This window comes from Neodiprion lecontei, chromosome 2, assembly GCF_021901455.1.
Source record: "Neodiprion lecontei isolate iyNeoLeco1 chromosome 2, iyNeoLeco1.1, whole genome shotgun sequence".
NCBI lineage: Eukaryota > Metazoa > Arthropoda > Insecta > Hymenoptera > Diprionidae > Neodiprion > Neodiprion lecontei.
In genome coordinates, this window is record NC_060261.1 from 23,401,335 (window position 1) to 23,473,423 (window position 72,089).

The 72,089-nt window shown below is 40.9% G+C and overlaps 1 long non-coding RNA gene across 1 annotated transcript; it reads right to left on the bottom strand.

The window, feature by feature from the left end:
- Positions 1 to 8,861: 8,861 nt before the first annotated feature.
- LOC124292884 lies at positions 8,862 to 20,612 on the bottom strand. The gene is made up of 3 exons (XR_006902833.1): positions 20,476 to 20,612; positions 13,269 to 13,273; positions 8,862 to 8,872 (listed from the first exon to the last, which is right to left on the bottom strand). It is a non-coding gene; the product is annotated as an uncharacterized LOC124292884 (long non-coding RNA).
- Positions 20,613 to 72,089: the final 51,477 nt, after the last annotated feature.

The window sequence follows — 72,089 nt, forward strand, 5'->3', positions numbered from 1 at the left end:
TTGATTGCAACTGGAAGCTCGCGCGCAAATGGTCAGGTGGAGCGAGTAATGAGCACTCTAAAGAACATGCTAACTACCGTAGAAATAACCGGCGACCGGTCTTGGCAGGATGCATTGCCTGATGTACAATTAGCACTAAATTGCACGATCAACCGAGTCACAAAATCTAGTCCTCTCGAATTAATGATAGGAAAAGTCGCCAGACCTCTTGAGCTCATGTTTGTTTCTGAGGAGGAGTATGTGGAGGACTTATCTGAAATTAGAACACTTGCAATCGAGAATATTAACAAAAATGCAGAATATGAGAAGGAAAGGTTTGACCGAACAAAGGCAAAAGTAATCAAATTTTCTTTAAACGAATTTGTTCTTTTAAAGAATGAAGAGAGAAATCAAACAAAATTAGATGCAAAATACAAAGGCCCGTATAAAATTATTGAAGTGTTAGAGGGCAACAGATATCTTTTGAAAGCTTTGAATTCCAATCGTACATTTAAATACGCACATGACCGGATGCGAAAAATGCCAGAGGGTAACATTCCGGAAGAATTGGAAATGAGTAAAGAAAATTTTGAATAATGAAACATTTAAGTCTGTAAATATTTGAAGTGTAAACTAAATACATGATTACTTTTAAAAAAATTGTTTACATGAAAGTTTGTAGCCGTAGCTCGGTCGAAATCGGAATTTCTTTAATGAAATCGTGAGTGTGCGGTGGGCAGCTTCATGTAACAGTTGTGTCAGAAAAATCACTCAAGGGAAGTGATAGAAATGTTGGTCACTCAAGGGAAGTGAACGAAATGTAAAAAAATGTATTTAGTCTTTAAAATTATCCATATGTATCGAAATTAATTGCTTTGTCAATAAATGTGGGATTGGAACTGAAATTTAAGTTTTCTGTTCAATATAAATGATTAAAGTAAGATTGAATTCATTTAAAACGAACTTTTACTGCTGGAGAATTGAATTTCTAGCAGATCACTTCACATGGGGACATGTGATTTGTCAGGATGGCCGTGTCGGAGAAGAATAAAGAGGATGCATCATCAAGTGAATTGGAAACTTGAACTTTGAATGAGTCCGCCGTATCAAGCGTCAAGCGTTATTCAATATGCTTTGAATATAGAACAAACAAATGAATTGTTTATAACAACGCTTGGATGAAATCGACAGTCACGGAAAAGCAAGCGAATTGACCGGACGTGTTGAGATCATCGCGCTTTCTATAATGAACAATTCACAAATTGGAAATCCTACATCCTCTCTGCCTTTCCGTGGCTTCACCCCGACATATATATATATTGTGACGTGGTATTTCGTACCCCGTCACTTTGTTTAACTATCGCACTTCCCTAGGTACAAATATCGCTAAAAATAACGAAAGCACGTCTGAGGCCAATACTCCAAAAATGAACGACTAATTATCTTTAAGTTGAATTCTCTTTACTAAGCTAATTTTATGCTATTTTCCAATTCTGTAACGCTCTACCAGAACCATCTACGAGACCTTCGCGTTAAGATACCAGGACACTACATGACAGGGGTCACGTACCAGCTCAACACCGACCACCACCGACTACAGAAGAACGAATACTGCTTAAACCACTCCCGATGGATGCCTATCTAGTTGTCGAACAGGGTCGTGCGTGATGCACAAGCAGTACCTCCAACTATTTAAGACTTATCGGCCAGGAGCCGAACCACGAATGAATGCTTCTACCGCTCGGATGCATCGTCAGGCGGCGTACAGGGCTGTGCGTCAAAAACACAACAAAGCCTCCCGTCGACGATACTTATCAGCGTAGAGCTGAACCGACCCTAACATCTACTAAGTCGTTGTCTATCAAATAGAGGACGGTTTCCTCTTCACGAACCGTCCTATCGAAGGACTGCGGCGTGGAATAGGCTATGATACGCTAACCACGTGGATCTGGTGGATACAGTGTGGGGATCCGGGTTGAGGGCCATCACCACCAGATCGTTCCGGCATGAGGGCTTCAATGAGCGAGGGCCGGGATGCAGCGCCGACGAAATAGTTACAACGGGGAGTACCAGTAAAGCAAGGAGTGAAGTACAGTCGGTCACAAGTCCAGGAGACCGGTTACGTAATGTTGCCGCACACCTCGATATCGCAACACATGAGCGGTACGACCTCCCCTCTCACCAACGATACCGCACAGCTGAAGGAAGACATCTCTGACCACCTTCCGACGTCCCGATACCTCGATACCTGTCGTCGAGGGAGAAGAAAAATAAGCGGCGAGGGATTATCGCCGCCTACCCGTAGACCAGACCTATGCGACCTGCTGGTCCAATTAGAATACCGCAAATTTGGGGAAAAATCACGTGACAGCAGCGCGACGAAAATCAGGATCATCGCTCGTCTCGACAATCTACGTTCAGTTTTCATTCTAAGAAGACGTGCTATCGCTATATCGTACCGCTATCATTATCTCTTGTATCTCTCGTATCGTAAATTCAGTTTATCGCTTTCCTACTGCATCTTCGGTGCCGGTTATATCTTCTTTTCACGTAAGTGAGGTTTCTTTTCTATTTTGTGAAGCCACGAAATTACTTGAAATATATCGTATCTTTATCTCTCTCTCTCTCTCTCTATCTTGCAGTTGGTCTGCATGAGCCACCTGGGCTCGTACCTTATTCTCTATTATCTCTTATCTTGTCCCTTTCTCTTTCTTATTGCAAGTAACTTCGCGACTGGTTGACTATTACTTACGCATTGTTAGTGACTATCGCTTTATTCTATTATCTTTCTCTTCTAGAATCTTTAAATGTCTAATATCGCTGTATAGCAGCGTGTTCTCTTAAATGATCAATTCTTATCTTCATTATTGAGCATTACTATTTCGCTATACTTTCTTTGATTAATTCATATCTGTTTTTGTGCTTATTACCTTTGATTGATTTATCTTAGTGAGTGTACCGCGTAAGCGATCTTACATCGCTGTGTGGTTCCGCTCGTCGTTCATTCGACATTGGAGTATTGTGCCGTATCGCATCACACCTTTTTCATTATTTTCTTCGCTAATATCGCTGATCGTAGTTGTCCGTAGTCTCTTTGGTTTGTCGTATGTTGCATAATAATTTTCTTGAATACTATTTGCCTTATCTTGAATTATTTTTTATCTTACCGCGTATTACCTTTTTTTCTTCTCGCGCTTATCGCAAACTAGAGACTACGTATTATCTGTTAGTACCCATAGTTTATAATAATTTTCTACTTGACCTGTTGCCTTGAATTTACCTTGTAATTCATAATTCCCTGTCTTTGCATATTTCTGATAATTCTGGTAATGTGATAACTATTACAATTTTTGTATTTCGCATGTGTTTTATAATCGCTTCTCATATTTTATGGTTTACTTGCTTAATGCTTAATTCAAGTACCGTATATCTTTTTCTGTTCTGCATATTCATTATAAAACCGTATTAGTTATCACCTCGAATTATAGTATCGCGAGCTTACGCATATTTCCCGCTTATTCGGAAAACGTTCCGTTATTTGTTAAATCTCTCGCTTAACTTTTCTCTGGCTGTAAATGTTATTAATTATCGCATTTATCGTAATTGTATCTCAATCTCTTCAGTTGTTCGTTTGTTATTAAAATTTATCGCTTCTTAATCAATATATTCGATACTATTTCTGCTTCACCTGTTTCTTATTTTGTCTATTGGATTCGACCCCGCCCCTCTACCATTACCTTGTCTGTACTGAGCAAGCTGTGCAAAACCGTCGTAGAACTTGACCTTACCTTTACCTATTACCTTCACCTTTACCTTTATCTTTTTCTCTAATTATCTACTCTCTTTGACGCATGTGCGTCTGGCGCCCAACAATCATATCTTTCTCTTATCGTATCTCTTTATGTCTAATTATTCAGGTTAGTGACTGCGCCGTAGGATAACCAATTATCTCATTTCTTCGTTTAACCCTCGCGAGAAATTTTATTGGTTACATAATGGCGTCCAACGTGGTGCCACGATAGTAACAACAATAATTGATCACAATATATACGGGGCATTCCATGTCAATTCGCCGGGCAATTGGCCTGACCCCTTCAGATTTTGATGTCCAATTTCTTCGGATTCTGTTTGGCCCAAAATATGACCTGAAATTTTTGGAAATTTTTATCTCCTTTCTAAGGGGTTGCACGAGCTCAAAAATCATGAGATTGTGAGAAAACATTTAGAGGGATCGTTTTTAAATCGATGATTTTTTCTTTCACAGAAACTAAGACCCGAAACATAATTTTTCGTCGTAGTCCGAAAGCGGGCCGAGAACTAGCATTGTTGATTTTTTTTTTTCAGGAATATGTTATTTTATTTTTGGCATTTTTGATGCCCGTTACAAGGGGCTCCTTGAACCCTGGGCGGAACCAAAATTTATGAATTTCCGAAATTGATTCGCGATGTCTTTGCAAAAGAGCGCCAGGACTAGAGTCACGCATCCGAAACTACGGGGGGACACCTTAGTGAATAACGAAAGATATTTCAAGTGGTTTGTTTTTTTATTTTTCGAACGACAACGGCATCAGGCAAGAAGGCGGCACCGAATTCGAGGAAATTGCGAAGTGGCGGACTAGCGGCAATTGCGAAGGAAGGATGTCGAGGCTACGGAGGGGGAGCCGACGCAGATCCCCCCATCGCGGGAATCTAAGGTGAACGCGATTCCCGCTGGCGGCCGGCGCGCCGCAGCCTCCCCGCTCACCCCGCCAACGACCAACCGAGACAACCGCGAGAGACCAGCTAGTGACGAGGGAGCACCACCCCGCCCAACCCCAGGACCCCGTAGAGCTGCGCGGAAGACGACATTGCGATCTAGCCTCAAATTCTGCGCCGCGTAGCGACGACAGGTGCGCGCCGAGTTGCGCAATCTCCAAAATCGATGACAGATCGATTGTTGCGCATTCCTAGGGTGATGACGTCACTAAGGATTAGCGTGACGAGATCGGCGTTGCGGCCGATCGGCCATCTGAGATCACTCTAGTTCTGGCGACGAGCGGAAACGGTAGTAACTTGTTTGTCGCGCTGAATCAAGTTCGTTGAGTGTCGTAAATAACGTTGAGGTTGCGGATCATAATGGATGCCCACCGTCACGAGGGAGTAGGCAGCTTCGCATTCTGGATGTGGAGCGGTAAACGCTGCTAATATCCTTGCGAGAGAATTTCGAGAGATATTAATTAAAAGCTTGCCGAGGAACGGATAGCCATCGAGGATTTGCGTTAACGAAAGTACTCGAAATTCTTTAACCGATAAATCTGCTTGGTGACCGTAGCCTGAGTTGCGCGTACTGACGTAGAGCCACTGTTGAGTGACCGAGAAGGTCGAGTGGAGTCCCGGGTTTAAGTCGCGGCAAGACTACTGTAATTTGAGTGTAACCAAATTCCGTTACACTGGGTCACGTCAAATCAATCACGATAAAGTGTAATTTCTCGTGTGGGTCGCGAGTCGTCGAAAAGGGAGCGTTCGAATACGCGAACCGCGTCCCGACGTCGCGGAGAAAGTTGAGCTCGGGTGCGCGATGTAAGAAATTTCTTTTATAGAGGAGAGTCGCGGGTAACGCGACGAGCCTCTTTTTCGTTTGGACTTTTGCCTTAGTGGTTAATGATAAGGTGGCGATTAGCGCCCGTAGGCATAAGCAATTTTATTTCTTTGTTTTTTTTTTTTTGTTTGATTTATTACCGATCGCGGACAGCGTCGGCCGGGAATTCGGTTCCGTTTCCGTCGAGGAGTTTATTATTAAGTTGGCGATTAGCGCCATTCCGTGGATGACAATCGCGGGCAGCGTGTCGGGTCCTATTCTTTTTTGGTTTTTGTAAATTAGCGGTTATTATTAAGACAGTGACTAGCGCACGTAGGCCGTAGGGGTCTTCTAGATTTAGTAAACTTTTTTTTTTGTTCTTTTATTTTGTATTATCGCTAGCTGGAAATATACTGTTTAATTTCATTATTGCTTTGTGAAATAACGTGTTGGCGTACGTGTGTCGTATCTCTCACGACCCAAAAATCACCCCTCCCCTCTCCACGGTACTGAGCTATCGAGTATATAGTCGCGGTATATCGTATTACCGATTTCGAGGCGTGTTGACCACGCCAGGCACACAACAAATTTCGCGATATTGTTTTAGGTCCAGGATACCTCTCGGACTCCGATTTATTGTGCACACGGTTAGTTCTCGGTCATATTCTCCGAGTGACCGAGGAGCGGGAAAAATCCACGTCACATTGTACATATCAAGATTCATATTTCCGTAGGGATAGCAGTGTGAGTTGAGGAAGAGTTTTACATCTCTGATCCGACAATGATCAAATACGCTGGCATTTCTCAGCGACTCGTTTCTCCTTGCAGTTTGTAATCCTGAAACGACATATCTCGGCTTCTCAAGCTGCGTCGATGTCTTGACTGACGATATATGCCGCGTTGTTGATGGGAGCATCGGATACACGTACGTTTCCCAAGAACGAAAACTCATGGATACGGCCGGATCTTTGGCTATTTAGTTGAATGGCTGGATTTTCGGTTCATCTGCAAGTTTGATGTGGGGCAACAACCACTCGATTTTATTTAGGGTGATTTTAAAGTTTTCCGTCGCCAAGGCCTGGATCACGGCATTCAAATCAGTGTTGGAACGTGTGAGAATTAACTCATGTTTAGCATTGACGATGACTCGACGATAATCTTCGGCGAAGCCGAACACATAATTTAACGGCAAAACAACATCGAAATTTCCAGCGGCATCAGTAAGTTCCTCATCCCCACTCAACCACCCGGCATTCTCCAGACTATATTGCTGGCCTGGAGTCAAGGATACGTAACCCTTCTTAGTGCTGGTGATGCCAACATTTTTATTCCGATCAATCTCTACACCGTTCGACTCATAGCGAACTTCCTCAAACAAATGAAAAACGGCCATATTGACCAATTTCGTAACCGTCACCGCAGCCACACCATCATCCTTTGCGATTTCTGCATGAATGTGTACAGAGCTTTTACTGGGCAGCAGACACAAGTCTTGATGTTGAACAACAATATGGATTTCATCGTTGTTCTGTAAGGTGGATGATGCAAACGGCTGAGGAGCATGAATCTCAGAGTGCGCGATTAATTCGTCGAATACCACAGGTTTCTGTATTGTTATTATTTCTTCCATGGTAACACACACAGGGTGCAGCGAACACGAATTCGTATTTTCCAAAATTTCCACGTAACCGAAGACCCAGGCTCTCGAGAAACCGACCGTTCAGATGTGTCAGTCTCGTAGACGGTGTAAACGTTGTCAGAGGTGTCGGGCGACTGATGATTTTTGACCTTGACGTTTGACTTTCATAACTTTTGCCCAACTTTCTTGTCTCAAACACAATTCCCATTATTTGAGTGATTTCACGTGTAAACGTACAGTGATCGTTTCGCCGCGAAAATTAATCAGCTCGTCGTCTTGATCGACTATTCTTAGCTGTAAATGATGTATCGACTGTACGGCGATTGGCAGGTAAATGACGTTGGTGGGCACTTCGACAATCTTGTATCCCGATGGAACGGTTCGGAAAAATTCGAGAATCATGTGAGCTCGACGCTCGTTTATGTACGCCCCTGTGGTTATGCTACACTCAACGCGTGAAGTATTAACGTTCGGTATGGCTACGGGTAATTCAGATTTATGAGTAACGTTTCGTAATAGCTTTAAATCCCAATAATCGGCTGATGGAATCTTTGGGTTTAAAGTCTACCACATGATTGCACGTGACTTCACTGTTCAGCCCGTCGTTGTTAGCTTTCAGACTGAGGGTGATGTCGGAGCGTAGCTCCTTACGCAAAAAGTTTTCAATATCCTCGATTTCATAGCTTCCCGTGGGTATCGTGATGCTCTCTCTGCTGTTCTCCGCTCATTTCAGGTAAAATGTATTACACGTCTCATAAATATTGGGTATTGAATTGAATGTCAGGGACTTGACGAGTCCGAGAACATAGTTCTTCTCTGGTAATAACTCAATTGGTGGGAAATATTGAGCCTCCAGCACGGAGGATGTGCCTGACAGTGTTGAAGTCAACGATTCCAGCACGACCAATGCTTGCTCGTGTGAGAGTTGTCTTTTTATAGTTGTTCGCTGAGAAATTTGAGGCACAAGTGGCCGCAAATCACAGTATCATATTCTTGATACCTCTTATGATTGTATTCAACGTTACCAACACCGAGGTACCTCATTAAGTCCTTAGGCGGTTTCAAATCACCAAAGCTATCGAAATACACGACATGGTCACCATTTTTCTTGTACGCAACCCAATGTGTCCCTTTACCGTTTTGATCGTCAAGATTGATAATTGCGGATTCTCGCATTTTTGGTCCTGATTTTGGCAGATCATTCGGCATGCAAACTTCGCGAAAATGCGAAATTTTCATATTTTTAGCATCGTTGCGTGAATCAATGTTGGTGAGAGCTCGGTGTGGTAGCTTTATTAGTTCTTTACCGGACGTAAGTACAGGCCCATTCCGCTGCGGTAGAGTCGCAGGTATAATCTCTTGCCCAAAGCAATCGCGTCCATTGTTGTATTGTGCCGTTTGGCCTCGTTCAACCGATGTTTGTTGACACTAGCTTTGTTGACAGCTTTAGCTATACCCGCAGCACCACCCGCAAGAGCCTCAGTAGCGCTTAGACCGGCCAGAATTGGAATAAGAAACGGCAGGATGCCGCCAATTTTATCAGGCACAGGTATAACGCGAGGAATACAAACATTCTTCCCAGTCACACGCGCAGCCGCACGAGCACCCGCCAACACCGACTCGACGGCTTCATAACCCGGTTGCATGGCGACCTTTGCTACTGTGATGATGGATTTAAGATTCACAGTTCTCTTCCGCTTTTTACTCTTTCCGCCAGTTCTAGATTTCTTCTTCGCGGCCGCTTCAAGTTTCGACCGCTTCGCAACTAAACCCATTCCGAGTTTAGATTAAGCTTTCATGGTGTTGGTGACTCCCCAGGCTACAGCCTTTTCACCCACACTAGCGTCCTTGACCAAGACGTGATTCCACGCCTTCTCAGCGACCGCTCTGTTGGCAAGATTTCTCGCTGCGATATCGCAATTCTTTGCGTTTGCAATGTCATGGTCCTTACACGCGGCATCCAGCGGATTGATCCCCAAATCTCCACAAGCCAACCTCTTGGCCAATTTTGATCCAGGTCCGCAGTACTGATACTCTGGCATATGCAATGCAACTGGAAGATGATTGATGATTTTATTTGACAAACCACCACTGCGGTTCTTCCGTGTGCACGTCCTCATAGTCGGGCAACAACTTACGTGGCTTCTATAAAAGGAGGAATTTATATACCGTCATCTCAGTCCTCGTTGTCATGCTAACGGAGCATCATGAGATTTCAAGATCAGCCCGATAAACTACCTATCTTAAATTTCGATAAAATTGTTCGACGTGGTAAGAGAAAAATAGGAAAATGACATGGAAAATTGCTGCCAAATGCCGTGAGAGCAATTTTTTGCGGGCCATCCAATTGCGGTAAAACTAACGCTTTTCTCTCACCCATCACCCACGGCAATGGATTGCGATTCGAAAATGTCTACGTCTATTCGAAATCTCTCATCCAGCCAAAGTATCAATTTTTTTAAAAGTTACTAGAACCCGTGCAGGGAGTGGGTTATTTCCCGTTTCGCAAGAGCGATGAGGTTGTAAAACCGGCAGATGCTCGCCCCAACTCTGTTATGATTTTTGACGATGTGGCCTGTGAAAAGCAAGATAATATCAGAGCATACTTCAGCATGGGCAGGCATCGCGATATCGATAGCTTTTATCTTAGTCAAACGTTTGCGCGCATTCCAAAACACCTAGTGCGTTACAATGCAAACTTATTGGTGCTATTTCGGCAGGATGATATGAATCTAAAACATATCTACAACGATCATGTGAACACAGACGTATACATGACGTATCAGCAATTTAAAGATTTATGCTCGGCATGCTGGAATGATGACAATTACAGTTTTACCGTAATTGACAAGGATAGCGAAATCAATACGGGGCGATATAGGAAGGGGTTTGACTGCTTTATAAGCATAAACTAACATGAACTTGTACATGTTTCGTTGCAACAATCGAGCCGGCAGCATGGAGAGTGCCAAGATTAGTAAACATAGCGATACGTTGAGTGAAATATCGAAAGCATCCGATGTCATACGGCGGAAGCATAAGATGCTCAAGTTGGACAACGACACTACCGAACAGGTTATGGGCGAGGTATTCAAGCCTTTGCTAACGCCGTTGCAAGAATTGATTGACACCTCAAAACAGCAGCATATTAAACATGAAATTGAAACGGAACTACCGGATGTGACAATAAAGAAAGAAGAAGAAAAAGATGACGAGAGTACCGGGGATGGCGATGATGATGAGGGGAATTTCATGGAAGCAAATGATAAAACACTGAGGTTTGGTGAAATTTCTACTACAAGTACGCCGGTGAAGAAAACAACAGATTCCACGGCGCAATATTTGAAAATGTTCAGCACAAGTAGAAAGAGGGATTTGGATACCACATACGGTGTTCAAAAGTTGACAAACGGTATGATGATTGGTGATACGCCGATCAATATCACTGATAATCTGGTCAATGTGGGGGATAAAAGTTATAAGAGAACACCTGGATAACTCGAATAACTGTTTAAAAAATCACCCGATGCATCGATTGTAAATAATGTGGATAAGAATAATTATATAATAACTGTCAGGACGACAAATGCGCATCGAAAACGTTACCAAGCCGATGAAAGCCTTTGAGATTATTTGAAAAGCGCAAAGTATAGAAATTTCATTGCACAACACGTTGGCTCGCCAAAAAAATCAGGTAAAGGCTCACCTGACTATAAGATTGTGCAAAAGGAGGGGCAAAGTGTTGATTACGTCTACTGGGATGATCCAAATGAAATTGTAGATCGCCTCCGGCTGCTTATGGTATCACAGGCTGCAGGCAATGCCAACCATTCCAACGGAATGGTTTCCATTATTGAAGAGTTGCGCGAAGCCCGAATCGTTTATTAGCGGCGTGTAAACATAAAATCATCATTTGTTCAGTGACCGTGATGAGCATAGACATTTTCGGACGACACTTGGAGCGTGGTGGTGGTAGAAAATTTATTCGAGGGCCTCCGGGTGTCGGATTCAAAACCACCAACGACAATCAGTACGATATAGACAGCAAACGATTGTGTAATATCGCTGATCCGCAGATGGAAAACGATGCCGTTTCCCTAGAAGTTCTCAAGACCGCTTCACGATCTATGGCTGTGGATATTGTGGATACTTTTCAATGAAATTTTGATAGTTTCGTGCACACTCACAACGAAGAGTTGAAACAGCTACGCATAAATAAGAAAATCATAGAAAACACTTTGAGTCGCATCAAACATTTCGGGGTGGAAGCAACACCGACGCCGGGACAGGCCAGCGGGGAATTAGTATCGATTGAGGAACCAGAGTGGTTGGATGACAATTCGAAAGATTAAAAGGTGAAGAGTTAGGAACAATGAAGACTGTAATAGCTGCCGAACTTCACAGACAGGCTCGACGCAACTATCCGCGCCGATTCGTAGATGTACGCGGACTGGATGAGACCTGGCAAGCTGATCTCGTCGATATGACCGCATACAGCTCGTGCAACAAGGGATACAAATACCTACTAACAATCATCGATATATTTTCCAAGTACGCGTGGGCGGTGCCGACAAAGTCCAAGAGTGGGAAAGATGTTACTGCTGCCATGAAATCTGTACTGATCCGGAGCCGTATACCTACACATCTGCACATTGATCAAGGCAAAGAATGTTACAAAAGCGAATTCAAAGTCCTCGTGAAGCATCACAACATCAACATGTATTCGACATTTAGCAACTCAAAGGCGTCGATATGCGAACGTTTCAATCGAACATTGAAAAATAAAATGTGGAAGCGGTTTACTCTCCAAGGATCGTACGAGTGGATTATTATTTCAGATGATTTAATGGAGTCCTACAACAACACCAAACATTGCATGATTCGGATGAAACCGGAGGATGTTAGCACGGAGAATGAAAAACTGCTGTATCGTAGGGTGTACAAGCCTCGGCAAATTAAACGAAGTGATCGAGCGCGGAAATTCAGTAAAGGCGAACGAGTTCGAATCAGTAAGTACAAGAATGTATTCGAAAAAGGTTGTACACCCAATTGGACGACAGAAATATTCACCGTGAGTGAGGTGAAAAATACCAATCCACCCACCTACAAACTCACCGATTATCAAGATCAGCCCATTGAGTGGGGCTTCTACGAGGAAGAGCTCAATAAAGTGAAATATCCCGACGGCTACCTTGTGGAGAAAGTATTACGCAAACGGGGGAATCTGTTCTATGTGAAGTGGTTGGGTTTTGATAGTTCGCACAATAGTTGGATAAATAAAACAGACATGTAGCATAATTTGTATGTATTTTCCGAACTACAATAAAAGATTTTGAACATACAAATGTTTCCACATCTTATCTCCTTTGTACGCACATGTGCCATACTCTGTACCATGCAAATAATTATAATAATAATAATGATAATAACGATAATAATAATGATAATATGCAATTTTTCCATACGATTATTACACATTCTATTTTTTGGAAAACTTTTTTTCATTTTCCGAATACTTCTTCTACGTGGTTGTTACGTCCTCCGGACTTCTTATTCCTTTCCCACACTCTTAGTTACCTTACGCTCTGTAGTCTACTCTTATCGTTCGCGAGTCAGCAGATTCTTCTGTAACTCGCGGCTAGCTTGCCTTCTACATCCCGCTAAACTAGGCAGATCCATCCTAGCGCTCAAGCAAGACACCTATCCCTCTAAACCAAGACCATACCTTTTACCCTCGACCGACTCCGTTGCATTCACTACTAATAAACAATCATATACTTTAAATCGTTTACCTTTCCTTAATAGTGCTGCATGTTTTCTACGAAAGTGTTCAGTGCTCAAAATTTCTAACGCCGCACCAATCAGTGATAGCCGTGTTACGAAAGAACTCTGGCCCACAAAGTACTGTGACAGGCATGCAGAACCTATTCAACGCGCCACGAACATAGGCTCTGCAAAGAGTCCCCAATTTCAATAGCTCCGTCACATTTTGGTACTATTCAAATTCATCGATGCGTACGACGTCGAATAACTATGAAGCGAGTGGAAATTCAGTGCGATAGCCAAGCTAAGCCGCACACCGCATCTGAACACATCACCTTTCGAACCGACAAATATTGAATGGACCCTTCCCGCTCATTCGGACTCTTGCAACCCTGTTAAGACGAGAATCTGGACCCGGGAGTGGCATATCCCTAAGACCTGAATGACCACACTTATTTATCAACACGCCACGGAGTACCTCATCTATACCCTCCTCGTGCCGACGCATGACGTGTATCGCCACTTCAAGTTTCACCTGCGTCCAGCTGCCTACAACCATGCTGCACTCTGTTTTTGCGTTTACCTTTGCCCTGTAGGTCTACTATAAGTCTTAGTGTTAAGTTTATATTTTTATTCCTGTACTTGCAATACCCTGCTTCAAACAACATGGCACCAACTAACGAAACCGGTTCAAATTGTTGGTCAGTAAAAGATGTCTTGCCGACAATCCCCCCATTCGACGGCCACAACATGCCCTTCGACTCACTTGTAGAACAATTATGTCACGTAGAGACTCTTATAAAAGCTTCGGATAAGATGACTTTCGCTAAATTCGCGCAATCAAAGGTTACAGGCCCCGCTTCTCAATATTTAATAGGCATTAACTGTGATAACGTCGAGGACCTCATAACTGCCCTCAGCCGAGCATACCGCCCGGATATCCCCATACGCCAGTTATCTGCTCAATTAGATAGAATTACACAACAACCATATGAGCGCATCATAGATTACTCGTGCAGAATAAGAGCAATATCAAAAGAAATAAGCACGGCGATCATAGCCAAGCACCCACCAGACTTAGCAACGCTTCTACTGAATGATCTAAAGAAGGATACCTCTAGATCGTTTATTAGAGGGCTTCGGCCAGAATTGGAGTGGAGAATCGCTACTATCAGACCATTACCGACCTTCGAAACTGCCGTCACCATCGCTGAAGGTGAAGAAGCCGAGCTCATTAACCGTCAGATGCAATTCTCTGCACAATATTTTACCCCCTCGACACCCATGTGTCTTCTGTTACCCCCCATACTGCTCCTCCGTCTCAGGTGCCCGCCGCGGCCTCCTTTATCCCCCCCTGATGTCATTGCCTACATCTGGTTACGCTCATCAACCATCGCCTTGTACCGAGCCCAGACCTAACACCCAAGCGCTCGATCCGAACACCTGTTCTGCTGGCCAAGTTAATGCTCTGTTGTCAATTTTGTCACCACCAGGGTCACTCTATCACGAAATGTCAACGTCTGCAAAGTGAAAGATATTGTACCAAATGTCGCAGAATGGACCACTTCCACAATAAATGCAACATAAACCGAGAACTACACTGTGACAATTGTAATCGCAGAGGCCACACAGTGGACCGATGTAGATCCTCGCCGCGTAATAATCAAGGCAATGCAGGTCTGAATGAACATTTAAACGGGAACATCTCCCGCGGGAAGAACGCGCCCGCGAGCAATGCAAACAACTAGCTTTCCGATCTTCAAGTCATATCCTCATAACAGCTTCAGCTGACCCTCCACTAATTTCGATCGACACCCCCGAGCTAATAAGAATATCTATATTTATTATTGACACCGTTTCAGTTCCGTTAGGCCCCTCGTACGACGAACAACCGACGAACGTTTGACGCTGAATGGTATAACAGACAAAAATACGCAAACTATCGCAAAAACTGAAATACGTTTTCATAATAAATCCTATACCTTTCACTTGGTCCCTGACTCGTTTCCGATTCCGCACGACGGTATCTTAGGCCAGCCCTTCTTACGGAAAGAGAAAGCGACTATTTCTTTCAACTCAATTGCCAATCCACTTTGATAAATTCGATGAACCCTCGTCCGCGCCCGAAAAAACGCGCGTGATTACAATACAGGCCCGTACCGTGAAAGCCATCCCACTAATAGTTGCGAACCCAGACACTAAAGTAGGCTACCTTAAACGCATCGATTTAGGCAACAATGTTCTATGTGGTAAAGCGTTGGTTGAAAACCAGAACGGCATCGCTTACTCGTACGCGTTCAATTGTAACGAATCTGCCGTAGAGATAAGACGCCCAACAGTAACCCTAGACGACTTCGACGAGCCACTGAGTACAGTCATGCCCAACGCCACGCCCACTGCACCGAGTAACCACTGCAGCGATGCCCGCGCCAAAACCCTCGTTTCGCACCCAGGCCCTCTCTTCAGTAATTCATTAATCCCTTCTGCCGCCAAGCGTACATCGCGACCGAGTCATAATCCCCCCTCCTGCCCCATCCAGTTTATTGACCTCGCACAACTGCAGTCTGATTCTCCTATCACTGACGACAGTACACCCTGTCCCGGTGCCGCAACAGTGCTCTTGACTGACAGTAGGTCAGAAAGATTGGACGTCCTGAAGAGCAGCTTACATCTTGATCATTTGAATGACACCGAAAAACAATCTATATTTAACCTCGTAACAGAATTTAACCATCTCTTTCATCTCCCAGGTGATAAACTAGGCCACACCAATTTATCTCATCACACTATCCCCACGACGGACAATACGCCTATTCATACCAAACAATATCGTTTTTCCAAGATTCACAAAGACGAAATCGAATCCCAAGTTGATAAACTACTCAAGCAAAATCTTATTAAACATTCCTCATCTCCGTATAATTCCCCGGTGTGGATCGTTCCAAAGAAACCGGATGGTGACGGCAATAAACGATGGCGTATGGTAATCGACTACAGAAAACTTAACGAAAAAACCATCGGCGACGCATACCCCATGCCCGATATCACGGAAATCCTTGACCAGCTTGGCTCAGCTGAATACTTTTCCGCATTCGACCTTGCTTCCGGGTTCCGCCAAATTCCCATGCATCCAGATCACAGCACGAAAACTGCATTTTCGACACCTACAGGCCATTATGAATTCTCTCGTATGCCCTTCGGACTAAAGAACGCCCCGCCGCGTTTCAAAGGCTCATGGACCAAGTCCTCCTAGGCCTACAAGGCAACGAGATATTCGTATATTTAGATGACATAGTTATTTACGCTCGAAACTTGAAAGAACATAAAATTAAATTTTGGAAATTAATGAAGCGACTAACCGCTGCTGGTTTAACTCTACAGTCAGACAAGTGCGAATTCCTGCGCAAGGAAGTCGTTTACCTCGGACACCTCATAACTGAGTCAGGAGTAAAACCTGACCCTGGTGAATTAATAGCTGTAAAAGAGTATCCTGTCCCCAAAAGTCCCAAAAATGTTAGACAGTTCCTCAGCCTTTTAGGTTACTACCGAAGATTGGTTTCAAATTTTGGAAAAATTGCTAAATGCCTTAACAATTTAACGAAGAAGGATACCCCTTCCATCTGGACGTCCAAACACCAGTCTGCCTTCGAAACTTTACGCGATTGTTTATGTAAAGAACCAATTCTACAACACCCGGACTTCAGCAAACTATTTGCGCTCACTACAGACGCATCAAAATTCGCGATAGGTGCAGTTCTCAGTCAAGATAAAGACGGTGCCGACCTACCGGTAGCATACGCATCCCGAACCCTCAAGCCCGCTAAATCAAACTACTCGATACCTGATAAAAAATTCTTAGCCGCCTACTGGAGTATGAATCACTTCCGCCTCTACATCTATGGTCAGAAGTTCACTTTAATAACAGACCACGAGCCACTGAAATGGGTAAAAAGGGTCAAAAAGCCTAATTCCCGTTTATTACGATGGAGCTTAGAACTGGCAGAGTACGACTTCGATACGAAATACAAGTCCAGAAAATCTAATACCAACGCTGATGCTCTGTCCAGGAACGCACCACCCGACACCGCTCAAATTCTTCCTATAGATGCAAAACGCCGCCGTCCAACGACTGAAGCCTCTAGCGATGAATCAAAAAAACGCATTAAAAAGACTCATCAGTACCCCAGACGCCCTCGACAGACCACAGACGAGTCCACCAACCCAGCTCCGCTGAAACACCCTAAAATCTCACAACCCTGTAAGATGATATACTCCTCTGATTCCTCTGATTCCTCTGATCTCTCCGACGACGAGTCCAGCGATATAGAAACCCCGTTGCTCCTCAAACCCCCCCTCGTTACCCCGGCACCGATCCCAGTACATCGCCAACCTAAACGCCATCGCGAAACAAATTCTTCAACAAATCCTGGGCCTCATAAAAGACCATACCGGAGCTATTTTTCAGATTCTTCCCTTAAATCGGATAACTTACAGACTCCAGAAACTGAATCAGGAACTGATGACTTTTGTCAAGCCACCGATTTACCGGGCCCTTCTTACAGCACTTTCCTCATAGAAAGCGAAACTTTTCCTCTCATGCGTAATAGACGTATCAAAGAAATAAAAGCTGACCTATTACAGCAAAAGGATAACTTGGCTCATTGCATATCGGCTGACTGCCAAATGTCTAAAGGAATCGCTTCAGAACTGACAAAACCTAAATTCATCAACCGCAAACAACTTAGAGAATTCGACCCGACTGTGACTGACGTTATTTCTGTAGTCCATGGAAACCGAAAAATCTATAACCTATTTACAAAGCCCAAATACAGTGACAAACCTTTGCGCCACGTTTTTTTTTTTGCCACCTTGGTTGACTTTAGGAAAACCATGCAAGAAGATGGCGTAACATCCGTCTCGATAACATTGATAGGTTGCGGACTCGACAAATTAGAATGGAGCGCGGTACGCAGAATGATCCATTATGTATTTAAAAATTCGAAAATAACTATCACCGTTTGCCGCCTCGAGCCTCCGCTTCCTGTCACCGCGCGCCCCTGCATTACACCCCCACCCGCTGATACTAACCCCCCCCGACCCTGTCCCTTCCACATCTGGATTACCCCCCCCCCCATCCCCCACCGTCATCTGCGAAAGAAATCGGAATGTCCAACTAAACCTGCAGCACCTCGTCTGATTCCATCTCCGCCCCCATCCACTGACGTCATCGTGCCCACCCCTGTCGGGCCTCCATGTCGCGCTTGGAGATACCCCCCCGCTACTTCCAGGCTGACGAACCCTTCCTTACACTCTTGTTCTCCTCCCCCCTCGCCTTTCCTGCCCACCTCTGATATCGACGACAGTTTCGACTTGCTCACAGACACTGAATACTCTACGTGCACTTAACAATTCGACCCCCATACGGAAATTACTGACCATAACCATGACAGTGCTCTCAACACTAACGATGAGCAAATTATTGACCCTCACGGTTTCGCATATTTTATTGACAACTTGGACGACATACCTGTATCAAACAATGTCAAAGATACCAATGATGGACTTTTGATGCTCAAAACCAACTATGCGCACTTCATATCAAAAGACTGCGCTTGGATCAAGGGTATACCAGCCCAACTTGCCGGCGAGAATATCGTTGACCCAGAAATAGTAATGAAGTCTCGTCCGCGAAAATTTGATATCATTGAATCTAAGCACAATAGTCGACGTATTTTCACCCTAGTATTGAAAACAAAAGGCTCGGATAAAAGCAACCTATACGATATTTTCAAGCTATTGTCCAAACTGAAAACGGCTTTAGCCGATTCAAACCTAAAGTCTCTTGCCCTCCCGATAACCGATGACAGTTTAGACGCTCTCGATCCTCGCGTTATCCGAAAACTTCTATCCTATATTTTCGCAGACTAAGGAATTCAAATCATGTTTTGTCGAAACACGACTGTCATCCCAGACGAATGTTTACGAAAAGAAATAATCAGAGAATGCCACGAATCGTTAGTCGGCGGTCATCAAGGTGTCACTAAAATATATAACCGCATTAGAAAAAAGTATTTTTGGCCCCGTATGAAGGAACAAATCCAAGATTCCATAAGAACTTGCGAGAGTTGCCAAAGAAAAAAATTGGTCAGAGTAAAAACCAAATTGCCAATGATGATAATGGACACGCCTGCCCATGCATTCGACAAAGTCGAATTAGATATTGTTAGACCCCTAACCCTTACTAAATCAAACAACAAATATCTCTTGACGATACAATGCAAGTTGACAAAATTCCTGGACGCCATCCCTTTACCTGATGCCACCGCCAAAACTATAGGCGCAGCATTCGCAAAAGAATACATTACACGTTACGGTGCTCCTTGAGCAATACTTACAGACCAAGGACAGAATTTTATGAGCACAGTCATCAAACAACTTTGTAAACTTTTCAACATTAAGCGAATACGAAACACAGCTTACCGCCCACAGTCTAACGGATTGCTAAAACGCAGTCACCTTGTTCTCACTGAGCACATCAAACACTACACGGATGCTGTTGAAGACTGGGACGATTTCATCCGCTTTTCAATTTTTTGTTATAACACCGCAAAGCACGAAGGTACTAACTTTACCCCCCCATCAACTAATTTTTGGGTCTCAAGCCAGAATCCCAACAGACGCGAACCCTGCCAGCGCGTGTACCCGTTCCTACGATTCCTTCCTTCTAGATTTAATCGCTAATCTATCCAGGATACGAAAACACGCCGCGTCTAACCTACAACAAGCAAAGCATCGTTCCAAGACGTATTACGACCGTAATGTTAACAACCAAAATTTCGAAGCAGGTCAAAAGGCTTATCTACTAAATGAAACCCGATCCAAATTAGGCGACCACTTTAAAGGAGTGTATACGATTAAACGTATAATTGACAATATTAACGCTGAAATTTGGATTACCCCCCGAAAAACTAAAATCGTCCATTTCAATAAATTGAAATTGGCACACTTGACCGACTAATTGACCTGGACTGACGCTTGAACGAATACGAACTTGACCTGTCCAGCTTAGTAGACGCTATCCTCTTCGCCCAAAAACGTATCGTCCACCCGAAAATTCTATCACCAGAACAAATTATTTCCAGCCTTAAACATATCCCTCATTCGCGTCGTACAAAACCCCAAATTCCTACGCGCCATGCCATCCACCACCTGCACCTAGAAATAATACCATTTCCCGATGACCTGCGTCCGCGCTTTTCGTTGCTGCTCCGGACCCAATTGGAAATTGAAATGAAGGTAGTTCTGGAGGTACACGTATCAGTCAAAAGTTTCGACCGCAGCGTACAGTAAAACCAAAGTCTTATATGATGCCGTTGTTTAAGAACTTTTGACAGAGCTTGTACACTCTGTGTGTCCTACGCAATCACAACGCATGCATGGATAGGTCCCCTACACGCATAGAGCGCGGCGCTGTAATCGTGGCAACAGCGCAATTCTCTTATATATTTGTAGCTTCCACCGTGTATCAGTGTTTTACGAAATATTGTTAACAAAAGAGTGTGAAAATGTCATTACGAGTGAGATTCAAGGGTCGGTTTTCGACGAAAAAACGTCGTGATAAAGAATTGCGAGCTGTGGCGGCTATGAGTCGAGTAAATGCTGCTAAACACGATGGAACAGTCCATAACCTAAATCAGCAACAAAAATTTCCTGTCGAAGGACGAAGGATCGTCGATTTGCAATATCTTTCCGAGAATCTACAGTGCACTCGGTGTAAAAAAGATATTTTATTAAGGAACGCAATGGAAGAAACACGAATGGGATTAAACTCCATCTTACATATTTCGTATAAAGAGTGCTCTGCTATAACCCAAGTACGCACAGGCAAAACCCACATCACAGCCAAGAATAGTAGACATTCTGATGTTAATACCAAAGCTGTATTCGGTAAGTTATTTTGACATTATGGAATATACTGTAACGTGGCATTTTTACTGCGCGTTCCACACGGCTCCCCGAACTCTAGACGGACCATAGACTTAGGGAGCACGCGGAGCAGACCGCGGCTCATTTCGAAAAAGAGAGCCAGGACAACAGTCACGCATCCAAGACTCTAAGAGGGGACCATCGCTGGTTTAGCGAATAAGACTTTTCAGGATTTTTGTTTATTTTTTTTTTGGGTGGCGAGTAAATGCGGCTTCAGACAGGGGATCGGCAGCAAATCCGAACGACGTTACTGGATGGCAATCGCGGCGGATCGCGACGAAAGGAGGGCCTCGCACGAAGCTACGGAGAGAGCGTCAACGGAGCTCTGCCGCGAGGGAATCCAAGGCGGACGAGATTCCCGTTGGTGGCCGGCGAGCCGTAGCCACCCCCCTCCGTCGCCCAAGTGACGACAGGTACCCTCGCGAAGTCATCACCACGCCACTGCCAAGCTACGGGGTACCCGAGACTGGCCAGCCAATCAACACCCCGCGACAGCGGAATTCAACGATAGCGATACGCTAGATTGTAAGAATTGCGTAACGAGAACCCCAATTCGATCGGGAAAATTTTGACTATGGATGGCGCCTATGTTCGGGGCATGTTCGAATTGCGGCTCCGATTTGCAGGACTCGTCACTCGAGTCCTGGCGACATTTCGCGACAGTCGAGTAGGGTAGAAATTCAGAAAAAAAAAAAAACCTGTTTGAAGTGTGTGTGCCATGGCCGAAACAGGAGTTGGCGAGTTCTTGGCGTGGTTGCGAAGCGGTAAGCGCTATTAATTCTTTGCGAACGCATTTCGAGTGCAAGTAGATCGGCGCACCGGCACCCGGTTGGCCTAGCCCTTGTTGAGTTAGAGTAGTACTCGAAATTCGTTTGCCGATCTCCTTGATGATGACCGTAGCCTGAGTTTTCGCGATAACGCGTAGAGTCAAGTGGATCCCTGTAAAGTCTCGCGTAGAGTCACGGTTTCGAGCGGGGAACAATTTCGGTTCGAAAGTGAGTGCGGCCAAATTCCGCTGCACGGGGTCTCGTCGGGTCTGCGTACGTAAAAAGGGTCACCTCTCGGGGGGGGGGGGTCGCGTGTTACCGTGCGTAGATGCTTGATTTAGCGGGAAGGGTTGTGAACTTTGGGGAAATGGGGACTACGAATGGAGCTCGGATGCGTCATAATACGCCACACACTCGCACGATCAGAAAAGCTTCCTAGAGTTATTAATTTGGTTGCGATTAGCACGTCGAGTCACGTCTTTTTGGATTTAGTTTACGAATTCTTATGCATCAGTAAGGTGGCGACTAGCGCCCGTAGAAATAAGATATCAGCTAGATTTAATCACGATTGCGATTAGCGCGTCGAGTATGGTCTAGATCACGTTTGTGTTTAGCGGTTTATAATTAAGTGACGAGTAGCGTCGTAGTCGAGGACGATCGCGGGCAGCGCATCGAGTCCGATTTTGTTTTTGGTTTTTGCGAGTTAGTGTTTTATTAAGACGGCGACTAGCGCACGTAGGCCGTAGAGGTCTCCTAGATTTATTTACTTTTTTTTTTTAATTATTTGGTTTGTTTCTCCCTTTCTTATGTCTTTTGGGTTAAATTTAAACCTTTGTATTTAGGATCGCGAAGGACGACTTGCGCAGTCGTATTATTATTTTTATTTTATTTTTTTTTGTAATATCGCTGACGAGAAATATATTATTGGAATTTTATAGTGATTTGGCCACACCACGCGTTGGCTTACTTGTGTTGCATTTCTCTCTACCCAAAAATTACCCCTCCCCTCACCGCGGTACTGAGCTATCGAGTATATGGTCACGGTATTTCGCATTACCGATTTCGAGGCGCGTTAATCACGCCAGGCGCCCAACAAATTTGGCGATATTGTTTTAGGTCCAGGGTACATCGTGGACGCCGATTTATTGTGCACGAGGTAAGTTCTCGGTCATTTTCTCCGAGTGACCGAAGAGCGGGAAAAATCCACGTCACAATACATAGATGAATTTGAAAAACGTTGAGTGTAGCATAAGCATGATATCAAAATGAATTTTTCAGGTGCGGTACATTCTGGCTTTGGAGAAACTGCTCTCAACGAATTGTTGAGCTGTTTAAACATTCCGACTCTTGACTCTCATATAAAAAATATGAGCGGGAAGTTGGTCCAGCATTGGAAACTGTGGCAAAAGATTCATGTCAGAGAGCTGCTAAAGAAGAAAGGAAATTAGTTATAGAGAATATGGAAAAGTTATGTGAGGAATTGTCAGTTTCAAAGTTGAAAAAAATCATCGGTACATCTAATTATATCTACCATCACTTTTCTGAATAGCCAACTTTACCGTGTCAGTCACAGTAAAAATTGTTATCATGTCACTTTACACAGTAGCAAATTTCTTAATGATTTTTGCTATTATGTTAGACGACATAATAAATATCCGCTGTTATCGTAGTGACATGATACATTTTCACTGCTATGAATTTGTCATGTCCCTGCGATCAACGTCTCATTGTGGTTAAAATGTATCATCTCACTGTGATAAGCTTTTCATCGCAGAGAAAATTCTTTGTAGCGACAAAAACTGATCATGACGCTACAATGAATTGTTCATCGCAGTGAAAATTTATCATAGCGATAAAAAATTATCATGTCACTTCGATGACAGATGTGCTGATTTTTATTGTAATGGTATATTTATTGGAAATCGCACCCATTTTGTAAATTGATAGATTAAAAAAAAAAAAAAAATGGCGGTAATTGTAAATGTTATTAAGAATTTATATTTTTACACTTCCGTTATAAAGTGGAAAATTGTACATAATTTCTAACTGAGGAAACTATGTTTCATAGGTGACACAATAGTTTCAACGATTTAGTACCTACTTATAATTTTTTTCTCTAATTTGAACCGAATTTTTTAAAATAAATATGTACAATTTCTCAATCATGATCAATAAAAAATATATTGGAATCACATTGAACTTTATCAGTTATTAACACTATGTTTGCCGTTCCTTCCATTATTAGGCCACAAGACAAAGACGGAGAGATATATCCTTTCATGCGGAACCTTCATCCTTCCACTAATATTAATCTTCACGGTGGTGCTGTGGAAGACGATGTAAACAGGAGAGAGACATTTGATGCAGCAATAGGAAACATCATTAACATTATCGTTTCGTATGATATGGGTTGGAGCAAGAGGGGCAATGGAAGAAGTTATAATAGTTTGAATGGCTATGGTACGAATGTCGGTTTTTTGAGTGGAAAAGTGCTCGATTTTGCAGCTCGAAATCGGAGATGCAAGCTTTGCATGAATGGTCACTGTAAATCCGATCACGATTGCAGACTGAACTTCTCCGGCAGTGCAAAGGCGATGGAGCCTGATGTAGGTGCTGCATTAGTCAACGAAAGTGCTATTTTGAAAGAAGTTGGGCTCAGCGTTAGAGTTTTGATAGGTGACGAAGATAGCTCGACGATTGCAGCGGTGCGTCAGGGAAATCTCGAAACGATTCATAAGTTAGCAGACAGCAATCATTTGAAGAAAAATTTTGCGAACGCTTTATATGATCTGCGAAAAGATTATAAAGAAATGAAGGACAAGGAAGTTATTCCTCACTTGAAAAAATGTTTTTCCTACGCATTGGTGCAAAATAAAGGACTTACCGTTAAGCTGGCTAACAGTATTCGCAATATTCCTGATCACGTCTTTGGTAAACATGAAAATTGTGGAGCTTGGTGTAAAGACAGTCATAAGATCACACTAAAAAATCAACAACTATACGATAGGCTATCAGCGATATTTGGAAAATATGCTGATAATGCACCTAAATTTCCTATTGTTTCCTCGAGTCAAGTGAATGAAAGCATGAATAATATAATGGCTCACAAAGCGCCCAAGAACTGCTGCTACAGTCTCAGTGAATCTGCAGATAACAGATTAGCCAGTACTGTTTGCGCTAAAAACGAAGGGGAAAAACATGTTTTAGACGTAAATACATAAATGAATGTTTTACCGGGGAAGCACACTGCATCGTTTGCTAAGCAAGTTGATATAAAGAGGGGAAAACGAGCGTTCAAATCAAAATTGCCATCCAGTGAAGCTCGTAGAAATTTACTAGCGCGAAATAAGGAAGCCTCCAGAAAATCTATGGAGCAATCTGAAGGGATCCAATATCAAACCAACTGTGGTATCGACTCAAGTGTAGATAACACCACAGTTGTTGATTTTCAAAATCTTTCAGACAGAATACCAGACGTTTTGCTATCTGTGGAAACCTGCAATATAATTTTTTTCGATTTGGAAACTTCTGGGTTTTCGAAAGACTCAGAAATTTTACAAATAGCAGCGAAATTTGAAAAATATAAATTCAGTATTTATCTCCATCCTTCTAAGCCGATTAATGCTGATGCCTCCAGGGTTACAGGGTTAAAATATGTTGGAGGAAAACTATTTTTCCATGGCAAAGAAGTACTGTCGATTCCTCCTCGTGCGGCTCTACTTTCTTTCCAAGAGTTTCTCCAAATTTCATCAAAGCCATGCATTCTTGTCGCTCATAATGCATCATTCGATTCCTCTCACTTACTACAATATATTATAGATAACGGTATGATCGACAGTTTTCAAAATATCGCATGATCTTCAGATAGCTTGACTGTACTCAAAAAAGTCTTACCGGAACGAAAAGAAGAAAAAAAAAAATTTCAGCTTACAAACTTTAGCCCGGGACTTATTGAACTTGGATTCGTCGAGTCAATTCCATGAAGCTCTTTTTGATGTTGAGATTTTGGAGAAGTTGTGCGATACTTTTGCCAAAAAAAAAGATTTTGTTGGAGTTTGTGAGCCTTATAAACAATTATTAATGGTAAAGACTTTACGACCAACTTCAAAAGATTTGAAAGGCGTGATTTCTAACGAGATGATTAAAAAAATAGCAGGAGCCGGAATCCACTATCAAATTCTAAAAGATATATATTTAAAAAACGGCGAAGTGGGAATAAAAAAATTATTACCCGAGAAAACGATCTCAAACAAACCAAAGGTTACACAAGCCACAAAAATTATCGACAAGGTTGTTGAACACCTAAAAATAAGCTTTGATTTCAATATAACTTGTTTATTTATTTTTAAAAAATATATTTTTGTTGTTTTAAATATTTTTCATCATTTGTTAGACACTCAATACATATTTGATTTATTGATGCATTTTATTTTATAAAGACACACAAATGTCGACCAAACATGGTTGTCAAATGTCGTGTATATATGTATGTGTCGCATCACCATATCGTGTCTTTGTTACATTTTGATCACCGGTTGTATGACGTTGATGGAACTTGTTTTGGTTGGATTTGTTTTGTTCTTGTTTAACTTGGTTACTTCTTTTAGAATGATTTTCAAACGATTTGAATAAAGTTGTGTTGTTCCGTGTCTCTGCGGTTTACAATTAAATAAACTGTGTTAAACTCTTTATTTAACTCCGTATATCTGACATCAGAAGTGGGATAAAGAACGTTTAAGCGTGTAGAAGTAAAAAACTCAGTAAATTTTCGAGATAGAGATGGAACGAAACGAGGAAGATTTCAGTGTGGCAGAAGACGTAGAAGAAAGTGTGAGGAGAAGTGCAAAGAGTGACACAGGCAGAGTAGAAACTTCTCGATAACGAAAAAGAAATCACCGATCCCCGACGACATCGGAATCTGAACATTCTGATGATTTGCGAAGAAGGAAGCACGGAAGACGTAGGCACAGAAAACGTCAGGCAAGATTGGAGGAGGAAAATCTGCGACTGCTTGCACTGCTTTCCAGACGAGAACGTGTTCCGATGGATCTCATCAAATTTGATCCGAAAACGACTGACGCGACTGGTTGGGTGCAAATGGTTGACGAGTGGATTCGCCGTTATAATCCTGATGATTATGAAATTGTCCAGCATTTGGCGAAAGCATTTAAAGACGAAGCGGCACAGTGGTTCACGGGTATGGATCCCTCAGGAAAAAGCTGGGTAGAAATACGTTCTGAGTTTTGAAGTGCGTATGCAAAAAATAAGAACGTTGCGTCGGAGATGCACACGATTTGGATGGAAGACGCAGAGTTTACACTTGAAAATTTTATGAAGAAAGGGAGAAAATTAAAAGCGTGGCTCAACGAGAGAAAAACGGTGGACGAGACTGCAGCTCAACTTACGGGATTAGTAGTACAGCAAGGGGGGTTCTACACGCAGATTCCGGTTACCGACACTTACCGACCGAGCCGACCAGTCCGCCTATACATTCTCCCCAGACTCAAACCCTTTTCCGCTCCGCGCAGCCCAGACTCAAACCCTTTTCCGCGATGACGTCACAGTCTGACGTACCGAAGGTCAATTACCGACAGTTGTATCGATCGAGGGTCAAAATCGTGCTGTTTTACCTACAATCTTACCGACAGTTGTATCGATCAAGGGTCAAAATCGTGCTGTTTTACCGACAATCTTACCGACCGAAGGTCCGTAGTGCTCGCCTGTCCCACGATAGGACTGCTGATGTGTAACATGAACCACTCCGAATTCCTTTCCCACGGTAGGACTGCTGACGTGTAACGTCAACCACCTCACATTCCTTTCCCACCTTATCAACCACCTCACATTCCTTTCCCACCTTATCAACCACGTGACATTCCAAAATTAATGGTTCCGAGAATTGTTTGTCTCAACGTCGCACCGAAATCCTTTGACCGCATGCCGCTCGCCGTCGAAACTTGTCGAACGCATTGTTTTGTCTAACCACCTTATCAACCACGTGACATTCCAAAATTAATGGTTCCGAGAATTTGCTGATGTGTAACATGAACCACTCCGAATTCCTTTCCCACGGTAGGACTGCTGAATTGTTTTTTACCTACTCGGTTTGATATCCAAGGTCGACCGATAGTCGCGGTCAGAGCCTGCGGTGTCGGGTTACTATCGCTCTTGGAATGCCAAAAGGTGCGCGCGCATCCGTACAGCTGCCCTATAAAAAGAACGCTCATCACTGCAAACGATCATTACGTCACAACCTGTCAAGCATACGTGAGGAAAGAGCTCAAGATGGAATCCGCGAAGTGTTTGAGATTGATCGATATTATGGAATCGGCGTTCAAGATTTTATCGGAAAAATCGTCGCCGGCAAAAATTGCAAAATGGATTCGACTCGGAACCCAAAATATCAGGCTTTTGAATAAAATCTTACGCAACAACGCCTCAACGATCGGGGAGAAGACAAGAATTTTGACTACAATTGGAATTCTGAAATCGTTGACAGTCAAATTTCAACAATTGCAGAAAGTGGGTGACGGATTACGAAGCCGACGAAGAAGCGATCGAGTACGGTGGGAAGATTTGGAATCAGCTTTCGAGAGGAGAATTCGAACTGGATCCATCGTCAATTTGAAGCATAAAGATGTGGAGAGATTTCTAGAAGACGCAAAGGTACTAGCTGTGACGAGACTGAAAAACGCTCTGAAGAAAGACGGGAGCTTGAAAGCCAACGTTATCCTGGCTTTTAAATTTGAACTCAGAAAAGTTGATCGCACGGTGGAAGAGATCAAATTTTTTAATACGAGAAATGAAATCATCCTCCAGACAACGGATATCAGCGAATGGTTCATCGAAAACGCGACGGAGCGTTTGTTGAAAAAGGTGGAAGATTTCCAGGAAAAGGATTCAGGCTGGTCGCTGACCGAAATAATCAATTTGACTGTGAATATCAACAAGTACGTGCCACTACGAGGCGGTGTCTTCACATACACCCCGTTACCTAAGCATATCAGTGATAAGAAGGCTGTAGTAAACATCAGAAACAACGACTCTTACTGCTTTCTTTGGTCGGTCACCGCAGCTCTGTTCCTAGCCGACAACAACCATCCTAACGCGACCAGCTCGTACCCACATTTCAGCTCAGTGCTACGGTATGATGGTATAACGTTTCCTATGTCTCTAGACAAAAACACCATTTCAAAATTTGAGAAGCTTAACGATCTATCAATTAACGTTTATGGTATAGTCCAAGGTGATCGGAAAAAAAGTGAAATAGTACCGATTCACCTGAGTCAGAACGAGTCTGATAAACCTGTAATTCATCTTTTGGCGATAGAAACTGAAACCACTGACGATGACGATGACGATGATATGGTAAATTATGAAAAAAATAGAATCTTTCATTTTACATGGATTCGAAATCTGTCTCGATTGACAAGATCTCAAATTTCCAAGCATAAATGTCATACTTGGTTGTGCGATAGGTGTCTGTCTCATTTCAATTTCGAAAGATGTTTGTTGAAGCACCGAGCTGATTGCATGAATTTAAACAAAACCAAAGTTATTCTACCTACAGATGAGGAAAAAATACTAAAATTCAAAAATTTCAAGCACAAAGAAACCGTTCCATTCTGCATTTACGCGGATCTCGAATGTTTACTGCAACCCACACATGAAAGTTTTGGGGAAAATAGAACAATTTATCAGAAGCATCTTCCGTACAGTATAGCTTACTATCTACATTGCGCGTTTGACGATTCGCTTTCAAAATTCAAAATTAATTGTGGAGAAACTTGCATCCAATGGTTTGTGAACGAGTTAAAGGAATTGGCACTTTCGTTAGATGGATATTACAAGACTGTTGTACCGATGGAACCACTAAATTTCAATCAGATCAACGAATTTGATTTGTCGGCGGTCTGTCATATTTGTGAAAAACCGTTTACGCTCACAGACGTGAAACATCGGGGTCACTGTCATTTCACAGGAAAGTACCGTGGTGCTGCTCACCGCAGCTGTAATCTAAATTACCAAAATTCGCACACCATCCCAGTGATATTCCACAATCTGTCGGGTTACGATTCACATTTCCTGATCAAAGCACTGGCTACATCGTTCGAGGGCACAACTGAGCTTCTACCCGTAAATAAAGAAAAGTACATTTCATTTACAAAATACGTCGAGGGGACAGATATAAAGTTTAGATTCGTAGATTCCTACCGCTTCATGCCCTGTAGTCTTGAGAAATTAGCAACGTATCTCGGTGATGATCAGAAATCAATCACACGAAAATTTTATCATAGGTCAGATAAATTTCAGTTATTGACCAGAAAAGGAGTGTTCCCGTACGAATACATAGACAGTTGGGAGAAGCTCGAGGACACACGGCTACCATCCAAACATCAATTTTACTCAAAATTGAACGACCGGAATATATCAGATGACGATTACGCGCATGCGTGCGACGTATGGCAATCTTTTAATGTTCAAACTTTGGGAGAGTATTCGGACTTGTATTTACAGACGGACGTGTTTTTACTGGCCGACGTTTTTCAAAACTTTCGACAGAGCTGTTGGACGACGTACAAACTGGACCCGTTACATTACTACACAGCGCCCGGTCTGTCGTTTGATGCAATGTTAAAATGTACAGGCATCGAACTCGAGCTTCTCACCGACATAGACATGGTTATGTTTATCGAAAAGGGTATTCGTGGTGGTGTATCACAGTGTTCGAACAGATATGCAAAGGCCAACAATAGATATATGGGAGAGGAATTCGATCCTGAGGTCGAAGAATCTTATCTCATGTACTTTGACGTTAATAATTTGTACGGTGCTGCTATGAGCTTTGCTCTGCCATACAGTTCCTTCGAATGGTTATCAGACTTCGGACAATGCGACGTTCTTACCATCTCGGACGATGCAGAGTTTGGTTACGTGCTGGAGGTAGCTTTCGAATATCCTGAGGAACTGCATGAAACTCATAAGGATTTACCACTGTGTCCGGAGCACTATGTACCTCCGATTTCGACCAATAAACAGCCAAAATTGACACCCACGCTATTTTCTAAGAAAAACTACGTTGTTCACTACCGCGTTTTGAAACAATGTTTACAATTAGGTTTAAAATTACCCAAAATTCATAGAGTTCTCAAATTCAAGCAAACTCCGTGACTGAAAAAATATATAGATTTAAATACCGATTTGCGAAAAAAATCTGACAACGAATTTGAGAAAAATTTTTACAAGCTAATGAACAACGCAGTTTTTGGCAAAACTATGGAAAACGTGCGAAAGTACAGAGATGTTCGATTGATCACGAAATGGGATGGACGGTACGGTGCGAGCTACCATAGCCAAGCCTAATTTTCACAGCTGCACCGTTTTCGACAAAGATATAATTATCGTTGAAATGAGTAAGATGAAAGTCAAGTTGAATAAACCATTGTACGCAGGTTTCTCCATCATGGATCTAGCTAAAACGTACATCTATGATTTTCATTAAAATTATATCAAACAGAAATTCGGTAACCGAGCAAAATTAATGTACACAGATACAGATAGTTTGATTTACAATTTTACCGTCCCCGACATATACGAACTTATGAAGGAGGACTTGCATAAATTCGATACTTCTGATTATCCGCTCGACAACGCTTATGGAATGCCTCGAGCGAACAAAAAAGTTCTCGGTTTGATGAAAGACGAGAACAACGGCAAAATCATGCTCGAATTTGTAGGGTTACGAGCTAAACTGTACGCATTCCGAGTCATGGGAGATGAGACAGACACTAAACGTGCCAAAGGAGTCAGAGGATCAGCGTTAAGAAAAATAACCTTTAACGATTATTTGGACTGTGCGTTGAAACGTGAAAATCTATCCTCAAATCAGCATTTGATCATGAGTCGAAAGCACGAGGTATACACCGTAGAACAGCAGAAAGTAGCACTGAGCTGGAATGACGACAAGCGGATCGTGTTTCAAAATACAACCGACACGCTTCCGTGGGGCTACAAGCCTAAGCTTTGTAATTTATAACTGTACCATGTCTGTCGATTGTCTAAAAAAGACGCATACTTGTTGTGTGTCGGATATAAAATAAAGAGGGACATACGTTTTTACAAAAAAAAATTCATTTATTAAAATGTTACATGTCCGATTCGTTTATCCAACTGTTGTGTGTATTGTCAAAACCTAACCATTTAACGTATATTTTTCTTCCACGCTTCTTGAGCACCTTCTCCACCAGATAGATATCCGGATGCTTAACTTTGAGGAGCTCTTGTTCGTAGAAACCACCAGCGATGGGTTCATCTCGGTAGTCTTTGAGCTTGTACGTCACAGGATGAGTATTTTCCACTCGACTTATCGTGAATATTTCAGGCGTCCAATTGGGAGTGTAACCTTTCTCGAAGACATTTTTGAATTTGCTGATTCGAACTTTGTCGCCGGATTTGAACTTTGCCGATACGGTAGGTATCGCTCGAAGCCCTCCGTACGCCTGACGTAACAACAGCCTCTCGTTTGCAACGGTGACATCCGACGGTTTCATTCTTATGGTTCGGTGTTTGACGTTGTTGTAAGCCGAAACCAAATCGGATAAGATATCGAGCCACTTGTAGCTTCCTTGCATGCTGAACCGTGTCCACATTTTACCTTTCAGCATGCGATTGAAACGTTCACAGATCGAAGCCTTCAAATTACTGTACGTGGAGTAAAGTTTGATTCCGTAGCGTGTCATAAGCGATTCGAATTTCGAGTTGTAAAATTCCGTTCCTCTGTCGACGTGTAAATTTTTCGGTACCCGTCCTTGGACAAGCACAGATTCCATTGCCTTCGTAACATCATCTCCAGACTTGCTCTTTATCGGTACAGCCCACGCATACTTCGAAAAGATATCAATGACTGTGAGCATGTACTTGTAGCCTTTGTTTTGTCCAGCGTACGACGTCATATCAACAAGATCCGCCTGCCAGGTCTCGTCGATGCCGCGCACGTCTACACGTCGACGCGGGTAATTCCGGCGTGCAGGCTTATGCAGTTCCCTCACCAGTGCTTGCTTTTCCTCGTTCATATTCCAACGCTATTAGTCTGGTGTCCAATTTGGAAATGATTTCCGCGTTTCGAATCGACAAGTCTCTGCCTGTTTTAAAGTCTGTGTAGAAGGTATCCAAGGCTTTCTCCGTGGTGATCTCCAAAGCTTTGATCATTTGATCGAGGTTGTCGATTCGTTTTTGCAGCACGCTGAATTTTCGTCTCAAGGTTTTTAAAGTTACAGCATTGTTCGGCTCTGCGGGATCTGCGACGTTGCACAGTCTCTTGTTCCGTATATCGTAATGCCCGTCCGCTGTTATTTGAAACCCGACACCCGGAGGACCGCGAGTGTTCGCGGTCGTGTTTTTATTCAGCTGACGTCCAAACACGTCGACGCTCATCTCGGTAATGAATGCAAAAATGACGGGAGCTGCTTAATAAATGATTCCTGCTTCGCGTAGCTCTTCGATAATGGAGATTATTTCGTTATTGTGACTCGGATTTCCCGCTGCCTGAGATGCCAGGAGTAAACGAAGACGCTCCACCAACTCGTTTGGATCATCCCAGAAGACGTATTCCGTTTCAACACCTTGTCGAGTGATCATAGCTTGCGGAAGTAGACCTTTACCCTTTCGGCGAGGTGACGGGGAATAATCCATTAATTCGGCAATGACATTTCTAAATTTGTAACTGTTATCGTTTCGAACAGCCCCGTCGGATGAGTAATACTTCTTATGCGCGTTCGTTGCGAGGATTATGTTTTTAAAATTTTCCCGATCTCCGGCGCTCACAGAAGAACCGTCGGGCTTCTTTTTGAACAAAAGTTCCAGCAAACCCTTCGTTTTCGGGTAACGCGTGTCGCCAATACGAACGTAGTCACTCTCAAAAGATATCAACGAATCACCGATCATTAGTCCGTTTGAGAGGTTGCGTACACCGTACACGTTGTCCAATTCGCCTTTTGTCTTCGCATCTTTCATCAGTGCAAAATACTCGTCCTCGACCGGTGTTTCTACGACTGTTTCATCCCCCGCCGAAGCAAAGGAATCGTCCATTTCCGAGACAGTTTCATTTTTCGTTTCATTTTTCATCTCCTTTATTTCTTCTTTAATTTCTTCCACCTCTTGTTTGACAGGTTTGGTGTCTTTTGTAACATTCACCAGTTCTTGCAACGGAGTCACTACTGGTTTGAAAACGTCACTCAATTTCTGAGTCGTAGATTCCCTGCCCGACTTGAGCAATCTGTGTTTTCGACGAATCGCAGCCCTTGCTTGAGCGATCTGATGTAGGACATCTTTTTGCTTGGAAATCTCAGAGCTCTGCATGTTGACGCAACTGAGTCTGCAGCGCTACTGCGTCTCTCGCTCGAAAACGGTAAATTTTATTCCTTTTCCAGGCTAACAAAAGAATCGAATCCCCTCCTATATCGTCCTTCGTTGAGCTCACTGTCTTTGTCGATCACCAGAAACCCGTACTTCTCACCGTTCCAGCATGCAGAGCACACACTTTTAAACTCTGTGTAAGACATATCGGTGTTCACATGATCGTTGTATACGTGTCTCAGGTTCATATCGTCTTGTTCGAATAACACGAGTAAGTTTACGTTGTCGCGCACGAGATGTTTGGGAATACGTGCGTACGTCTGACAGAGATAGAAACAGTCGACGTCGTGATGTCTACCCATGCAAAAGTAGGCTCTAATATTGTCCTGCTTCTCGCACGCTACATCGTCAAATATGATTATTGAGTTGGGCCGTGCTTCTTCCGGTGGAATCACTTGCTCACGCTCGGTAAACGCAAAATACTCCGTATTCTCAACATGGTCCAGCAATTGCTTCAACAATTGGTATTTAGGTTGGTTGAGAGATTTCGAGTAGATGTAGATATTTTCAAATCTGAGTCCGTTGGGATGGGTTATAAGTGTGAGCAACGCATTAGTTTTACCACAATTCGACGGTCCACAGAATATCGCACGTACACTGTTCGGGAGTAATTCACCGTGCCGTTTGTGCTTTTCGACATTTTGCTCCGAAAGTTTGTCAAAATTCATCACGGGAAGCTTGGTAGGTTGTTTCTCAAATCGCATCTCGGACATGACTGATCGGATTTGCTATAAATACCCCGTTTTAAAGCACTTTTCTTCAGTCAACGCACGAACATGATCGCGTACAGAGGTAAACGAAGCAGCAGCAGGCGGCAACATCGTGGCAAGGGTCTGGTGAATAGAATCATCAACAAACTTCCGATCGAGTTGCATGTTCCCGGTTACCAATACTGCGGTCCCGGTACGAAGTTGACGAAAAGACTCGCGAGAGGCGATTCCGGTATCAACCCTCTCGATGCAGCGTGTAAGGAACACGATATAGCGTATTCGAAAAATCGTGAGAACCTTGAGGTTAGAAACGAGGCTGATAGGGTGTTGGCTGAGAAAGCTTGGAAACGGGTTCTCGCAAAGGACGCAAATTTGGGTGAGAAGGCAGCCGCTTGGGCAGTAGCTAATACAATGAAAGTAAAATCAAAACTCGGAATGGGAATGCGAAAGTCAAAAAATGTGACCTTGAGAAAAATTGTAAATGCTGCAAAACGTTCCATGGTTCCAAGCAACGATGCAAAAGTAGCTATCGAATCTGCGCTGAAGGGAGCTGAAAACGCCGTTAAAAAAGCGGGTGGTAAATGTAGAGTGCGAACACCTCGCGTCCTACCGGTACCTTCGAAAGTCGGTGGTTTTCTACCGTTTCTGATTCCTATTTTTGCCGGTCTCAGCGCTACGGGTGCGTTAGCCGGTGGTGCGGCAGGTATAGCAAAAGCTGTGAACGATGCGAGCGCGGCTAAACGAGAATTGGAGGAAAGCAAACGACACAACAAAACTATGGAAGCTATCGCGTTGGGCAAAGGGCTTCACATGAAACCGTACAAAACAGGTCTTGGTCTCCATCTTTCAAAAAACTAGATGCGACGCTACCACGTCGAGCGTTGACTGATTGGGACTTGTTGAAATATGCAAAAATCTTGAGGGTTCCGCATTTCCGCGGTGTTTTCATGCGAAACGAAATGCCCGAAAACGGTCCACGAAAAAACGAGTCAGCTATAATCAACCTTGACGACAAAGACGGTCCGGGAACACACTGGGTTGCGTACAAGAAACGCGACAACAATATCGATTACTTTGACAGTTTCGGCAACCTTCAACCACCCTCGGACCTCATAAAATACCTCGGCGTTGGTAGCGTCAAATACAATCATGAGAGGTACCAGGATTACGATACATTTGAATGCGGACACTTGTGTCTGAAATTTCTGAGTGGCGAGCTATATAAACATGGTGCGTGATTCGTCAAAGTCAGTCTACCACTCGCAGTCATGGATGATTCGTTAACGTTAACGATTTCGGGAACCTCTTCGATACTCGAGGCACAATATTTCCCACCGATCGAACTTGCTCGTGATAAAAGTTATGCTCTTGGCTTGGTAGAGCTGTTAACCTTTAATTCGATTCCCAACGTTGATGTCGGTCACAATAAAATTTACGTAGCTGACAAAGTGATCACCATACCTACTGGCAGCTACGAGATCGAGGACATGGAGAAGTATCCTCAAAACGTGCTAAGAAATACAGACATCAGGCTCGCCATCAAACCCAACAATAATACATTACGCAGCGAAATCACATGCAACCACACGATTAACTTTGAGCCGAATGATTCCATTGCTCAACTTTTGGGATTTACACCACGTGTACTGGAGGTTGACAAAACTCACGAATCGGACGTGCCTGTAACTATACTCAAGGTCAACGCGTTGCGAGTCGAGTGTAGCATTACAACGGGCGCCTACGTCAATGGACACAAAGTACACACTATTCACGAGTTTTTCCCGACCGTCCCACCAGGATATAAGATCGTGGAAGTACCGTCGCACGTCATTTACCTTCCGATCACCGTCAAGACCATAGATCACGTTCAGCTCCGGTTAGTGGATCAAGACGGAGACCTGGTTAATTTTCATGGAGAAGTTATCACTGTGAGACTACACATCAAATCGCGATAAACGATGGGAATCGTATATAACAGACTGTCAAAGAGTAGGTATATCAGTAAGTCGACATGCCCCGATCAAGTCAGTCGTCTTTCGATTCCCGAACCGCTAACACCTCGAAACGTGGAGTTCCTGATAGCTCTGGGTCTGAAACTGACACCTTTTGGAAGAGGAATTTCCGACAAATAAAAATCCGATTTTGCTTTTTTATCATCTGCTACGTGCCATGGAGGAGGAAATCTTGAGCATTCAAACACCAGTCGTCTTTGACGAATCCGTTGCGCATTACGAGATTCACGTTCACAAACCTTACGCCTCGTCAACTTTCAACAACAGCGATGAAATTCGAATCACCGTTCAGCATCAGGATTTATGCATATTACCCAGCAAAAGTTCGGTACATATCCACGGACGACTCCTCAAACCTGATGGTACAGCTACTGTGAACACACAGCTCGTAAACAACGCCATCTGTCATCTGTTTGAAGAAATTCGCTACGAAATTAACGCAGTTGAGGTTGATAGAAGCAAGAACGTTGGTTTGACAAGTCTCATGAAGGGTTACGCTTCCCTGCACCCTGGCCAGACTTGACTGATGGAGAACGCTGGATGGCTCGATGTAGAAGAGAAGAAAAAATTAACCGATACCGATGGTAACTTTGACGTACTGATACCGCTCAGCATGATATTGGGTTTCGCCGAAGACTACCGCAAGATCGTTGTCAACGCTAAACATGAGTTAATTTTGACGAGATCAAAAACTGACGTCAACGCTATCATGCAGACTCAGGAGGAGGAATTCAAAATCACGATCAATGCAGTGGAATGGCTAATACCGTATTCGAAACTCGCGGATCAGAAAAAAGTTGACCTACTAAATTTCATTCAGAGAGATCCGCCTGTTTCGATGAGCTTCCGCAGTTGGGAATTGTACGAATATCCCTTACTTCCCACAACATCGAAACACGTTTGGACTGTGAAAACTTCCACTCAGCTTGAAAAACCTCGGTACGTCATTTTGAGTTTCCAAACAAGTAGAAAGAACAAGGCCGGCAAGAACGCAAGTCATTTCGATCATTGCGATATCACGGACGTCAAGCTATTCTTAAACTCTCAATCTTATCCGTACGGTAACCTGAACCTCAACATGAGTCGTAATCTCTACGCGCTCCTGTACGAGATGTACGCAAACTTCCAAGCTACCTACTACGACAAGAACCCCGAGCCGTTACTGACAAAGAGTGAATTCCTTCGAGACGTCCCCTTATTCGTTATCGACTGTTCGAAACAAAACGAATCTTTGAAGTACGGACCTGTCGACATCCGTCTTGAATTTGAAGCTAAAGCCAACTTTCCCGCTGAAACATCGGCGTACTGCTTGATCGTTCACGATCGTATTGTCGAATACAAGCCGCTCAGTGGTGGGGTGAAAAAGTTGGTATAAAGGCTGACCCGTTTCCACCATCTCGCACAGTTCAAAGATGGAGCTCATCGTTGACATACAAGGCTTTCGTAGACCTCTCAACAACACCTTCACGTTAAAAGAATTGGCTGTAATTTCAATCTACTCGGAAGCATCTCCTTCAGTGTTTTTCTTCTAACCACCTTACAAATGGAATTTACTGGACGTCAAATATAAAAGCCAAAATTCTTGGTTAGAACGCGATTTTCACGGCTTACGTTGGAGCTGTGGAACCGTACCTTTTGAGGAAGTTGAGCGGACCATTCAAGACAGGCTGTGCAAAGCTCAAACCGTGTACGTAAAAGGAGAAGAAAAACGAGATTGGTTGCTCAAAATCGTTCCGAAAGTTGAAATCATCGATATGTTGGACTTTGACTGCCCGTCGCTTGAAACCCTGCAAAAAACTTCAGCTGTGTCTCTGAGATGCGACCTTCACACAATACCCAACGCAATCTGTGCAGCACGAAACGTTTGCATACCCCAGAATTGGCTACAAAATCATCGTACTGTCCGGATGGCGAGGCTGTACGATTTGTGTTACTGCGCAGAAGCGTCTACAAGAACGGTCCAGCATTCCTGGCGAATATATCACCCTGGTCATGACACTGTTGAATAGAATTATTGTACTATTTTTTTGTGAAGTAATTGTCAACCGTACTCTAAAAATTGTACTCAATAAAACTTTTAAAGAATATTCATGAAATAATTTTATACCTTCACCTTAGCTCTTAAGAGAGAATTTTTTTCAGAAGCTTATGTAAGATTCGACCTTGCTCTCCATCCTTGACCGAGCTGTACTCAAACCGAGTTTTGCATTCCTAGAGCGATAGTAACCCAACACCGCAGGCTCTGTACCGCGGCTATCGGCCGACCTTGCACTCCGGTCTGAAACCGTCCAAATACTCATCGTAGAGTTGCAGCTCGAAACCCTCCGTCGTTGCTTAGTGGTGTTCGGACATTTTCTTAGTTTTTGAGACTTAATTCTAGATACAAAACGTACGTAGGATTAAAGGTATACAGGATGGATAAATGAAAAAATATTCATAATTTCAATCTTTTTTTGTTTATTAAACGTAAGACTTACACAGAACATTGTTTGAATATTATACGTATACAAATTCGAGTTGACTGTAGGGTCCGCCAAGATAGCGTATATGCAACCGTATCTCCTTACTGGCTGCTGTCACCTTCTGGTACAAATCTTCGTTTTCGTGGAGGGCTTTGTTCAGTCGGTTGAGCAGAAAAATCGTGAAAGCGTCATCTAAGTCCAGAACGATTTTGTCTCCAAATTTCGTTTTGACTCGACGAACACCGCTGACTCTGTATTCGAAGTAGGCTTCAAGATCCGAAACTTTTTTCAACGGCAGAAACGTCTCCAGCCGCGCGATTTCGTTCAGTTTTGAGAAGTCCATTGTCGTTACGGTCCAGTTGTAGGTGCTCGAAATCTCTTGTAAGTCGATTGAGGTCGGATCTAATTTTCAGGAGATGTTTTACTTCTCTGATATTCTTGAGGAGCAGTTCTAATCGTTTCTTCAACTCACGTTGTTCCAGAGCACTTCTCATTTGCAAGAAGAACAGCTTCAGACTGACGATGAACTTTTCACTTTTCGCTTTTATAACGTTCCCCCACCACATAATTTGATGGAGGGTAAGGAATGTCACGGGACTGATATCAAATACGTATGCGCGCGCACCTGACAAGTTTCGACTTGACGGTGAGCGGCACGCGGTCAAAGGATTCCGGTGCGACGTTGGGACAAACAATTCTCGGAACTATTAATTTTGGAATGTCACGGGGCTGATAAGGTGGGAAAGGAATGTGAGGTGGTTGATGTTACACATCAGCAGTCCTAGCGTGGGAAAGGAATTCGGAGTGGTTCATGTTACACATCAGCAAATTCTCGGAACCATTAATTTTGGAATGTCACATGGTTGATAAGGTGGTTAGACAAAACAATGCGTTCGACAAGTTTCGACGGCGAGCGGCATGCGGTCAAAGGATTTCGGTGCGACGTTGAGACAAACAATTCTCGGAACCATTAATTTTGGAATGTCACGTGGTTGATAAGGTGGGAAAGGAATGTGAGGTGGTTGATAAGGTGGGAAAGGAATGTGAGGTGGTTGACGTTACACGTCAGCAGTCCTACCGTGGGAAAGGACTTCGGAGTGGTTCATGTTACACATCAGCAGTCCTATCGTGGGACAGGCGAGCACTACGGACCTTCGGTCGGTAAGATTGTCGGTAAAACAGCACGATTTTGACCCTTGATCGATACAACTGTCGGTAAGATTGTAGGTAAAACAGCACGATTTTGACCCTCGATCGATACAACTGTCGGTAATTGACCTTCGGTACGTCAGACTGTGACGTCATCGCGGAAAAGGGTTTGAGTCTGGGCTGCGCGGAGCGGAAAAGGGTTTGAGTCTGGGGAGAATGTATAGGCGGACTGGTCGGCTCGGTCGGTAAGTGTCGGTAACCGGAATCTGCGTGTAGAACCCCCCTTGCTGTACTACTGGGATTATCCTATTCGGCGCAAAATAGATTCGTTCGCAACATCTTTGTGCGAGAATCACCTAAAAGCCTACAAGAAGCGATGGCGTACCTTGATGGACGAACGACCGACTTCCATCAACCGCGTGCATCCTCCAGAGCCCCTGGTCCACATACTGAGACTTTGGCGCCGCGAGATGGTAAGTCGTACCGTTTTGACATCGAGTGCTACAATTGTGGAAGAAAAGGACATCGGAAGGCCGAATGTCGATCAACTCTGCAGACACAGCGTGGCAGTTACTCACGGTTCATCAAGGAACTGGACGGTAGAGGTTTGGGGTCAAAGAAGCCGATAACCTGCTACAACTGTAAGGAAGAGGGACACATTGCCCCGAGTTGCCCTGAGAAGAACGAGAAGGTAGTGAGGCTTTGTAATTCTACCTCCACTGAGAATACTCTGAAGCTTGCTGACGGTAAGGTGTTGACGTTCATCTTTGACTCTGGTTCGGACTGTTCTCTTGTAACAGAGAGTTTGGCGGAGAGGTTGCCTGGTAAAAAACAAGTCGTTTGTATGCGTTTGAGGGGCTTAGGAAATGGGTATGTGGATTGCCGTGAGATGATCTCAGTGTGTGCAGAGTTGAATAGCATCAATGTTGAAATTGATTTATATGTAGTACCGGACGAAAGTTTGTCCACAAAAATAATTCTGGGTAAAGAATTGTTAGCAAATGGTATCTCAGTCACATTAGATGGAACCATAGTTAAATTTGCAAAATTACACAAGTTTGTTGGTGCGTGTATTGCAACTACTAATTTTGATACTGTAGATTGCGATGTGGAAGAGATAAGAGAATCACTTTCAAAATTGTTAAGACTGCACGCGGAACATATGAGTGTTGATACTCCTAGGATTCGTGTAACATCTGGCAGCTTTGAGATTAGACTGAAAGATGAAAATAAAATTGTACAGCGAAGACCTTATAAGCAAGGAATTTTAGAGCGTGAGAGTGTTAGACATATGATAAATAAAATGCTTGAGGCAGGAATCGTTCGAGAAAACAGGCGTCCGTTTTCTAGTCCAATTATCTTAGTTAAGAAAAAGGATGGATCAGATAGATTGTGTGTGGATTTTCGGGAGTTAAACGCCAACACAGTAGCAGATCGTTATCCGCTACCGTTAATTCAAGATCAATTAGATCGACTGTGCGGTGCGTACTATTTCTCGTCATTAGATATGACGGCAGGCTTTCAACAGATACCTGTAAAAGAGAATTCAATAGAAAAGCTTGCTTTTATCACACCCGATGGACAGTTCGAATTTTTAACAATGCCATTCGGGCTGATGAATGCACCTGCCGTATATCAGAGAGCAATCAATAACGCTTTGGGTGAATTGAGATATTCTTTTGCGATTGTTTATTTGGATGATGTTCTTATACCCGGTAGAACTGCACAGGAAGCTTTGGATAGGTTGGCAGTCGTGATGGCAAAACTTGCGGAGAAAGGATTTTCATTCAATTTAAAAAAATGTAAATTTTTGAAAACAAAAATTGATTATCTGGGGTACACTGTGTCACATGGAGAGTTGAAGCCCAACCTTCGAAAAATCGAAGCCCTGGTGCAATCACCTATTCCTAAGACACGGACCCAGGTAAGGCAATTGTTAGGGTTAGCATCCTATTTTCGTAGATTTATACCGAGATTTTCACAAGTGGCTGCTCTTTTATACAAACTTACTGCAGGTAGTTCCAAAACGATTACATGGACAGACGAACACACTGACGCCAGGGCCAAGCTTGTCAGTTATTTAACATCAGAACCGTTACTGAAAATTTTCGACCCTAATCTTCCAATTGAACTACATACCGATGCTAGTGCTCTTGGGTATGGTGCCGTATTGTTACAATGTGTTAAAAACGAAAAACATCCCGTCGCTTATTATAGCAAACGTACCATAGACGCTGAAACTCGTTACCATTCTTACGAACTTGAGACTCTTGCAGTTGTTAACGCAATAAAACATTTTAGACAATATTTAGCAGGACGTAAATTTTTAGTTGTGACTGACTGTAATTCGCTTAAAGCCGCAAACCTTAAAAAAGATCTTACTCCACGAGTTTATCGCTGGTGGGCATATTTGCAGTCATTCGAATTCGAAATAGAATATCGCGCGGGTGAACGAATGAAGCATGCGGACTTTTTGTCAAGAAATCCAGTTACAAAAAAAAGTGTACTCAAAATAGTTAAGAAAGATTTGAATAAAATAATTGAATTAGCTGATGACTGGTTGATGGTAGCTCAGCAGAAAGATGACGAAATAAAAACTTTGTACCGTGAGGTAATAGAAGGATCAGAGAGAGCAAAAACATATTCAATCAGAGACAAAATTTTGATGCGGACGATAAACAGAAAATCGAAACAGATAACGTTACCTGTAGTGCCGAGACTGATGGTGTGGTCACTGATACATTACGTACATGAGAATATCTGCCATTTGGGCTGGGAAAAGACTTTAGATAAGTTGTACGAGCTGTATTGGTTTCCTCAAATGTCAAAGCGTGTTAAGAGATTCGTTGAAAATTGTATTTTGTGCCAAACTTGTAAATCAGTGTCAAGACCGACACAAGCTCAGCTGCATGCTATAGAAAAAAAAGATATTCCGTGGTATACGATCCACATAGATATATCCGGAAAATTATCAGGTCCTTCTGACAAGAAAGAGTATGTTTTTGTAATTATAGATGGATTTACGAAATTTGTAACGCTAAATTTTATAAGTTGTTTGGATACAGAAACAGCAATCAATCAGTTGGAAAAACGTTCGTTTATTTTTGGAGCTCCGAGACGAATCATTTGTGACCAAGGTTCAGGATTTACAAATGCACGATTTAAGAAATACTGCGATGAAAAGAATATTGTGGTTCACTTCATAGCTTCAGGAACGCCTAGAGCTAACGGTCAAGTTGAAAGAGTTATGTCAACCATCAGGAATATGTTATCAGTATGCAAAGCTCAGCGGAAACAATGGCAGTCCGAGTTAGGTAAAGTACAGCTTGCAATAAATTCAACTGTTCAGAAAACGTTAGGAAGAAGTGCCGCTGAAATTTTGTTTAGCACAAAACTAAATTCAATAGATATAGGACGTGTGAAGCATAGGTGCGTAAAGACTGACAATGTAGATTTAACTCAGCTCAGGTCAGAGACTACAAGTAGCATTACAGCAAAAGCCATGAAAGACAAAGAACGTTTTGATAGAAAGAACAAACCAGTTAAACCATTTAAAATTGGGGATTTTGTTATGGTTAGAAACAACGATAGAATTAAGACAAAGTTAGATGCAAAATATCGCGGTCCTTTGGAAGTTGTCATGGAGCTTCCGAACGATAGGTATTTAGTTAAAAAAATAGGCTCTTCCGGATTTAGAGGTCGTAATAGCATTAAGGTGTCTCACGATAAGCTGATCGCAGCTCCTGGACATCGCGCGAGTCAGGACAGCTGTGTCGCAGAAGGTGAAGAAGGTAAGAACAAAGTTCCGAAGTGACTTGTTTGATTTAAAGAGAAAAATTGTTGTAGTGCACAAAGTCATGAGTGCAAACATGTTTTGCTGAGATGAACCATGAACCCTTGTGGGTTAATACAATCGGTTGTTGAAAACAAATGTAGCGATAATTTGCAGAAATATGGTTCTGGTTGAGCCGGATTTAGAAGTAGAAATCTGAAGAGAGCAGGGGACTCTGTTAATTGGTTTAGCCGGATTTACCTAAAGAAATCCGAAGAGAGCAGAGACTCTGTTGGCTATCGCTGTTTCATTTCGAGAGTGCGACTTTGGCTTTCAAGGCTCACTGGACTTGATCACCCAGAATCCTTGAACCCACAGCTTTGATGTAACTTGAAAATGATTCGGCAAGTCACAATAGTTAGAACGTGTACGGATGCATAAGGCATGCCTGCAGAGCTATTTGTGCCTTGGATAAGGAATTTAAGAGAAGTCATGAAACAAATAAAGCAAAGCACATGGTTGCACACATGATGTAGAGATAACAAGGGATTTGATTGAGCAAAGATGCCAGGCTTGTATGATCAGGAAAACCGAACGAGATTTAATGAAGGTTTCTTCGATGTTTTTTTTTTGTTTTAGAAATAATTTAGAAGAATGAAAAAAAAACTGGCACTCGAGACGCGTGCTAGTCAGTATGGCCGTGTCGCATCACCATATTGTGGCATTGTTACATTTTGATCACCGGTTGTATGACGTTGATGGAACTTGTTTTGGTTGGATTTGTTTTGTTCTTGTTTAACTTAGTTACTTTTTTTAGGATGATTTTCAAAACGGTTTGAATAAAGTTGTGTTTTTCCGTGTCTCTGCGATTTTCAATTAAATAAACTGTGCAATACTCTTTATTTACCTTCGTATATCTGACATATATATATTTATATCAGACACACTGTTACTACTTACTTACTAACCTCAATGTGGCAAAATTTGTGCAGTGTTTATGTTTACATCTGTAAAGCTTTTTGTTATTAATGTGCAGTGTTAAATAATTTATTATGTTTATTAAAGTGGGTGTATCATTTTGTTGAATAAAAATAAGCTGAAACATTAGGAATCTGTAATCTATCATTTTCGCGTAATAAATCCAGAGAAGCTCAGGACAATTTTGTCCCCTTATTTTATGAGAAAAAAGTTTTGACAGCTCTTGAAAATTGTTATTTGGTTAATTTAATTTAATTTTGTTCAGCCGCGAATGAAAAGAAAAAATTTATTATGCTAAATTGCAAAATTACAGAGAAATGAGCCGCAGCCCTAAATCCTTTCGTCTCGAGCGATCTTGATATTTCCCGCTGTCGCATCCTGGTATACCACAAGTCTTCAGCTTTCTAGAAAAACCAAAACCAAGGTAAAAAAAAACCTGTCATCATTTTGGCGAGGATTATATACATTTAGATAATAAAGTAAACAAAGGAAAATTGGGGCCAGCCATATGTGTCCTTTTATTTTTCTTTCGTATTTTTTATGCTTATTGCACGCCGCTTCGAACAACGAAAAAACAATTAGGGCATTTTTGTTGAATCCATTTCAAATAGTCCTTATGCGTACATACATTCAACAGGTATTTTCCGGGCTACTGAATGGTCCGTTTACTTACCTACTTACAGAAAAAAGTGTATAAATAAATGAATGAAATTACCTTGCTCAGAGAATAAAACGTCGAATACTACGATGAAAACTCGAAATTGAATTGTTGATAGAGATTGTGATACAAATCACAACTGATCTTACACAAAAAGCACGGCACAAAATACTTTACACAAGCACTGATAAAACAAAAATAATCTCCTTAACCTCCAACATACTATCATTTAGGTGCGTCATTTTTCATTCTACTGCGCAAGCGTGGATCGGTCACTTTCATCGTGTGGACTAATTTTATTACTATATTTACGATCTTTTCGACCCATGCGATGCTAGTGGCAGAGCGGAGAACTAATTGAAGGACGGGTTTTTGAGGACGCCGTTACTACTTATTCTCCTATGCTGTGTCCACTCCTTTACTCCAGTCTCCCTGTTGCATACGATACTTTATATACCCCCTGCCATGTTTTCCGAGCTTCTACCGTCGTATACTATTCAACTCAAACTCAACCCAACCACGCGTCCCAAGGACCAAAAAAAAGGAACTTCCACTTTTAAACCCTGAGAAACCGAGGAGGGAGTAAAAGTCGTTTTTGCTCCATAGGACTTGAAAGTACTACTTTACTCCCTGTTCGGAGGCATCTGAAAACGAGGAAAACATACGATGATCAATTAATTAAACATTTATAGGGTATAAACTATTCCAAAGCCACCATGTTCAAGACGTCGTCGAAATTCATGATGAAGTTAGTGGAGAACGAATCGTCCGTGGGAAAGTAATACCACAAACGAGAGTACATAATCCGCCGTACGAAGTGAAATTAGAGCTAGGTATTAATTACGAGATAAATGAATAGTTCAATAATAATGTAAAAAAATATATTTTCAGGAACTTTGCATCCATACATGCCAAAGAGAAATGGAAAATGGAGATGTATCTACTTATCAAAAAAATATAAATAATGAAGGAATAAGTATATTGGTCATTGAAATTAGATTTAGAAAACTACATTTTTTATTTCGGTTTATAACAACATTAACAAATGACAGATTTTCTTTCATTATCAAGGGAGTTACCTAGCTAAATCAATTAACAAACAGAAAATTATGAAAGTTTGCAGAGACGTCAAAACCTTTCCAAAAATAACTCAGTTAAATTTTTGTAACCTTTGGTTGGCTCTGAAACGAGATATTAATAATTTTATTTTGAAGCACTTTACATGGCATCTTATGGGAATCTGTACTTTCGATGCAGTCTAATACTTATTACGTTGGAACTGACAAACAGATTTTGATAAAATTTGAACGAGATATAAACGAACATCTCATGAACATTTTTTTTTTTTTTAAACATGCAAATCTTGGGTGTGTTAGAAGAGATAACGACAAAAGCGATGAGATTTTTTAGCAATTCACACACGTGGCAACACCGCATTATTATAGGTTATGGCGCCTAATTTGAAAACGAGCTACTGAAACTGCAGCAGATTCGAAACCACAGAAACATATATAAATTGGGTCAATGATAAAAATATCGTTTTAAAAAAGAGATTGTTAATTTGTAACAACAATTTAAGGAGGATGGCAGAATACAACAATATTGCCATGTTAAAAACATAGCAAAATTCGAAATTATTAGAATTTAATGAAATTTGGTGAGTATATTCTGTAGTATTAAATATGAATATGAATATTTTTAAAATTTTTTCTTCTATATAGTTTTTGAGTAATTAAACACTAGAGTTTACGTCGATAAGCATAGGCTTATTCAGATATACATATAGGTACATTTTTTGTGTATTGTAACTCCAATTATTCGACAACTGTGTATACGAAAAATTTGAAAAAATTTATGTCATTGTATTTGATGCTAGAGAATGTTGTGTTACCAAATTTTAGCAAATTCTTATCATATCGTCGTATGTAGCCACCCTCCTTAAGAGTATAATGGGAATAAGAGGAAAAAGGGAAGAAATATTAAAAAGAGTTATAAGAGAATGCCGAATAATAGAGCTATATTGCCAATTTCAAAAAATATATATTATTACATGTCACATTGTATATTTCATATATACTGTAACGTGGCAGTTCGGTTAGGCCTGCCCGTTGCAAGAGACTCCCTGAACCCTGGGCGAGATCCCGGAATCAGGGTTTAGAAAATCGAGTCGCGAAATAATCCTAGAGAGCGCCAGAACTGGAGTCACGCACCCGAGCTTCGACAGGGACGAAATAGCGCATTGCGACCAAGATATTTCAGGCTTTTGTTTTTTTTTATTTTTTTTGAGTGCACCGGCTACCCTCCAGCGACCAACTCCGACGCCGAACATCTTTCGAGGCAAGGCGAAACCACGGAGATCTCGCGGGAAGGACACCGAGGCTGCGGAGGGGGAGGCAACGCAGATCCCTGCAGCGCGGGAATCCAAGGCGGACGCGATTCCCGCTGGCGGCCGGCGAGCCGCAGCCTCCCCGCTCACCCCGCCTACGCCCGACCAAGGCAACCGCGAGATACCAGCTGGCAACGAGGGAGCACCACCCCGCCCAACCCCAGGACTACGTAGAGCTGGGCGGGAGACGACATCGCGATCTAGCCTTAAGTTCTGCGCCGCGTAGAGACGACAGGTGCGCGGCAAGTTGCGCAATCCCCAAAATCGATGACCGATCGATTGTTGCGCATTCTTAGGGTGATGACGTCACGAAAAATTAGCGTGACGAGATCGGCGTTGCGACCATCCGAGATCACTCGAGTTCTGGCGACCAACTAAGGTGAACGTGTGTTGCGAGGTAGATTCGTGTTCGAGTTCTTAAAAAAGAAAAGTAATCGTTGCGAGGAATAAGTGCGAGCGTAAAGCACGAGGGAGTCGGGTCCTTCGTTTCTCGGATGTGGAGCGGTAAGCGCTGCTAACCTTCTTGCGAGAGAATCTCGAGAGATCATTAGTAAAGGCTTGCCGAGGACGGATAGCCAGTGAGGATTGGCGTTAGCAACTGTACTCGAGATTCTTTAGCCGATACATTTGCTTGGTGACCGTAGCCTGAGTTGCGCGTAAGGGAGTAGCGTCAATTTCGGGGGATCCAGGAAATCGAGTCGAGTCACGGGTTGAGCCGAGACATTATTGCCTCGAGTTTGAGTGTAACCGAAATCCGTTACACGGGGTCATTTCACTTCGCCCGATACACCCTCCGTTCTCGTGTAGATCGCGAGCAGTCTCACGGGGAGCATTCGAATTCGCGACTGCGTCCCGCCGTCGCAGAGAAAGTGAAGCTCGGGTGCGCGCTAGTAAAAATATGCGTTCCTAGAGGAGGGTTGTGGGTGCCGCGACGAGCCTCGCCTCAGTTTAGTTTTTTTTTTGGCATAATCAATTAGTATTAAGTTGGCGATTAGCGCCGTTTTGTAGAGGACAATCGCGAGCAGCGCGTCGCGTCCGATTTTGCTTTTGGTTTCTTTTAGTGTGTAAATTAGCGGTCACGAGTGGTATAGTGACTAGCGCACGTAGGCAGTAGAGGTCTTCGGGATCCCTTCATATTTTTGTTTTCTCTTTTTTTTTCTTCTTGGTTGATTATTTTGTTTGCTCGTTCTTCTTTTTTTTTGTAAGCTAAGCGCTTGCGTTTGGGATCGCGAGGACAAGCTTCCGCAGTATTGTTATTATTTTTTTTTTGTTGTATCATCGCTATTTTGAAATATTTTGTTTAACTTTCTCGCTGCTTTGTGAAATAACTTGTCAACGTACGTGTGGCGTATCTCTCTCTACCCAAAAATTACCCCTCCCCTCTCCGCGGTACTGAGCTACCGAGCATATGGTCACGGTATATCGTATTACCGATTTCGAGGCGTGTTGACCACGCCAGGCGCCCAACAAATTTCGCGGTCTTATTGCAGGTTCAGGGGACATCGCCGGGCTGCCACTCTGCCTCTAATGCCACTATGTTGCCACTTTTTTTTATGATGCCACTTTTTTGCCTCTTTTTTGCAGAAATTGCCTCTAATGCCACTATTTACATGTATTTCATTGCGAAATTGAAAATTTTCATAACATTTGCGTGAAAAAAAAAATCGTGTCCATATGCTGTTAATTCGGTTTCAAATACCGCGCGTACGCTTAGTGCTAATTTGCGCCGTAGCGTCGCCATTTTCCATGGTGGTTTGTGTCGTCTGTCACAGCCACCATAATGGATTTTCGCCGCTAGTCGCAGCAGCCCCCCGAGGCACCACGTGGTCTCCGCGTTCCGCGTTTTATGTAGCAGTGACAATACAAGTGACGTAAGTATTTATTCTTATTTGTACGCAAGTTATTTCAAATAATAATGCCGTGGATTTAGTATATACTGCTGATAATGAGTTACTAGTTCAGTTAATTTGAGTTAACAAGTTAATACCCATTTCTAATGAAAGATTTGATAGTTAGAGGTTATGTCGCATCTGTCGTAGTATAGGTATTTCCAGAGCTTGACCAGACTCTGTCTTTATTATTTGAAGGCGCCAATGTTCTCGCGTATTATTCAGTCGAATTCAGTGTAGAGTGACATTATTTTCTTTTTCTTTTATAGTTGAGCGATGGTCCGTCAATATAAATTTCAAAGCAGCTGGCTGCTGAGGAATGATCCTTTAGGATATAAGGTATCCACGTGGTGCAAACAAATTGATACAGGCAATGAATTGTATTGTCAAATCTGCAATACCTCATTTTCGTACGTAACGAAGGGTTTTCATTCTATCATTCAACATTCTTCCTCCACAAAACACAAGCTGGAAGCTCGTACTAAACTGGATCAAAAGCAACTAAAATTGGATGGATCTGTTCCTGCTGAGGACGGCCGTGCCAAGGAACCGCAACGAATGGTGTTGTGCAACCAACTTGACGCTGATATGAAAGCTGAAATCATTTGGGCAATCAAAAATGTCCATAGTAATATGTCAGCAGCATCATGTGATGATTTGAAAGAAGTTTTCCAAGCCATGTTTCCAGGAGCTATTTCTGAGAAGTTCAGTCTCGGCCGTACAAAGCTAGGATACTTAATCACTGAGGCCTTAGGACCATATTTCAAGAAAATTCTTACCGACGATGTTCAGCAGTCTACAAGTTACTGTCTCTCATATGACGAAACAACTAATGTAGAACATAAAAAAGAGTTGCAGGTTAGAGTCCGATATTTTTCTGAAACTAACAAAGAAGTTGTTGCCCATCATGTACAAACATTTTTCATGGGTCATGCAACTGCCGAAGAATTAGCTAAATGCATCAATAAAGCTATTGTGGAAGCTGACTTTCTACAGGATAAGTTAATCATGCTGGGCGCTGATGGTCCGAATGTTAATAAAAAAGTATGGTCAATCTTAAATACAGAAGTAAATCAACTGCGTGGCAAGGGACTACTTGATATCGGATCGTGTAATATTCATATTATTCACAATGCATTTCTAAAAGGCCTCAGTGAACTTGGCAACGAAGTCAGTGACCTCATATTGCAAATTTACTATTTTTTCCATGGGTGGCCATCTCGCTGTGAAGACTTTGAGAAGTGTCAGATTGAAGAAAATCTTCCAACTAACCACTTCATCAAACACGTAGCGACTCGATGGCTGACACTAGAACCTAGTGCACAACGCGTTTTGGAACAGTGGAAAGGACTTACCAGGTATTTTCTACGGTTTATCCCGAATAAGAAAGATTGCAAGCAACTCATGGCATCACAAAAGTACTTTACGATATGTAAATACATACGGCAGAAAGATATGAAAGCTCAATTCTATTTTGTCATTGATAGTGCTGCTATTTTCACTAAATTTTCGTTACAATTCCAAAAAGAGGAACCTTTAATACATATTTTGTTTGACGAACTTCAAAATGTAATACTTACACTCGCTGGTCGAGTTTGTAAAGTTGAGAGCCTAAAGAATTATAAGAAAAATGATATGAAAGGACATATATTATTCGCGGACACCAATTTATGTCCAATAAATTCTATCGTGATTGATAAAACAGTGCAAGAATGTCTCAATGACAATGCATTGAGTGATAAGGAGAGACAACACTTCTTGCTGCAAGCTCGAAACCACTACAAAGAAGCAGCATTGCACATCTTGAAGAAATCCTCACTTCAAGCATATCCACATTCAAATCTCATCTACTCGTGCCGATGTCTACAACCACAGAGAATAAAGCGAACCATAAGCTGCTCACACATTGTAAAAATAGCGGAAGCAATGCCATTGCTGGAGGCTATTTCATCAAGTACACTCTTAGATGAATGGAAACTCCTACAATTAGAAGATCTACCAGAACTTGAACAAGATCGTATCGATCATTACTGGCAGAAAAATGTCTTCAGTGTGAAAGATTCAAGTAACATCCAAAAGTATCCAATAATCACCAGAGTTGTTAAAGCATGCTTGGCTTTAGCTCATGGTAGTGCGGACGTAGAACGAGGTTTCTCTAGATCTAAAAGGATTTTATCAATAGATAAAGCTGCAATGTCTGAAAGGACATTGAATGCTCGATTGGCGATTTGTGATGGAACTAAAAAGTTCAAAAATAAACCCCATCTAGTTCCTATAACAAGAGACTTAATTACCAGCAGACGCTTAGCACATCAAAACTACACATGCTTCTTAGAGGAGGAACGGAAGAAAAAATACAAAACTGCCGAAGCGGCAAAAGCCGAAAAAATGAGACTTGAGCAAGAAAAAGAAAATTTGAAAGAGATAGAATCGAAGAAACAGAGTATTGAAGACCTTGAAGTGAAACTCAAAGTAGCACAGAAAGAGCAAGACATGAAGAAACAAAGCGCTGACGCTCTGTTATCAGAAGCAAATAAACGATTACAAGTAGCGCTTAAAAACCAGGATTTACAAGCAGCCCAATTGGCACAAGGTTTGATTGAGGGTGCCGAAAAATTACGAGAACAAGAGAGAACTCAAGAAAATGTTGCATCCCGATTGGCTAAGCAAGTAGAAAAAAGAAAGAGTGGACTGCTATCAGATTTATTTGCCAAGAAACAAAAAATAACCAAAGATATTTAAATCGACTGATCACAGCATATGCTCAAGTTCGGTTAAATGAAGACTAACTATATGGTAATAATAGAATTAGAAGACTAGGATTAAATATATTAAAAAAATGTTTTTCTGGTCAAGTACGAATAGTACCTAATACTTTCGTCATTATAAAATATTCTAACGTACTATTTTATATTCCTTTATCAATGTTCACGTCCAATTAATAAATGTGATGAGTAATGTTATTTTTAAGTATATTAAGTAAAAGTAATATGATTTCGTGTTATGTTACGTTGGAAACTAAATGTGCAATGTAGATATATTTGATACACACTGTGATGAAAAATAAATTTCATAAAATTATCGAAAATTCTTGCATATTTTTCACACGTTATTGAGATTATGATCTATAACCAGTGAAAAGATGTGATTCTGTTAGGCATTTAAGGCCACTTTTTTCCTAATCCTGTGCCACTTTTCTCCTGATTTCATGCCACTATTGCAACTAATTTGAGGTCCACCAGGTAGTGGAAGCCCTGACATCGTGGACGCCAAATTATTGTGCACGCGGTAAGTTCTCGGTCATTTTCTCCGAGTGACCGAGGTGCAGAAAAATCCACGTCACAATACATGTTCACATATACATGTATACACTACACATATTATTGTCATATCCTTACAATAACGAGTCATAAAATATTTTCAACAAAATAATCAACGCATACATATTTTTGACGACGTTTTCAACATACGTTACACATATTATTGTCATACCTTTACAATAACGAGTCATAAAGTATTTCCAACAACATAAACAACACATATATTGTGGCGGAAATACTTATTCTACACCCTGTCCACAAACGGACGGTAAATGTCCAAATGTGTCCAGGGGCACAAACGGGCCGATTTGTCATGCACCGGCGATCCACGGCTCGCCGGCACGAAGCTTTTTCTCACCTTGCCTCTTCCTGTTGAGCGCCAGGTCGGATTAGGATTTTTTTTCCTAGCTCCGAAACAAACTAGGATAGCTTACCCTGCTAGCTGCAATCGGTGACCCGAGGGCCGTGCGGTTAGGACTAGAGCACGGCTACCGAGCGAGGTTCTGGTGGATAATCTCAAGGGGGGGGGGGGGCAAGGAGGAGCCGTAGGAATTAGATAAACTGAACGCCGGAGATGTTACGGTTATCAACTGGTTTATTACCTTTAGGTACATGTTAGCTGTAGGCTCTGCAGGGGGGGTCCGACCTTCTTCCTTTGCTGGCGCACACTATTACCCACACACTCGACTATTCACCACATCGAATTGGCCCGATTAGCAGATACGAGCTGACTGACGTCACGGCCCGTCAGCAGAAGGCTCGACGGCCCTCTCCCCCACCTCGGCCCCCTTGTCATCGGGGGTTCGCGGACTCGGTCTTACTTTGTTTTCGCACCTTTGCGTTACAACATATTTTCGACGACGGTTTCAAAATACGGAATTAAAAATTTTGTATACATTCTAATCAGTCAACTTTGTTTTCAAATAATCCGCAATTTCATTCAAACACTTTGCGTTTTTGGTTACTGCTATTTTTCCATTTTCATCGATGCCTAATAGAACCGACAATGTTTGACTCCTCCTTCTTTATAAGCTTGAAATACTATATAGTATATGATGTCTGAAATAATCATTTTTCGCCTGATGCCGATGGAAGTACAATTTTTTAATATATCCAACGATTTGATCTTTGCACTCAAATCTTTTTTCTTCATAGCTTCGTCCCAAGTTAAAGTTGACTCGACAATATGTTTATCAACGATTTTCAATTTTTGCACAATTTTTTCCAAGATGCGTACATGATGTACAGCATCGTGTACTTGGGAAGCTTCAATGCCGAACTTATCTGCCAAACATTTCAATTTATTGTTTCCTTTTCCTTTTAATCGAGTACATTTCTTTATCAATGGTATTATATCTGCGAAGCCAAGAACAACAGATTGGAAATGATTATCCATATGCACTTTTTTTGCTGCAGCCATAATCCTTGGGTAATCAAAGCTGCAGTTATGTGCTGTGAGGATACATTTTCAATTGAATCGATACAAAAACGGGTAAAAAGATACCATTGCATCGAACAGAGAGGACGTGATGAGTATTTGTCCATACAACTGCAAATTCCCATCGATATAACGGAGACCATTAACGGAGATTTTCATTGTAGGTTTTATATAAATGCAAAACTCATATTTTCCGTATTTGGCGGCTATTTGTAATATATCAGCTTTTGCACTGAAGCCTCTCATTTCCAAATCGAAAAAAACAATAATCGATGATAATTCATTATTGATATCAGCGATTGGAACGGGAATGTCTAGAGCATTGAACAATCCTATGTCGGTCTCATAAGTAGTGCCTTCCAAACACTTATTTTTTCTCCGCAACTCGTTTCTTTTATTTTCAATAATATACGGTTCTTCTTAAACTTTGGCGTTGATGGAACATTGTACCGTTTGATGGCATTTGCATCTTTTTTTCTACCATACTTTCTTGTATTTTTGCCTGGAGATAGTGATAATATCTCTGCTAAATCGACCACAAACTTTTCACCATCATATTTTTTGTTCAATGCAAGTGAAACTCTCACATCATACGATGCTGATGTACGGTACAATCAGCTTTTTGGGGCTTTGCTCGCTATACTTGCATTGAAACTTTCGTTCGGGTTACTTAACGCGCCTCCACAAAACCTAATTGACTTATCGCCGATATTGTCAAATATATTTTTTAATGCTCCGTACAATTCTTGGTCCTGCAGACCATCACCGATGACCGAATGCTTATACGTAAGAGGATTTTTTTAAATCCGCACCATTCACCGCAATTTTCGTAGTTATTGAAACAATGAGCTGGGATATTTTTTATCGCAGCAGACATTGATTCATTGTTACCCACGTTCTGAGCAACACTGTAGTTAAAACATTTTCCGAGATACTGAATCACAGAGTTGTTTAGTTCTTTAAATTCATTTTTTATTTTCTAAAGAGCCGAAATGACTCCCTTGCTTGTGTGGTTTACGTCGTCTACCTTGACCACTTCATAACTGACCGCATTTCTTACAGCTGCAATGGCACTGCTATCACTATCAGAAATGAAAATAGCCACTTCGACTTTACATTTCATTAGAATTGAATTTTCTTTTATTAGCCTTCATAATTTGATCTGCAATCGTGTGTTTCCTTCGGATGTCGGCAATCGCACATTCGGCATTTCTTGTTCAACACGACGATTGATAGTGCTTTCTTCGAGAAAAATCCAATCAATTCGCCTGTGCCAGAAAGACTGTCGTAGCTCCTTCCGCTTCCTTTAGTTGGCCAATCCATGTCGAACGAGGCTGCTATACGTACGACGTTTACATCAAAAACTATTCCGTTCCTTCCCTGTTCAGCTGGCAGATCGGGGAAAATAAACCCTTTCTGCAAGTGACTGGGCTCAAGTAGAAAGAAAAAAAAAATCTCAACATTAAGGTTAATTTATTGATTGTGCAAGAATCATTTTGTGTGAGAAACATTTCCGACGATTTTATTTCATGTTCATTTACAATTAAAAAATACTGGACATACCCAGTATTATTATTGGATACCTAACGTATTTTCAATATTAAATTGAAAATGAGACATAAGAGTTTGATTTTTAGAATATTTTTTCGATATTATGTACAATTAATTATGTTTCATATTTGACGAAAACATTTTTTCCTGACGAGTGTGAGTTTGCAGCACTCATCAGAAAAAATGTTTTCATTGAGTATGATACAAAATTCTATTTGACGAGGCATGACAATAAGGCTTTTACGCATGTTCTGCAATTTTTCGAGATTTTTTATAGTCAGGTCTCTTTCTTCTTGAACCGCTCGTAGACAACTGTCTCGAGCCAACTCCTCGATACCTTTCCTAACTTCCTTTTCGTAAGTTTTGAAGGTGATCCAATCATTTCTGGGATATTTAATGCGTTGAGGAATTTATTCTAGTGACTGAAACCCATGCCTCCATTCAAGACACCCAGCAATTACATTTTAATAATTGAACGATATTTTTATTTATACTCAATTCATTTATACTCCGTACAGATTTCATTATCTAAATGAACGTTAGTTTTTTTTTCAACAGTACAATTTCTGTATAATATTCTCGTACATTGAGATGATAATTAATACAAAAATAATGTTTATATATATGTCGTAGGCATCTAATAAAATCGGGCATTTAATTAAAAGCCTAGTCATCTAATTAAATGCCGGCATTTAATTGAATGCCGGCCGGATCAAATGTATATCCATGAAATATATCAACGCGTCATATTTATTAAACTATTATAGTCAGCTAGAAAATCATATAACGTAATAATATTGTATAAGTCATTCGAAAATTTGTTATAATTCATTTAGAAAAAAAATGTAGTCAACAGTCTTTATTCGCACAAGGATTAGAATTGTGGCACCGAGATCCGCATTTCATATTGGCTTTGAAGCAAGAACACCGCTTTGTCGAAAATTGGTCTTTTGTCACTTTGCAGTTACATTTTTTGTAACCTCAATTTATTTTTTTAAACAATTTTGAACAATTTTCATTGATCATTATAAATTTTCAAAACTACTGACCTATTACGGCTTTTGCGCTGGTATCAGAATACGTTCTACATTCAGCTCCTTGATGTTCCTTGGAGGTATGCACATCGTTTGTCAATTCGCAACTTTTACAGGTTATGTAAAAAACTGACGAAAGACCAGATCGCTTTTCTTCTAAAATGTCCTCCAAAGAAAGAACTGATGTGCAAGTTTTGCATCGGAATTGCTGAGCAAGAGTCTTTATGTTTACGATACGAGAACCTTCAATTTCATTGTTTTTGAAATCGTCTTTGAAGTTAGAAATATTTTTTTTTACGTAAACACTGCGAATCCTCTGGCCCGATTTACTTTGTCACATGCGATTGTCATACACTTTTTTCGACACTTTTTTCCGTTTCCAATAGTGTCTTTCTTCACTCATTTTGGAAAATTTTGATCACAAAGCAAAAACACGTTATTGCTGCTCCGTATCTCATACACGAGTGGAGTTTCAATACACAATACACCTCTCGTGCGCAGCCATGACACCTATTCGTGCGCTTGCGCACTAAAGCGATGAGTTCGGCGTTGCCACGTTCACATATTACGCTATTCAAGTTGGCGACTAAAAATCTATGACTAACTGCGTACCGAGGTTACGTCCTTAAAAATGGGTATAGAATGTGAAACTAATAATATATTATTGGTGGAGACTATTTCATCTTTAAGAATAAGCATGAAATTTTGAACTAATAATATTTATAGATGAAAAACAATGAAATAAAAAATAACTTTCACGTGATTCTCTAAGAATGTTGATGCGAGAATTGAAATTAAACATGATTAAAATTTAGCATATTTGTGTCGATTTTTATTTATGCTGGTTTTAGTACGTATATATTACTTAAAAACATCTCACATCGTTAACACAGTAATGAATATTGAGTACTGTGTGTTTTGATTAGTAGCTTCTGTTTGTGTATGTAAGTTTGTGTACATTTTCGTGTGTATTTTCTCGACCCTTATGTTCTTTCTGAGTGTACTTATTCGGCTGCCACGGCTTGTTATTTGTAGTCTGGTCAATTTAGACATCCAAGGTTACAAAAATTCACACTCGGCTTAAAATTGGTACGATTATTCAAAATACTATTATAAATGAAATGTGAAAAGTTCTAATCGATCTGACACCTGAAAAAAATTCACTCGGGGTCAAAGGTCACAAAAACGGGGTTTTCGCGATTTTCAGCAAAACGGTAAGTTTTATCATAAAATTAGTCCAGACAAAAATTGTAGATCAGATAATTATCTATAAAAAATGTTTCAATACTTTTTTTCCTAAGAGCCACCGTTTTAGAGATATAACGATAATATGCGGGTTTTTTTTAATGTGGTTTCCCCGGTAGACATATGCCACTGATCTGTTGTGATTCGGTTTAATTTGAAAATATTAAATAATTAAAGATACCGGCATGGGTTGAAAATGATAAAAGGGGTGTAAATTGAGAAAAAAAAAAAATAGGGAAATTTATCCATCAGAATCATAATTATCTGAAACTTCTGCTTCCTCTTCTTGTTCTTCTTCTTATTCTTCTTCTTATTCTTCTTCTCCTTGTTTATCTTCTTTATCCTGGGTGCAAGTAAATTGCCCCAATAATGACACATCGCATGTGTCTTCGTTAACATCAAATGAATCTTCAATTGTTGGTGATTCAACATTGGAGCATGACCGGCCTTGACAATTTGTGCATGCTACAGAACAAAACAGTCCAACTTTTTGGCGACCACATTTAGTACTACACCCCTTTTCACAGTTGCAAAAAATTGTGTTTAGCAGTTTTTCTGGCGCAGGTGGAAGTAAAGTTTGAACTGGCTCTAATGAATTGTCGACCAACTTCCAACCCCAGTCTTTTGGGTCTAGCTGATAACCAAGCCATACTTGAACTTGGTAATATACCCGAAAAAGATGCTGATTAGCAGCCGCTGAGGTTGGAGGAAGACAAGCTAACTACACTTGTTTTTTATTTCGAGTATTTTTAACGAAACATGCATATCGAAACTTATCTAAGCACGTAATTTTTTTAGGAGCTCGATAACTAGAGAGAAGAAAGCAAATTCCGTTGGTGATAACTTCTTCTGGAGTTGAATTACTCTTTTTAAAAACTTCAGCATATTGAACTAAATCTTGTTTTTCAAACATTCTGAAAACAGTTGTTTTACCCCTCCTGAAAAATGCAGATATCGGAGCACAGCGAGTTATTGCATGTAAAAACAGTGCATGATTTTGACACTTTGTAAAAGTAGATAAACTTTTTGATGAATATATTACCGATTGATGTTGAGCTTTTCCAGGTTTACAAAAAAAAAAATAGTTTTTTCGATTGGAGTTCGAGCAGTGAGTAATACGAGTAAGTCTACATCTTCACCTAGAACAATAGTTATATTTGTTAAATTGAATTGTTCTATTGCCGTTTCAATTATCAGTACATCAGCATCATTATTAGCTTGTTTTACCAATATATTTTGAACAGTAAACTTTTCTTCCAACATTGAAATGAACCGAGATTTGTTGTGAGTATTTGCAAGAAATTTCTGTTGACTGATAGAAACTGTCATCGATTGATCACATAAAATATCAGAAAATGAAGATGTTGCTGAAGTTGAATGGAAGACAGATGTTGCTGAAGGTTACACTGGCGTATATAATGAGGGACTGGATTTCTTTTTACCCGAAATTCTCATATTTATAATATTTTATATGTGTAAGTTACATTGGCCGATAAAACGATATGTTTATTTGTATTACAGCTTCAGTGATGTATATACATGGTGTACTTATACATATTATGACGATTACAAGTCTTTCAACTTTTTGAATCGTCATATCTCTAAAACAGTGGTTCTTACGAAAAAAAGTATTGGAATATTATTTATAGATAATTATCTGATCTACAATTTTTGTCCGAGCTGATTTTATGATAAGACTTACAGTTTTGCTGAAAATCGCGAAAACCCCGTTTTTGTGACCTTTGACCCCGAGTAAATTTTTTTTTCAGGGGTCGGATCGATGAGAACTTTTCACATTTCATTCATAACAGTGTTTTGAACAATCCCACCAATGATCAACTGAGTGTGAATTTTTGTAACCTCACCCCTATTATTTGGTCTAATTTGACCGGACTACTGGTGTACTATAAAAATGAAACATTACAGAAAATCTGACGCTTACATATTTTCAATACGTTAATTCCTTGTATCAAATTGTTATAATATTACTTACATTCTTCTGACAGCTCTTATCCACTCATTTCTCTTGCTAATTTCCCAATTTCTTCTCGGAAACAAATCAAAAGTTAACTCTGGATTTTGCGATTGGGTATTTTTGCAAATCACAACACAACGGTACTTCGTACCACCCATTTTTTGTTTATTTCGGAAAGTACTTTTTAATTGAATTAATACATAAACTGCACAGCTGACCGCACTCGCACGTCCACATGTTATCTGAATCTGCCACCGAGCCGAGCCACTAGAGTTATCCAAGAGGCGTATTCTTAATTTAATTGTACTTTTACTTAAAGTTTCCTCGGTTCCAAACCATTCGAAGGTGGTACTATCCACCGGGAAGCAGCGCAATACAATATTAGACAAAACGCGGTCGGTAAAGGGCCTGAATCTGAGTCGGTAACCTTACCGACAGGACTGACTCGAATTTTGCATGCAAATGATGACGTCATGCGTGTAGCGACTGCCTCACGACCGGACTGATTATTTTGATAGTTTTACGGTGAATATAGCAAATTCAATTTCTCATTCCGTGAAACACCCTTGAATATGAGACATTCTTTAACGAATCGGACAGATTTAGATAAAATTGTTTTTAGTTAATAAGTACTCTGTCCTGCAGTACATCGTACAATATTTACATTTATTCTTGAAAATTTGTATGATTCCAACCTATCCTGACGAATTGGAAGCAAAGCAATTCTCATTGTGTCAAAAAACAACGGTTGTACAAATTTTTAAACGAAAAATACGATACATATTGAAAGTGAATGTAAATATTGTGAGATGTAATGCAGAACGAGGTGTTTATTGACTAATAATAATATATTAAAATCTTGGTAAAATAATTTTTTATTTGCCACAATAATATTTTTTGTTTTATTATTTTTTTGTTAAATTTCTTGTAAAGTCTTATATGCTAATAAATGATAATATTCTATTAGAAATATCGAGTAATCATTTATATTACAGAGGAAAACGATACGAGGCAAGATAATGAGGCGTGCAATGGAACCCGCGCCCCGATGTGACGTGCCGCTCTAGATAAAGTAATTCTTTTCCTACAGTAATATTAATTTCTCCATCAATTAAAAATACGTTATGGATAAAAAATTTGACGTAGAATACGATAGTTGTGCTAAGAACTAGCTGCGAGGTTGGGGCAATTGTTAAAAATCGATTGAAATATATTAATTGTTTATAACAGTATAAATTTCGGAAAAATCGTTAATTAAAGAATTGTTGTGATGAAATTCATTTTATTAGCTTTGAGATGAAAAAAACGAACTTTCCAGCTCAAATAGAACAGGCATTATGAATTTTTGAAAGTGAGTCTTCCAAGCCAAACACACCAAATTATCAAATTTTCGATCCCCTCTATTTTACGAAATATGTGAAATGAAAAATCCTCGAATACGTGTCCCTATTTTTTCGATAGAACCCGTCAAAAAAAATTTCAGCTGAATCAAAAATGTGTCGGTCACAAAGGTGTTCGGTTGTAAAAAAATGTTCCATGTACAATAAAACATATCGTGCAATATTAGTTTTACACAGCACGAAGTATTTTCAAAATAATTTCATAAATATCACCATTCACCATTTGTAGACATTTGGAAATATGTTCGAAAAATACGATTGAAACAAAACGGGTACGAACCGTTGTGGTCTCGTTTTATGAAGCATCGCTACGACCTTGCATGAAACTATTCCTCGACATATCGGAATCATTCTTTAATTGTACATCGCTTGTTGCACACAACTCTACTGACAATAATGAAATAATTTTATGTTCGAAGCTATTTTACTAGTGAAAAGGGTTTCAAAAAATGATTATATATAATATTGGAACACTTTATTCATGTTACTATGGATGTATGAAACAATTGTTGGCATCGACGTTGAGGATTATTTTTATACCCTCTGAAATATTAAATGCAAGGAAATAGTATCCGAAATTCGAGGTAACTATGAAGCTGCGGGTTGTGCGAAACAGTTCCTTCTCCCGGTTGACGGGAGTTTCTAACATCCTTTGCGAAGTAATGTAATTTGAACGTAGTTCACCACTCCATGAAGATGTCCTCGCGGCATGTCCATCTGCATGTGACATTGCGACCGTCCAACGGTTACAATGGATTATCCTGTAAAATATGAGCGTGTTCATTTGGTTGTTTCGCCTTTTCAACGCAGAATCCATAACATGATTAGTACTTGTCGATAAAAATATACTTTGTCACACAATTCGTGCCCTGCCCTCTCTATCATATAAGGACTCATACAAATACATGTGGCCTTTTCTGTTCCCTTACAACCATGTGTCGGCGCCATCTCACTATACCCAAAAATGTTAAAAGTGAACGGTCGAATCTGACGAAATGGAATAGTGTGATTAAAAATTTTCATCATCTTGAATAATCCGAAAAGTTGAGATAATTCTTTTGAAATTAAGATATTCATTTTTTACGAATCACTCTAAATTTCACCGTGTTCAATATTTTACTACCGATAGCAGATATCTAATGTAGGTCATTCGGAATGAATATGAATGGGAAATTCCTCGTCAAACCCGACGGATTATTTGTAATCGGAAAGATTTTTTACAGAATGTATAAAATGATAGAAGCCTCGCCAAAAAATGGTACCATTAAACAATTCGTTCGTTAATAACAATTGCAATGTTCAATATTTCCGGATAAACCAAAGTTTTTACGAAAGCTTATCCTCTCTGCTCGCGAATGTGCTGTAAATCATTTTTCTACGTCAATTAGAACCGGAGATTAGATATTGATTCTTCAAGTTTACTGCGCGCTCATTTTGCAACAAAATTAAATGACTCGGCGCTTCCGGAAAAAAAATCGTAGAAATAGGTTTTGAATTTTTATGCTCACATATCACTTCGAAAAAAGCTTTCATTGTTTTGGAAAATATGCGGTCATTTTTTGTCAGGATGATATTTCTGACTCAAGAACCTAAATTTCGTCCCAACTGACTTTTCATGGTTTATATGATGAAATAATAACAGTCGTAATATTTATTTTCCTCAAGATTTGAAATTTCTTGTATATTTGCATCGTACTTGGCGTATATGTCAACACGTGTAAATTTCTCCAATTATCGGAAAAAAAATTACCGCACGATTATAATAATTGAATTCTCCGAGCATTCGAATCTAGGCTTCGATAAAATTGTGGTATTCGCAACGAAGCATTTAGTAATTCTTTTGTTCTGCACACTCCTAACGAAAAATCAAAATGATTATATATGAAGAGAACAGAGAAAAAAAAATTTGAAACACGTATATAATTTGGTTACTCAATATTTTGAAAAATGTATAACAAAACGACGATCGAAACAAATGTCAACAAAACGACGATCATTCGAACGCCACTCTTTCGAAGCAAACGTAAACAAAACGATTTGTTTTCTACATTTTTTTTCTATACTACGAAAATGCTGGAAGTCCCTCCCCACTCCTCATTGGTATACATTTTCGTAGAAATACAATGAGCATCGTGAGTACAATGAGAACTCTCTGGGGCGAGTGTTTCCATACTTATGAACGGTAGTGTACATTCATTTGAAAAAAACCATTTCTCAAATGATGAATTGAAAAATCTGAAAAAGTTCACATAGAGTAGCTTTTATAGTACTTTGATGTAACCAATTATGGGGCAGATCTGAGATGGTCGAAAAAAAAGTGGCCGAGTTGACGGAGAATCCTTCCTTTTCGGGTTAAATTCCGAAAATATCGATTTTTGGAAAAAAACGTGAGAACCGAAGTTGTTCAGAATTTTATTCTCAACAAGTTTGTTGCTATTCATTTATGCCATTAAGTTGAAAATAAACGAGATAATGAAAATATTTCGAATTTGTCGCTTTTTTCAGGTTTAATTCCAAAACTCTTGATCCTAGAAGAAAAACTGTAAGAACTAAACTTGTAGAAAATCAAAATTTATACAACTTTTGTTTTCACGGTTTTTCTGTAAAATCAAAACCGGTCGAGTTATTAAAGAAAAACCATTTTAACTTAAGAAAACATTTTTCGAATATACGCATAAGCATGATTTGGTCGCCATTCTCCCAGTGCCCCCCCGAGACAGCTGTGAAAAAAAAATTCACTAAATATTTATTCGAGGGTTCGGTCGGTTTTTTACCTATAATGACTGGACTATCTGGGGCATTGTTAATTTTTCTACGAGCGTGTGTCGCGGTCATCATTATGCTGTGACATAAGAATAATTCATTAAATTCCAATTATGCTTCGACTCAATTTTAATTCACTGTAGAGACAAAATAATGACTGTACGGTACGTTTTGTATTGAAACAATTTTAGTTTGTGGAATCTTTATTATCTTGGCACGTTATCTGTATTCAATAATGAGGATCTGATTTGTTCGTAAATGAATTAATTTCGTACTTTGTTTTTATTATGCTACATATTGTTTATGTATTTGAAAAGTTCAACGGCTTGCCAGTGGGAAATTATACAAAGTCTTCTCCGTAAACGTTGCCTCATACAAAGTGATATAACTATATGTTATACTCTTATACGATACGTCGTTTGGAGTGAAACGTACTTGCATTGTTGATACCGAAATGCAAAAGATATTCACAAGTTTTACTTCATCTAACTAGTCCTGTGTCAAAATATCGTCAGTCGTCATAAAGATAATTACAATAATAATTTCGCTGCTTACGTCCGAAAATAAACAACATAACGGGACTACAAGTTGATTCCGGATACTGGACGAATATATTATAGGGTTTCCTTGTCAAAATCAAAGTCGAAAGTTCCTGATTAATGATTCGAAAAAACGATTTTCTTCATAAAAAATAATTAAAATTCAATCGAATATTATCAGTTTAGTTTTAATTTTTATGAATTTTTCTGCATCATTATCAGAATTGAGAACAAAATTCGCTGGTTAACTTTTTCACAAATTGTAGTACAAATTATTTCTCCATGAATAATTTCTCGAATATTTCTTGGAAATCCCTCACAGACAAAAGCCTCAACTTGGGTGTAAACTCGTACCCACAATTTTCTTCTTATGGGAATTCAGCATTATCTAAGTCGGGGGTACGAATTTACACCAAGTTGAGGCTTTTTTCCGGGAGGGGTAACTTTTTCGTACAAATTATTTACAAATTAACCGGGGAATTTCGATATCAATTCTGACGATGATCCAAGAAATTAAAAGGCTGATCGACAATGATATCCGAAAAAATTAAATTTCCATTTCTTTGAATGAAAAAAGGCATTTTCCCGAAAAATTTCTTGAGAACTTTCGACTCCAATTTTGACAAGGATTCGCCCTGTCTAGTATTTGCTGTGAATTACGAATCACCCTGCATAGCAGGTGCAGATTTGGCAGGATTCTTGCAAATGATATCTATAATTGCATAACCGAAATTTGCAGTATAAAAAACTTACCATTGCAACGAACGATTCGTTCGTCGGCACGTCAAAATTAACCTTTTTTTCGGTCCAGCCGTGCGACGTGACTTATCCATTGTTGCACTTACAAGATTATTGTTGCTTGTAACAAATATATGTATGCACTGTGACGTGGTATTTCGTACCCCGTCACTTTGTTTAATTATCGCATTCCCCTAGGTGCAGATATCGCTAAAAATAACGAAAGCACGTCTGAGGCCAATACTCCAAAAATGAACGACTAATTATCTTTAAGTTGAATTCTCTTTACTAAGCTAATGGTATGCTATTTTCTAATTCTGTAATGCTCTACGAGAACCATCTGCGAGACCTTCGCGTCAAGATACCAGGACACTGCCTGATAGGGGTCACGTACCAGCTCAACATCGACCACCACCGACTACAGACGAACGAATACCGCTGAAACCACTCCCGATGGATGCCTATCTAGTTGTCGAACAGGGTCGTGCGTGATGCTCAAACAGTACCTCCGACTATTTAAGACTTATCGGCCAGGAGCCAAACCACGAATGAATGCTTCTACCGCTCGGATGCATCGTCAGGCGGCGTACAGGGCTGTGCGTCAAAAACACAACAAAGCCTCCCGTTGACGATACTTATCAGCCTGGAGCTGAACCGACCCTAACATCTACTAAGTCGTTGACTATCCAATAGAGGACGGTTTTCTCTTCACGAACCGTCCTGTCGAAGGACTGCGGCGTGGAATAGGCTAATGATATGCTGACCACGTGGATCTGGTGGATCTAGTGTGGGGATCCGGGTTGAGGGCCATCACCACCAGACCGTTCCGGCATGAGGGCTTCAATGAGCGAGGGCCGGGATGCAGCGCCGACGAAATAGCTACAACGGGGAGTACCAGTAAAGCAAGGAGTGAGTTACAGTCGGTCGCAAGTCCAAAGGACCGGTGACGTAATATTGCCGCACACCTCAATATCGCAACACATGAGCAGTACGACCTCCCCTCTCACCAACGATACCGCACAGCTGAAGGAAAACATCTCCAACCACCTTCCGACGTCCCGATACCTCGATACCTGTCGTCGAGGGAGAAGAAAAACAAGCGGCGAGGGATTATCGCCGCCTACCCGTAGACCAGACCTACGCGACCTGCTGGTCCAATTAGAATACCGCAAATTTGAGGAAGAAGCACGTGACAGCAGCTCGACGAAAATCAGGATCATCGCTCATCTCGTCACTCTACGTTCAGTTCTCGTATCATACCGACGTGCTATCGTAGTCTTCGGTGCCTTATCGCTACTTATCGCTTTAATTACCGCTATCGTATCGCATTCTCTCGCACCTGTTAGATCTTCTTTAACGTAAGTGAGGTTCCTTTCCTATTTTGTGAAGCCACGAGATTACTTGCAATATATCGTACCTTTACCTTTATCTCTTTCTCTCTTTATCTTGCAGTTGGTCTGCTTGAGCCAATCGGGCTCGTATCTTTTCTCTTTATCTTGCAGTTGGTCTGCTTGAGCCACCTGGGCTCGTACCTTATTCTCTCTTATCTCTTATCTTGTCCCTTTCTCTGTCTTATTGCAAGTAACTTCGCGACTGGTTGACTATTACTTACGCATTGTAGTGACTATTGCTTTATTTTATTATCTTTCTCTTCTGGAATATTTGAATGTCTAATATCGCTGTCTAGCAGCGCGTTCCGTTAACGGATCAATTTTTATCTTAGCTATTGAGCATTGCTATTTCGTTATATTTTCTCTGATTAGTTCATATCTGTCTCTTTACCTATTACCGTTGATTATCGTATCTCAGTGAGTGTACCGCGGGAGCGATCTTACATCGCTGCGCGGTCCCGCTCGTCGTTTATTTGACATTGGAGTATTGTGCCGTATCGCATAACATCTTTTTCATTATTTTCTTCGCTAATATCACTGATCGTAGCTGTCCGTAGTCTATTTGGTTTGCCGTACGTTGCATATTAATTATCTTGAATATTGTTTGCCTTATCTTGAATTACCTTTTATCGTACCGAATATTATCTCTCTTTCTCTCGCACTTACCGCAAACTAGAGACTACGTATTATCTGTTATTCTCTATATCTTATGATAATTTTCTACTTGACCTGTCGCTTGAATTTACCTTGTAATTCATAATTCCCTGTCTGCCTATTTCTGATTATTCTGGTAATGTGATAACTATTATAATTGTTGTATTTCGCATGTGTTTATAATCGCTTCTCATATTTTATGGTTTATTTGCTTACTGCTTAATTTAAGTACCGTATATCTTTTTCTGTTCTGCCTATCTATCATAAAACAGTGTTAATCATTACCTATAGTATCGCGAGCTTGTGCATATTTCCCGCTTATTCGGAAAACGTTCCGTTAATTGTTAACTTTCTCGCTTAACCTTTCTCCGGCTGTAACTATTGTTAATTATTGCATTTATCGTAATTGTATCTCAATCTCTTCAGCTACTTGCTTGTCATTAAACTTATCGCTTCTTGCTTAATATACTTGATATTATTCCTGCTTCACCTGTTTCTTATTTTATCTATTGGACTCGACTCCGCCCCTCTACCATTATCTTGTCTATCTGAGCGAACTGTGCAAAACCGTCGTAGAACCTGACCTTACCTTTATCTATTACCTTTACCTTTACCTTTATCTCTTTGTCTAATTATCTATTTTCGACGCATGTGCGTCTGGCGCCCAACACTCGTATCTTTCTCTCTTATTACCTCTCTCTCTATCTAATTATTCAGGTTAGTGACTGCGCCGTAGGGTAACCAATTATCTCGTTTCTATCGTTTTACCCTCAACCTCATAAAAATTGGTTACAACACACTGGTCGCGTGAAAATTTGCACGTAATTGGAACTTGTTACACGGCAAATTACCAAAACACTCGCGTTTGCTTCGTTCGCCGCGAAAAGTGGATGTGGGCAGTGCGCGAGGAAACGCAAAAGTGACGGCCGCGCGGCCGCGCGGATAGTGGGGACAGTGGCGTGTGAGGGATAGTATTTGGAATCCGAAGAAGTTGATTCCTTCGAGAGTTCCAAATTCAAGTGAAATCTTATAGGATTGTGCCGGACTTTGATGTACAGCAGTAACACATACCCGGACTTTTCGTAGGTCGTATACGATGCAGAAGCCAACCCAAAACTCGCTAGCGTATACCATCTACGAGAAGTCACGGTATGTAGTTTCATAACGATTTCCACCTAATGAGTAACTTTCAGGTAATTCGTCTAATGTAAAAAAAAAAATTTGGTATCATCATTCAGAACTAGGCGTAATTGACAAATAAAACGAAGCAAATAAAGTATGAAATCCTCATTTGTTGAGAATTAAAAACAAAAAAAATTGGCAGGCAAATCTTCATCAGAATTTTAACAAGGATCAGCCCTGTAAAATATTTGCCACGAATCTTGAACCATTGTATGCAGTAATTGTATGTACGTACAATGACATAGATTTTTTGCGGGATGTATTTCTAATATTGTTAAACACATCCGGTTCAGAAACAATTTCGCGTATATATTAGGGTAATCTTTAAAACAGGCTCGGACGAATGTCAACCGGCCCACCCCCCCTCCCCCCCCCTTCCAAATGTACTATACATAAATAAATAATGGTCTGTTCAAGAGCACAATTTTTTATCTCAACCCTATACCCTCACGCCTATACCTGCGTGTTTCCTGCAATTTCGGTATTTATTTTACAGCCGCATCTAATCTTTCGGTCAATAATCTGTAAGTATGACAATTTTGCGGACATTGATGCTACTATTAGATGAGGATATCCGGACCGTATATGGGGGATTCTATGTCAATTATTCGCCATTTATATCCGCCTTTTCGACGAACAGGAATTAATGGATAGGTATTTTCGTTTTCGTTAATGATTTTCTATCAAATCGATGAAAAAAAGGCAGATTTGAGTGGTGCGTACTCGATGTAGAATGATCCAAAGCCCTTCAATAAAATGAAAAAGAATAATTTTCTTTGCAGAACTACGACTCAAAACGAGAAAAGAAGCAGCATGTTATTGTAATATCGGGTTTTGGAAAAGTCATGAGCATTTGAAAAAAAATTTTGCGAAGTTTTGATAAATTTATGGTGTTTGGATGGGTTGAGACAAACATCTAAAATATTTCAGAAAAACTGCTTTTGACAGGTACAAGAAAGTGTAAAATTTTCAATAGAATCAAAATTGGTCGGGGTCACAGGTTGGTCGGTTTCGCATGGAATGCCCCGTTCACATACAGTCGGGCTACGTGCGATTATGAATAGTTACTGCGATTGTAAACTGATGTTACCATTTCCAAACGATGCCTTATAATATGCACGAATTTCAAAATCTAGCGGTTATTCTGAGTGAGTTGTACATTTTTTCGTATCCACCTGAAAGCCTATGCTCTCGTCGGCACTGCAGATTGTTGCTTTAGCAGAAACATAGGACGTGTGCGTATTACCATGTCGTTTTACCATCTGGTACCGCTTCGGTCGACTACAGCGCTTCTGGAGGTTCAACGTTGAACTAAATTACAGACTTCTCGTGCATCAGAACGGGCTCTTGTCACATGAAAACCACCCGCACAAATCGTGCTATATTTACAGAAAACTGACTGGTGCTATAGGTTTTCCCGGATTACGTGTGTGTTTTTGTACGTCGGTATCTGCCTGGCAAAGGTAAAAAAAATTCTGATATCGTACAAGCGGTGAATATTCAACAAGTCGCTAGCCCGATCGGCCATGTTTGACGCGACGTGATTTTATTGAGTTCATCCTTATTTTTATTAGACGTTATCAGTGATCTGCGATAGTAGTGACTGGGATACAGACGTACAATTTTATTCAATATATTGTTACAAAGGATGAAATCACCCGTTTTGTCCCCTTTTAAATGATCTAGTAGTCATCATAGATAAAAGACGTTTATAAACCTCTTATGTCTTTAAAAAGAATAAGGTTGCTGCGTCAACCGACATTATTGTAAAAACAGTCAGTCTCTAGACTTTAAAAAGAGAGCTTGTGTCCAAATACATCTATTTTCTTTCTAAAATATTCCTTGTTCGTGAGACTTCTTTGGCTCGGCGTTCGCCTAAATCGCACAGAGAACTCTTTGATTCTCTTAGACCTTTCTTAATTTCCCCCCGTTGTTACAATATGATAAATTTTTAATATTTCAATTAATTCTTACATATAGAATGTTATGTCTTTGATGGTCCTCTGGAGACTTATAATTCGTCAGAAATTGAGGATGAAAATCAATTTCCGCCAGATACCGGCGAGTCAGAAGCTGACCCAAGTTTTGCGAAACCCTCAACATCTTTTGAAGAAAATTCGGCTGGAACATCCTTTAAACCATCGAAGGCGAAGAAATTACTGGGCAAAAGTAAAACCAGTAAAGATCATAACAAAAGTACTGGTAAGTCATGGTGGAAGCCAAAAAATTCATATAATTCTTACTTATTACTTTATTATGTATTTGCATTAAGGGGAGATATACACCTAGAAAATTGAAAAAATCGATTTTTTTTTTTTTTACATTTTCTGAAAGTTTAAGGTCCTTAGAATATTTGGTGAAAATCGCAAATTAATTCTTCAAAAAATAAGGCAGTTATAACCGAGAACTGGAAACGTTAGATTTCTTTTGTGATAGAATTGTACAGTGCTCCCCCCCTAAGATTTCAGACTCGGAGCTCTGGTTCCTGGAACTGTATTGTGTTGTTAGGCATGCTTATGGCTCCCCAGGTATAACAAGAATATTACTTCTGCTAGAAATGAATACGTGTCGTCAGTAGCTTGTCGTTCGTACAACTGTGCTCTACAGTGAATTTTCATCTGCAAATAAATATAGAGAAAAATGGAGTCAAGAATGAAAGGTTCTCGAGAAACGCATCAATCCGGATCTTTACGCAAAGATCGAAGAAAAAATAAAATACCACCCCAAAATCGATATTC